Source organism: Abramis brama (genome assembly GCF_963993115.1).
Source record: "Abramis brama genome assembly, chromosome: 19".
In the NCBI taxonomy this organism is placed as follows: Eukaryota; Metazoa; Chordata; class Actinopteri; order Cypriniformes; family Leuciscidae; genus Abramis; species Abramis brama.
The window spans coordinates 19,492,060-19,564,148 of NC_139981.1; the positions used below are offsets into that span (position 1 = coordinate 19,492,060).

A 72,089-nucleotide genomic window follows, 5' to 3' on the forward strand; every position below is an offset into this window, starting at 1 on the left:
GCGGCATTGCGGGCCAGACACTTCCTGAAATGTGCTACACCACCCATAAAGTGCCAGCGCTGAGAGAAAGAGTGCAAAACCGAATTGGATTTGGTCTAAAAACAGCCTCGCTTGAAACCACAACTCTACACCTCTCATCGGAGGAGGGCGAATAACATGAGAAGAAGGTTGGCCAGCTGCACTGTGGGAATTCTTAAAGCCAGATAGTGGTTATGCATCATTGCAAAATTTTGGGCCTGAGCTTTTTATTGTTTTTTTTTGTTGTTGTTGTTTTTTCTCTGCAATCATAGAATTACTTTTGGCTTTTTAGCTTAAAAAAAAAAAAAAAAAAAATATATATATTTAATTCTGTAATTTATTTATATATATATATGTGTATATATATATGTGTATATATGTGTGTATATATATATGTATATGTATATATATATATGTATATGTATATATATATATGTATATATATATATGTATGTATATATGTATGTATGTATATATGTATGTATATATGTATGTATGTATATATGTATGTATATATGTATGTATATATGTATGTATATATGTATGTATATATGTATGTATATATGTATGTATATATGTATGTATATATGTATGTATATATGTATGTATATATGTATGTATGTATATATGTATGTATATATGTATGTATATATGTATGTATGTATATATGTATGTATGTATGTATGTATATACTGTATATATATATGTATATATATATATGTATGTATATATATATATATATATATATGTATATATATATGTATGTATATATATATGTATATATGTATATGTATATATGTATATGTATATATGTATATATATATGTATATATGTGTGTGTGTGTGTGTGTGTGTGTATATATGTATAATGACTCGTGCACAAATCAGACATTTTTTATTTGGAGTAGAAAACTCCAGATATGATAAAACATTATCATTTTATTTATGCAACTTCATCAATTATTCATGGCTCTGTGTATGCTGGGAAGATATTATTGTAATGTTGAATAGATTGTAATGGATTTTATACTGTAGAATACAATACTTTTATTTATTTTTTTACTTTTTTTTTTTTTTTTTACTTTATGACCTTTAGGAAACTTTAGGACTTATTGCAAATATATCAATTGCAAATAATTGTAAATATGAACATAACAGAGCTTTAATTTGTACATATAATATAATGTAGCAGTTTTGTAGATTAATGTATTTCATGTATTTACTGTAGTGCGTTTCCAATTTTAGGCCTGCATTTTTTTAAATGTTTATTCAGTATTAACATGGTCAATGTACAATGTACTTTCTTTAGAGAAATAAAGATACAATCATTTGTCATTTCTCAGAATATTGTTACATGGATTCAGCTTCAGTCAAACTACAAAAATAATTCCAAATCAAGAGGGACACGGTGTAAATAAGGCCTGAATTTTAAGCATTTAGTTTTTCTTTGCAATTGTAAAATGATCTAACCATCACTGTTTGGGACTAAAGACCAATACACTGCAGTAATGACTGGTGCATTATCTTGTCTTTGGTTATTAAGTGTTTAAAATTATGCCTATTATTTGTAAGCTTTGTATTAAGGAGATGGCTATATTGAAACTATAATATTGACGGCATCCAGTAGTAAACACCTTCCGTGAATGCAGAAGTCTGTCACTGTCCACAGCTGTCTGTAAGTCAGAAGCACAGTGGAGCTGTAAATGGAAATGGTGTAAGTTCTCAGAGGACATGTGGATTGTGTGTGAGAGATAGAGTTGGTATGGGGCAGGCTCTGCCACCGCTCTAACACAGGCCTGATGTTTTAAAATAAAGCAGGCTGTTTGCTTTGATGTCGAGGGGCCTCTGAAGCAGACGGTCTGATTCAATAAAGATCACTGCTGCTTACCCAGCTCCATGCTGTAAGCTTAGCCTTCACTCTGAAGTGCTTTTCTGAAGGTGAGATGGGAGAAGACCAGGAGAATTCACTTGATACTAACAGCAGACGTTCTTGATCTGCATCCTGCTGATCTCGTCTTGTGGAGCTCAGGACGCGGTTGTGCTCAATGTCACCTGCTATGTGGGCTGCTGTCATGAAGTTTAACATGTTAGGGCTGTTATGTACAATCATTTGACTCACTGCGAACATGCATCAACATTCAACAACACCTGCTAGGCACCAAATGCAGTGAGGTGGTAGTGACACATTCTGCATCATTTCCAAGTGTGTTTATGAATTTAGTTTCATTATATCCATATGATTTCCAACATGATTCCAACAATATATTTAAAAATATTACTGTATATATATATTACACATATATATAACACTACTACGGTAACACTTTACAATAAGGTTTATTAGTTAACTACCTTAGTTAACATGAACTTATAATGAACAATACTTCTACAGCATTAATTAATCTTAGTTAATATTCATTTCAACATCTATCAATCTCATTATCAAAATCAAAGGTTGTATTTGTTAACATTAGCTACGTGAACTAACATGAACAAACAATGAACAGCTGTATTTTTATTAACTAACATTAACAAAGTATTTATTAAAAACTAAATAAATACTCTTTGTTAGTTCATGTTAGTTAATACATTCATTGTTAACTAATGAACCTTATTGTAAAGTGTTACCCAAAATTACTGTTTTTACTGTATTTTTGATCAAATAAAAGCAGCCGTAGCATAAGAGACTTCTTTCAAAAACATGAAATCTTATCGACCCCAACCTATTGAGCGGTGTTTTTAAAAAATATATATTGCATTTTTATTTGTTTGATGTAAAAAAAAAAAGAAGTAACATTTCATGAAAAAATATAAATGTTTCTAGCAAATATAAAAATGTCTTGCTTATATAAATTGGCCAAGGAAAATCTTGAGTCCTGTTCATAGAAACTCATATAGACAGTTACAAGTTACAAGAAACCATTTTAATTAAAGCAAAGTATCTACTTGTTTGGTATTATGTCACTGCAGAGGTCAAATGTTGGCCTGGGATTGGTCTAGCAAAAAACAAACTGAAAGGATGCTCTGAGGTTTCAGCGTTGGCCCGAAGAATGCAGCCTTCTATTCATGTGATTGCATGATCATAGTCAGAGAAATTACTGAGGAATTCGAGAATATGAGCAAGCTTGCAAAAAAGACTTTGAGCCCCTTTTAAAGGGGGAAGAGTATTTTGCATCAGACATCAAAAGCGGAGCTTAGGCCTGTTTCAGGATGGAGCTAATAGGAGTCTTGTGGAATGGCTTAAAGTGTTTAATACCCGAGGACGGATCTCATTTGACTGTAACAGAAGTTGGAAGACCCTTCGACCTCAGCAGTTCCTATATGGAATCATCTCCTGCAAATTTAACACATTGAGAGGCATTTGGTGGTGCTGATGTTTAATGTGACATGGCCTATTTATTTAGGACTCAAAATGTATCCATACATCTATATGCACAAACCCCTACCATTGACACATAACTATGACTCAATAAATACTTTGCAAGGATTATGCAGGTTTTTGACAAAAGGAAAAGTGATGCAACAGGACATAATATAGGAATTCTGTTCATCCAACTAGACAAATTATGCTTGTTTACACAGAAACCTGAATATTGTATCCGATATCCTTGAATCTGTCCAAGAATCCTGAGGAGAGGCTTTCCAACTGCATGTAGGGCATAAAATAAGCATGCAAAACCGATCATTGGTGGGGTGATTCCTGATATGACTTCCCTTTAGTTGTTCCCTTTTACTCCTAATAAAAATTCAGACAGAATGGCAAATATGTTGAGAAACCCCAAGTAATATAGATAAACAATCTGGAGAGAACCATGATGAGTTACTTGGTATTATTCTTCCCACGAAAACACTATGAAAAGAGGTTCTGAGGGCAAACATATAAAGATCTTCTGTGCTTGTTGTAGACGGTGCTGTCTGTTTCTCATAGCAAGTCCTGTTCAAACACACAACACGAGTTCTGCTTCTGTTTTAGAAGGAGCATAGCAGCTTCTCGGCTCAAAACTCCCTGGCCTCCTCAAACTGTTTGTAGTAGTCCTCATCCTGGGGGTTCTCTGCACATTTCTGTCCGTTATTTGGAGGACGAGCCTGGTTATAGCGGCTCCAGTCGCCCTTGCAGATGATCCATGGTAGGATGTCCACTTTGTAATGCAGGTCAGCGGAGAACTCCGTGCTGATGAGGTTGGGCGTACCTGCCCCTTTGCCCCGGGTGATGAGCTTCATGCTGTCGTCGTAGCAGCAGTGTTGGGCCGCCAGCGTGGTGGATTCCAGCGTGAGCATGGAGCGGATGCAATAGCGAGCAGTGGGTTTGTAGATCTCCAGCTTCTCCTTCGGGCCGCTGGCGTCCTTCCAGCGGAAGTTGCGCCTCGTTGCGGCATCGTGGACGTCTGCGGTGCTGTAGGCCACTTCAGTTGGGTAAAAGCAGGGGCAGCTGGGAAGGTCGTTGGCCACTTTGCTCATGTATTTCTTGAGGAACTCGCTCTTGCAGTTCATCCAACGCTCGCAACTGTCTGTATCTGAGGGCCAACATCACAATCAGGATCACACAGTTAAAGTAATGTTTAAATGGGTGACTAACACTTTTCATATATCTAATATCTACTATTGATGGCTAAGAATGATGGATGCATCCTTCGAAGGCCGCATTCGAAGGCCAATTGCATCACAGCGGCACGATAAAGGCTGTCCCAATTCGAAGGCTCTTTCAAATGTGGCCTCGAAATGTGGCCTTCGTTTCCCGGGCAATGAAGGACAAAACAGATGGATCTTTCGCAGCCTACCCTACCCCAGAATTCATTGCGTGCCGGTGACGCCAGGATTTTTTTGAGAGAAATTGCTGGATTACACTTTAAAATGTAAGTATTGGGTTTCAACAGCTGCCCTGTATAGTTTTGATTAACTAAAAAGACAAAAATTCATAAGACTGGTCCGATTCATGAATCAATCAATCTTAAGAGTTGGTTATTTTTAGTGAATCAAAACCATTGTGTGCAACTATTAATATTATGAACTACTATGAACAAATCACAGTAGTTGCACTGTATAGTTTTGATTAACGAAAAAAAAAAAGAACAAACTCATAAGACTAATTCTTTCAGGAATCAGAAGTCATGCTGTGGATTCAGTAGTGGTGATGTTGTGTGTAAGCAACATTTACTAATTCAAGAAATATTATTTCTAGTCTAACTGTAGGGTTTCCTATGGAATCTTGTTTCCGCCACAGAATAAAGAATAACAATTGTTTATATCTCGCAATTCTGACTTTATTTTAATAATTCAGAATTGCGTGATATAAAGTGCCAATTGTGTGTGTTATAAGTCAGAATTGTGAGATAAAAAATTGCAATTGTGAGAAATAAACTTGCAATTCAGATTTTTTTTTTCTCAGAATTGCGAGTTTAATTGCTTTATAACACGTAATTGCGAGTTTACATCTCACAATTCTGACTTTATAACATGCAATTGCAACTTTATATCATACAATTCTGAAAAAGTCGCAACTATCTTTTAAAATGTTTTATTCTGTGGCGGAAACAAGCTTCCACATTTTCCTACATTTAGGACAGTAAGCTAGTAGGTTTAAATGATGTATAAATGCCATATCTCTGTTTGAATAAAAAGTAAAAGTAAAAAAAAGGGTAAATTATAGAGCTAGGAGCTTGTTTTTCTCACTTGGGGTATTGGTTTTAATTAGTGATCGGTTACCCAGGTGATGTTAAATTACAAAATAACTCACCAACTCCGAAGAGCTCTGTTGCATTAAACTCTTCAGTGCCAGCAAGCAGACTGACTTCTGTCGCTGCTGTCTTGAAAGCATCTTCAATCCCTGTACATAAGAAAGTGCCATTAATGTTTAAGATTGTCCTTTGGCTGCATATGCCACTTTGTAATCTAGGTACAGGAGTTTTCTTGAATAAAGGATAATCCAAAGAAGGGCTGTCTTACCAGGGCAGCTGGGCATGTCACATGTCCTTGACTCTGTTGCTGTGCAGGCATAGCCACACGACCTGGTTCGCTTCTGGTTGCCATTTCCACAAGACACACTGCATGGTGACCAACCGCTCCAGTCACCTTCCCCATCTATGTAGTCTGTAATAGAGGCAAGAAAACAGTCAAATTTCACAAATTCACTGGCACTTGAGTGTTATGACATGACTTCAAGCACAGGTTGTGCTGTACTCCTGTCCCACTGAGTAGATCTGATTTAGACCTTATGTTTCAAATACCTGAGGCGCTTAAAGTCGGTCTGCTGGCCTATACCATTAGCATACCTCTCTAATTGGCTGATACACATGGGAGTGGGTGAATGAATGAGCCAAGTCTGCATACCTATGCCAACTTCCAACTCCTTTTAAAACAATGTACAAGAACTACTCTTAAATTCAGTGATGAGGGCCGACCAAAACAGTTACTGAAGTATCGAGGTGGAGTGTTTTTAATGTCTTTTTCTGACATTGCAATTTTATTGCCTTTAATACAGTTTTTATATCCTCACAATGGGCGTTTACAGTTCGTCTGTCAGACACTATGGCTATGTGCACACTGTCAGTACAAATCTGATTATTTGTGTATTTGTGGATCTAATGACTGTCCGTCCACATTGTGTATCACAACTGTTCATATCTGATGTGTGTGTCCAGTGGTGCTCTTTATTTTTCCGGAATATCTGCCTTGGGTTCTATGGCAATGACGTTGCGTTGGAAGTGATACGCCAAAAACAACAACTGCAACATGGAGGGGTTTGCAATTCAGATGTTCTCATTTTTACAACATTACAATGACTATGTAGCCAGACTACTACATCTTCCAAGGCAGTGACAGATACATAGGAGCCTGGTATGCGTAGCTTTATTCTGTGCTGTCGTCTCCGCCGGTATCAAAACATGTGTCCGTTACATTGTCATTTTCTGCTTGTCCGGCACTTTGCAACAACACAACCCAATCTGATCTCACACCAATTCGTATGTATTTTACGATGTGGCTAATTCGTACAAATTCGTCCGATTTTTGCTAAATCGTACATATTTTACGAGTTGCCCAATTCTTATGAATTCGTACAAATGACCTACCCCTGACCCCGTCCCTAAACCTACCCCTCACTGGGGTTAAGACAAATCATACGAATTTGTACGAATTAGCCACCTCGTACTCACTCGTACGAATTCGTACAAATTGCTTGTGAGACAGCGTTGCACAACCTGGTTTCTGCAGCGACTTTCAGCATGTTTCCTATAACAATGTCTGAAGTTTACGTTTTACGTGGCGTGAGAAAGTCACATAAACCACGCGAAATCCGATCAAAGCAGTCAGGCTGAAACAGATTTCCAGAAATGCGATTTAAATAGGATTTCAAACTACATATGAATGTAGCTCAAAACGGATTTGCAAAAAGCACATTTCATGCAATTTTTTTGACGTTCACACTTGCTAAATCTGATCGGATTTCAATTGAATATGCACAAACTCAGATTTGGACTGACAGTCTGAATGTAGCCTTAACGTATGCCAAAAGGAGGCCAAAACAAAGTTGGAATTTTAATAATAATCTATTTATGTTTAAGTTTATTATTATTAGAGTTTGTAAAGAAATTAATTTGTAGCCACAATTTATGTAAAGCTATTTTAGAGCATAAACATGGATCATTATTTAATTAATAATAATAATAATAATAATAATAATAATAATAACAATAGTAATAATAATGTTAGCTTTGTATAGAAATGCGCTGTATTTATATGCAAACCATTTAATAATGATCAAAGTTTATACTCTAAACTAAAAGAAAAACAGCCAAGCCAAGGGTGGCTCCTTTGAAAAAGCTAAATTATAAGAACGTTTTGATTTGTTTAACATTTTTTTTGGTCATTACATAATTCTAACTTTTCTGGTAGTGTGTATATATACAGTCACACACACATGCACAAACCAACCAAGCAACCACAATCTATATCCACTCCCCCTGATGAGAGAAAAACAAAGAGCTTTGGTCTTAAAAAGACAACATTACTCTCAGCGCCGTCAAACCGCATGGTCACAGTTGATTGCGGGCCAACTCACAGGCAACAACATGTCTGAAACCCACATGAGCCACAGTTCCCTACACACACCGCTAATGGAAACGAATAAGCCAATCAACAGTAGTTATGGCAAACCCTCAGGAATGAGTCACGGCCTCAACGGGCCATGTGTGTCATGAGGAAAATTTATATGGAGAATTTTTTGCTTCAGATTGATATTACCCTAACCCATTGATCTGTGGTGACAGGGTAAGAATGAATTTGACAGGAAGTGCAGTCTCTGACAGTAACACACATTCACTCATTTAGCTCCACTTTACCAAAAAATAAGACAGAAAGAGAGCTATTGGACTGGAGGAACAGATGCTCTGGATTCTCTTTCCTCCTTTGATGTTCAGGAGTGTGTTCTGTCACAGAGACAGACTGTTGCAGGAATCCGTCTGTCACAGGAAGCAATCTACAATCACAAACTCCATAAGAAGTGCTGTCCTTGTTATAGTGACAGCGTAAATCATCTGACGTGCAAATTACAGATTCCATCACCTCACGGCAGAGCCATATTTAAGCTTTGCAGAGCCTTTCATTAAGACAATAACTCATAACACTCGCCTGTAACGTACCGTATTCTGTCTGTGTTCTGCTTCCCGTGCCGGCAGACCCTCTTCGCTCCCAGTCTCCCAGCGGTTTGAGGAAGTTGCTGTCCTCCGTGTTACTCTCGTAATCCTGTTCACCGGGACCTTTTGGGGTGGAAGCTGAGGACGTGGAAGATGAACGCTGCCACCAGTTCCTCCAGTTAGGAGCCACCCAGCCAGGCTTGTTTTCTTTGCGTATTCCCTTCTCTGGCTCAGAACCTTCCAGGCTGTCCACCACTTCTATGGTAACCTAAAAAGATTTTTTTTAAATATTGTCATATCAAAGTACTATGGTAGTACCATCTGATACCATCATAACTCCAACAGTTTCCTTTTGTAAGAAACATTTCAAAACAGTACTTTCATGCTGTGCTGTAAAACTAAATCAAACACTGCAGTCTGTATCGGTCCCTTTTATTGTGAATCTAATGTTTACTTGCACATGTTGAGAATAATCATACAGATCAAGGGTGTTTGTTGTAGGGAGAGAGGTTTTGTGGAACATCAAACAGTGAGGGGTGGTGTGATGTTGTGGAGGTCCAGATGGACGTTGACTTAGGTCATGGTCATGCTCCATGACTCGCTCTGAGAGGCTGCCATTCTGCCACCCCCCATCCCCCCCACCCCCCCATCCCAGCCAAACACCCCACAAGTAACACATGTGCCTCCCAGATTGGGGCAGGGGGTGGGCGTCCCCTCTCTAGCCTCTATTTCTCTCGCTCTCTCCACCTAAACATCAAGTTCAAAGGGCCTCTCAGCCTCCTTAAGACCATGAAAGCCAGATGATGCTTTGGATCAAAGATACCCATGCCCACACACCCCCCTTGAGACTCTCTCTCACACACACACACACACACACACACACACACACATTCACTGCCATCTTAAGACATCGATACACTTTATCCTTTCTGCCATTCTTGGTCAAGACTCACATGTTTTTCCTTCTGATGTGGATCAAGACCATGATGGATTAGTTGGCGGCTGGTGCTGTGCAGGTGTATGTGGTTACTGAGAATCGGCTAGGTGAATGTTAGAGGTTGTGTGTTTGTGTGTGTGTGTGTGTGTGTGTGTGTGTGTGTGTGAGAGAGAGAAAGGGGGGGAGGGGGGGGGGGGGACCAAAAGGCTCTATTTTTGAAAAGAAGTGCTGATGTGCATCAGGGCTTTCTGCCACTTTCCCTTTGCCAAGATTTCACTTTATGTGCTTGGTCAGCCATGTCTCCTTTAAAAGTCTTTGTGTTTGTGCACAGCAAAAACAACAACATTGTATTAATCATTATTTTGTCTAATACAAATAAACTTGCTTAAAATGTTGCATTTATTTGAGATGCAAAAATGTGTAAAATAAGAGAATATATCTTATTTTCTTAATTTGTATTTAAGTCATTAATATCACTAATGTGTCATTGCAACATTGCAAGCGATTTGGTAAATCTAAGGAAAACGCATTGAATTTCAGCATCTTCCTACCTGTATGTTGGGGTTCTGCCCATTTATATCAGCTTTGGAAAGATCAGGAAAGTTCTGCAGGTCCAGCAGAAAAGCTCCTGGGCCATCTCTCTGCAGGCTGCCCCCTGTCCCATGACTCTGAGCCCAAGGCTGAGACGCTGGAATATGAGCCACTCGGGACTGTCTGTCACCCGGCCCCTTCTGAACGGAGGAGCTGCTATCTGCATTGACATTATTCTGCATGAAACGATAAGAGAAACATTGAAATATGTGATGAGTAGTTCTCAATTAATTTTTTCTTCAGGACCCACATTTGATCATTTTCACCTCCCTTTTAAAAGTGAATAGGTCTATTTATTTTATCATGCTAACTATATAAGGTTAGTTGCATTTTATTGTTTGCATTTAGCATAGTTTTTCCTGCTGTCCACTATCAGAACAAACCTGTGGCTGTGACCCAATGTTTTATTACCCACCAGTTGGCCCACAGACACTCAAAGACTTGAATGGTTTTGCAAAAAGACAAATGTTAAAGGAAGCCATTCAGAGTGAATCATCCCTCTGTAAATAATTCTTGACTCTTTGTTGTCACACATTCAAAAATTCATCTCAATTATCTGCTTGTTTTCGCCCTGACCTCGGGAGACGTTCTACAATTGACGTTAGACGCAGCGTAGAAGTATATTTACATTGTCTAACTTCCCAACAAGGAAAAAAAGCAGCGTCCTGGTATAAATACAGATGAGAGTGGTTAAAAGTGCTCAACATCATTAGATTCATTATTCCATTATTCACTGGTTAAAATGGCAGAGGTCAATTCACGTCTCAATCAGAGGTCACCGTCAGCAGGAGTGCACAGTGGCAACCCAATCTCATGGGAAAACATAACTATTTACGAAGTGCCGATTATGATGTGAATGGTACCAAAATTAAAAAAATAAAATAAGTAAGCATGATGGTCCTACCCTAAACCCACGACTAAACATAACCACCACTGGGCCATAAGCAGATCATACAAATTAGCCACCAATTCGCCAAAACTTAAAATAGTTACAAATTGCCACGAGACTGTGATGACAGAGGTTGATAAATGGAATAGTGTTCCCTAGCTAGTTCAAGCTGGTCGTCTTTGGTCATTCGCTGCTCTAGATGTTTGGTAAGATCGACTATCAGCTGGTTTTTGACCTGGTCAACCTGGTTAGTGCTGGTAGACCACCTTGGACTCACAAACCAGCTACAATGGTTTCTCCATCATGGTTTGTTCATCGAATCTGTTCAGCAGAAAGTTAATAAACTGGCACATTGAGGACTTTATGCCAGAAATGATCAGAAATACCTGAAATGTGCGATTGCAACCTAGACGTCTTTTAACACCCTTTTAGCCAGCCATATGTTCACGAAAGAGACCTTGAAGACTGAGATCAAGGGAAACAATACTGGTTTCATCCAGCTCAGCCCAGCACTGTTTGTTTACACTGACGGAGATTAGAGACATTGACTGCTCCATTCACTCAATCTCACCTCAAATGGCCTAATTACCCACAGGTGCTACATTGCTCCTTATCACCCCATAATATAAACACACACACACTAGAGACTTTCTGTGAATCCTATGAGAGTACTATAACAATAGCCCATCACATAAAGCAACAGGAGGGACAGTTCACAAAAAGCATCATAAAAAAGATTAGCCTACTGAACATAATTGGGAGGAGAGAAATTAGAATCTGATCACTTAAAGGGACTGGAAAAACAATCTATTATTTATATCATTATTTGCTGTCTTTAATGCTGTTCCCAGTATTATTGTGGTGGTTGTTTTTCTTTCTTTCTGTGGAACACACAAACACAAAAATAATATATAGTTTGGGGTCGGAAAGATTTTTTAATGATAAGTTTTATCAAATACATGCAACCTTGGTGAGTTTAGAAAAGCTATATTTTAAAATGTAATTTATTCCTGTGATGGCAAAGCTGAATTTTCAGCATCATTACTCCTGTCTTCAGTGTCACATGATCCTTCAAAATGCATTCTAATATTTGGATTTGCTGCTCAAGAAACATTTCTTAGTATTATTATTAGTGTTGAAAACAGTTGTGCTGCTTAATATTTTTGTGAAACCCCTGATACATTTTTCAGGATTCAAGAACATACGTTATTTGTTAAACGTCTTTACTGTCACTTTTAACCATTTGAATGTGTCCTTGCTGAATAAAAGTATTAATAAAAAAATAAAAAATAGTATGGATTCATACTGACCCCAAACTTTTAAACGTATGTGGAGATTCTTAAAAAAATCTGTTTTGTTTTCCTTAAAAATAACAGCGTACATGTATGAATGTCAGAATCTTATTTTTTCTGTTATTTTTTCTTTAAAATAGGCAGCAGTATTGTAGTAAGCACAGATAGATAAAATTGACCTAATAACTGCTGTTATGTTTCAGCCATCTGCCATCTGTTTTTATGAAATGTAAAAAAGATATTCTTTAGTCATTTTTAAGGAGTTGGAAACGTCAAAGGCGGATGGCCTGGCTCCTGTCTTTCCTTGGATCAAGAGAGGGTTTCTGGCTACAGTCCTGCACTGTTCTACTCTTGAGCAGCTGAAATAGATATAGAACGAAGCCCATTGCAAAACTGTTGTGCTGGCTGACAGAAAAAAATATGCTTTTCCCTGTCAAAGAGGGTTGTAATTGTTTTCCCGTAAGACTGCCAAGGCATGTGTTCGCTGTCACATACACACAGAGGGGGCAATTACTCCACAATTGGACAGCTATAAGTAGCTTGTAATCATGCATACTGAGCTAGACAATAAGATCAAAGGGCACCATCAATCTTTTGTCTCTTTCTCTCCTCCCTCTCTTTCACTCAAGCCATTTTGTTTGACTGCCTAAGTGCAGAGAGCAGTGTAGTGTAGAATGCATTTCGCTTCAGGTAAAAGGGGAAAAAAGTCCAACCGTTTTGGGGAAGCTACTCTGAAACAGTTGTTTTCCAAGCTACTTTAAATAATCAAGTGCCACCCTTTTGAAAAAGTAGTTAGCTATACTACAGACTACTAACACTTCAATAATGATAATCAGCCAACAGCTTTTCCAAACTGGTTTGTTTAACTGGCCCACTCAAATGAACTGATTCATTGAAATGAGTTGAATTTCCCAAAACAACATTGGTATACGAGTGCTAAATAATGAACAATATGCGGCGTCTAATAGCATGGTGCTAATGAGGACAAAGTCAGCATTACTGATGTAATATCAACATGTTTTGGCAGAAAAATTGACTATTTAAGAGACTCCAATACAAAATCCTAGAAAATCCTGGATATACTAGAAGATTACTTGAAATGTTTTAATGCTTTAATAACTGAGGCCTTAAATATTGTGAAAAACTGTAACCGTGACATAACACAGTTCCTACAAAGACATTACACACCATTCTCAAACAGTATGGGCCTCTGACTATGAAAACAGACACAAGGGTGACATACAGACGCCCCCATTACATTTCCGACTACTTCCACCTCCCGCTTCCTCTTCATTCCCTTTGCTTAAGGAGCATGACACCATTTCAATTGGGAACCTCTCAGGGGGTCTTCCCAGGAGACTGGACAGGAAATGAAGGCTAAACACAAAGTGCAAAAGGCTTTCAATGCGACACCTATATGAAGTAGAAAAATATTTGCTTTTCTGACTTCATGAGGAAAATGCACTACATCTTGAAGTCTGGACAATTACGTAACCAAATATTCAAGTTTGGCAGGGACCAGAATGTAAAATCTTAAGGATTGTGCATTTTAAAACCTGCAATGACTGATGAATATTAGGAACACTAATTGGGACATGTTTCCCTCATTAGCAATACACTACAAAAATCAGATCCTTGATATATATATTTTTTTTATAAATTTGTGTGGTTAGCAAAGATATTAAGAATTATTTTCATATTTTCGACAGTAATTGGTCTTGTGGCACTTGCAGTTTTTTTGTACTTGCTTGAGCATAAACAAGTGATAAACAATGGAAATAAGGCAAATATATTTATATTTAAGATACATTCTTTAAAAAAACAAATATTTACACAATTTCACTTAACAAAGAATTTAACTTGATTTAAGTTTACATATGGGTCACTCTTGGTCTTACTGGATCTCACTGAATCGTGAGAAATATTAGGTATTAATATATTAATTTTAAAGTGTATATAGTTTTATAACTGGGACAGTATTATATTTATTCATTTAATTAATTTCTGGTAATTATGTTCATTATCAAATTCTTACATTTCTGACTATAACATTGTGAATCCTATAGATTAAATCATAAAGGAATTATAAATAATTGATGCTGTCCTCTCAGGCTATGGCCACTAGAATGTTTACAAATTAGCAAGTGTTGGTGTTTCTCATACTGTATCTGTTCATTTGAGATCAGAAGCTGCCATTAAAGCGTTTTTGTCATCACCAAACTCTACTGCCTCCATCCCTCACTGCTGCCCCCAACCCTCTTCAAACCTGGTTAAGTTTGACACATTCTATGTACATTCCAGGCATATTTCCAACAGCCATGTATGTCATAAACGTGTTCCGAGAAAAGCGAGTTCTGTCCCAAGACTCTCCGCACAAAACCACAGACTTGACCTCCAGGGCTAAACTGTAAAGACTCACCCGGGATTCATTCACTTCCTTTAGCCACTGACTGAACAGACTGTTGAAATACAAACTTTTAGCTTTCAGCTTCTGTTTCATCATTTAACTGTTCACCTGAATCACGCTGCTGCCGTTCCTCTACAAGAGAGCCACCATAGTGGATAAACACACATTCATCATGGTGTTATGCCAACGTTTGCAGGCTGACAAAGGCATCTTGGTGTCATGCTAAAAATACATCAAAAAGCTAGCCGCAGGGTTTTTAATGCACCCAACAAAGCCCCGTTGATCTCAAACCCTTCTTGACCCCAGGGTCTGGTCTCTGGGAGCGCTGCACTTGCTCCGTAAACAGATGGCAGAACACTTTTAGCTGAAATCTGCACAGACTCATTAAAGCCAGGTTTAATCTCAGCTAACAGCACTGAAGGACAGTCTAAACTGAGAATGTTTTCCATAGCCCTGAAAGTCACCCTGCTCTCTTTCTCCCCGTGCACCAGTGTGTTGAATATATTTGGCTTTCCTGGTCTGATTGTACTATACTTTTTTTTAATCTTGGCAAATGCACAGTTTGAAGCAAGAACATATTAACAGGATGCTTGGGTGACAGTGATGGACCAGTGGTGATAAATGATAGCCAGCAGCTTGTTAACTGGAGGGAAAGAGACCATCTCTGACACTGGCTGCATCCCAGCTCAGTTTGAATATGCTATGTGAAAGCTGCCTGAAAATATACAAAATAATGCATGAATCTGTGCAACATCACAAATAATAATGTTAAGGTTGAAGTTTGTGTATATATATTCTATTCATATCTATCTATCTATCTATCTATCTATCTATCTATCTATCTATCTATCTATCTATCTACACTATCTATCTATCTATCTTTTCACTGATGTATTTTATTTTTATGCATTATGACTTTAATTAAATGAATTGAAAATAATAATGAAAAATAAAACCAAATAAATGAGCAAAAATAAATTATGAATGATAAAAAAATTAAAAAAATAATTGATTTTGATTTTAGAGTGAAATGTGACCTGGGCATGTCACGCGTTACACAATTAGAATAAACTAACCTGCGCCACCCGCGCGTCCTGCTCCGAGCTCGCAGTGTCATTCCCGTGCTGCAGCGGGCTGCTCCGCAACACTGTGATGTGTAACGTCAGAAGAAGGAGTCCCAACAGCAACAGCAGCTCCGCCGCCAGCCGCACCATCCTTTTCACTCGAGCGCTCTTAAGACCCTGCCCTGCCACCGCTGCCGGGCTTCCGCTGCCGCCTCCTGCCGCTGCAGACACTCCGAGCTCCGGATCCGCCGCGGACGAGGAGCCGCCACACCACTGCGGAGCCACCTCGGGGTCCAGAGCAGCAATACTCACGGGAAAAAGAGGAACCAGCTAGAAATGATCCCAACCACTCCACGTTTGAAAAACTGATCAGATCAATGAGTGATCTATAGTTCCTCGCCTTATTGTTATAATCCTGATGTCCAAAAAGAACGTGAATTACTTTTAAGAAACAGAGAAGTAAGCCCCACAAACTCCAAAGCTGTGTACCATTCCATTGAGGTATTTACTCTTCTTTTAACATTAGTATTAAATGCAAAAGGAAAATTGTATATGTGGAGAGAAGACGTTTTACTTCTTCATTGAGGAAAAACTGGAGTTTTACTTGTGCGCAGGTAAATCAGGTAGCATTGGCACAAGAACAAGTCTGAGACCCTGCAGCATTCTTATCTTTGAAAATATTAATAATAAAACATAGAAAAAAGTCTCCAATCAACAAACAAATGTATCAAATTTAAATTCGCGTGGTCTGCCCTTCACGTCTAATATAAAACTTGTGGTTTGGGTACATTGTTGCGCTCCGGTGCGTTGCGCAACGTGCTGTCATCCTCTCCAAACGCCAGTGTCCTCAGAGATGAAGTGCAGTTCACTATAAGCCCATCTTCAGTGTGATCAAGATCCAAAGTTCCTCCTCTGACTAACTCATCTGAGCTGTGTCCTCCGGAGGGTGTATGAGCCGCTCTTGCGCAAGAGTATCCACACACACCTTCTGCGTAAAAGCGCGCTGTCAAATAACACACGACACCACAGCTCAAGAGTAGTGTGTGTGTGTGTGTGTGTTCCCTTCTGTCGTTTCGAGTCTTTAGTCCAACACAAACACAGTCAGACTCGTGCCCACGAAGCCTTTGGTGTTTTTATATCCCCTCTTCTTTTGGTTTGCTGTCACCTCCCCTCCCCACCGAATTAACCCTTCATGTCCCATCACACCAGTGCACTCATCAGCAGAACACTTACAAAATGCCTTTATCTGTCCTGTGTTGATCTGTTGTGAATACAGTGGTAATGGAAAAATAGATCGATTTGAAATATTTACAGTAGAATGTTTAAGATTCTGTAACATGTATAGCTTATTACATAGCAGTAGAACTACAAAGACTAAAAAACTTATATATAACATGATCAATTCTTTGTTTTTTGCTCAGAGACCATATCTATTTTTTTTTTTTTTGTGAAACCATATCATATATGAAAAAAGTCTGTATCTTCTTTGAAAATGGTGATCAGAGCTATTGACCTTGTCTTGATTAAATACTACAAAAATGTCTTAATTTTGACAATCTATTTAACTGATAAGTTTTATATTTAAATAAATACAAAAATGGAAACTATATACAAAGTTAAATTAGGATTTTTTTGTGAATAAATAGTTTGAGACAATTTTGAGCACGCTATTTCAAATCAAAATCAATAAAAACTTCTAGACTAATCAAGACTCAAGTCTTACTTCAGAGTGATTGATTTAATTTAAAACACTAATTAAAAGTGATTAATGGGTTGTAGTTTGTAAAATCCTATAGACCTTTCCTTTGTTTGAGTGATTATAGAGCTAATGATCTTATCATAGATTCTAAGCTGAGAGGTGATGTAACAATATGAGGGTCTCTTTCCCTCCTCCAAATTTCACACTTTCAGGAATGTGAGGACGAGGTGTGCCATGATTTGCATTTGTTTGTTCTTCATGGGTCGTCTGAGAGCACACATCAAAAAGTGCGACAAATGCTTTAGCTCTTGTCCAGAACTTGTGTATTGGTCTGGTTGGTTCAAAGGGGTTCACGGCATTAGGTTTTCAGTTGAACAGTTGAAAGATGTTTGTTTGGACTGTCTACCTTCTGATTAAGCATAGAACTCTGCATGGTATGCAGAGCTAAACAATTATTTTATACTTCACATCTCAGTAACATTTCAAAATGACCCGATTTAATTTGTCTAGAACACATATGCTCTCATTTAGAAAGGACTAAGAGGAATCTACAGTCATGGACACACTGGTGGTGCTCAGAATACCTTTGCAGTTTCAAAGGGCCGATGAGCCAGCTTGCGGGGCCCCTTTGCTGATGGTCAATGCTTAGACAGATGTTTTCTTGGAGCAGCACATTGCTGTGTTGGTAGCAAAAGAGATGGAAGGAGACTTGACATCTGTTCTCCAGACCGGCTAGACCCTCTGACACTCAGGGTGGGGGTAAACTGATGGAGAGAGGCCCGTCCTGTTGCGTGTGCATGTGTATTTGTGCTCTTCTGTTGAAATGTGTGTCCATCCTTGATTTTCCTATAAACAACAAGGAATTTTTCCAGTGTTGGAGTGTTACAATTCCCTAATGTCAGGAATCAAAGATTAAGTAATTAATCTGGGTTTACGTACCTCGCAGAAGTGATAGTCGTCCTTTGCAAGGTTCAAACTTTTCAGTTGCTGGCCTGATCTTTTACAACTACACCACAATACCTCAAAGACAATGCTAAAGCCTGGATGCTGTAATTCTCAACAAGGATTTCTTCACAAGTGACAAAAATGTTTTGGAGATATCAGATATATTTCAGAATATATTCTTCTTTTAGGCTAATCTAGTCATGGCTTTTGTACCTGTCAGACTGGTTAGATGTGTAGCTAATATGAATTGATTTTCATCTCTGAATGTGTTAAAAACACAAAACTTGAAAAATGGAACAATGATTACATCTCAGTATACCTCTGATAGATTTGCATCATCTAATGTAATTAAAATGTGAAAAAAATATTGTTCATTTCAATTGTTGCAATTTAGATTATGGTTATAACCATAAGATATATATATATATTAAAGCCAATAAATAATGGATTATTTCCTTCCGCTGAGACACTTCAGATTCGCACTGTTCGCCATCAGGGCCGGCCCTGACCAATTTGCTGCCCTAGGCAAGATTTTACCTGGTGCCCCATGCATCACAACCCATTTCACCCCGTCATTGTGTTCATGATTATTTAGCCTATAATATATATATATATATATATATATATATATATATATATATATATATATATATATATATACACACACACACACACACATTACAGCCTAAACACAAATACCAAGAGCATTACATCTAGCATTCAAGTCAAGTCCCCATTATCTTTTATAGCACATTTTACAATACAGATTTAATGTGAACTTTGCTATTTTTAATAAACCTGTAAATAAATATCATTACTAATTTTGGCAAATAAATTTAAAAAATGCCATATACAGTACAGGCCAAAAGTTTGGAAACATTACTATTTTTAATGTTTTTGAAAGAAGATTCTTCTGCTCATCAAGCCTGCATTTATTTGATCAAAAATACAGAAAAAAATAATATTGTGATATATTATTACAATTTAAAGTAATTGGTTTTCAGTTTATTATACTTTAAATTATCATTTATTTCTGTGATGCAAAGCTGAATTTTCAGGATCATTACTCCAGTCTATCACATGATCCTTTAGAAATCATATGATGATTCATTATCAAAGTTGGAAACAGCTCTGCTGCTTAATATTTTTCCATAACCTGTGATACTTTTTTAGGATACTTTGATGAATAAAAAGTAAAAAAAAATAATACAAAAATTAAAATATAAATCTTTTGTAACAACAATATACACTACTGGTCAGTAATTTGGGGTCAGTATTTTCTTTCTTTTTTTTTTAAATAAATCAATACTTTTATTCAGCAAGGATGTGTTAAATTGATAAAAAGTGATCGTAAAGAAGATTTATATAATTAGAAAATATATATATATATATATTTTTGAATAAATGCAGTTCTTTTTAACCTTTTATTCATCAAATATATTAGGCAGCAGAACTGTTTCCAACACTCATAATAAATCAGAATATTAGAATGATTTCTTAAGGATCATGTGATAGACTGGATGTCACATGTGACACTGAAGACTGGAGTAGGCTAATGATGCTGAAAATTCAGCTTTGCATCACAGAACTAAATGATAATTAATAAATTGAAAACCAATTATTGTAATAATATATCACAATATTATTATTTTTCTGTATTTTTGATCAAATAAATGCAGGCTTGATGAGCAGAAGAAACTTCTTTCAAAAACATTAAAAATAGTAATGTTTCCAAACTTTTGGCCTGTACTGTATTCCCTCCAAAACTGCACAACTGTAGAGTAAAACATTAATAAAAAAAAGTGATAATAAAAAAATGCGTCTTAAAACTGACATGATTGTTACAAAATCACACTATGTTTCTGACGCACTTCAAGCACTCGCTGGGCGGGGGTCGGGGGAAGATTGATGAGCCAGACTTTTTTTGCTTTATTTGGTAGTATTTCGAATTAATGTTTTTTTAAATAGTATTATAAAAATAAAAAATGTAAAAAAAAAATTCACTCGTTCACTCATTCTGGCGCCCCTGTGGATGAGTGGCGCCCCTAGCATTTGCCTATTCCGCCTATGCCGCGGGCCGGCCCTGTTCGCCATGATGGTTTTGAATTGTTTGAAATATGATTGAAAAAAAAAAGGAAAATAGAAGTGCAGCATATGCAGCACAAGCCTGTCATTTAAGCTGCATAAAATTATAATTAGAACATTCTAATTGTGTGCTTGGGACATGGCTTTTAATGATGAGACTTTTGTTTTTATAATCAGGCTCTCAAAAATTATATAAAAATTTGGATTTGGATTTATCTGCCAATATATCGGTTATCAGCTTTCACATATAAAGAATTATCGGTATCAGCCAAAATGTTCATATCGGTGCATCCCTAGTTTCTATACATATGAAAGACAAAGAGAAAAAAAACAGGGTGTCTAAGTCTAACACCCTTATAAAAGGTAAAAAATAAAGGCTCTAAAAATCAATTCCACAGGGCTAAAATTGTCCCTTAATAAAAATTAAGTCCCTTAATTTCTGACGGATAGAGGAGCTCTTCCACTATGAACATGTCTTAGACATCACTTATAGTAGGACAACCTTGTTATATAAATGTTGTTTTCCATCTATTTGTTATTGTTTTCCAGTGCAACTACAATTGCGTCTCTGAAACAGAACAAAAACATGCATTGTCCGACGCGTCTAGTGCCTGAGATCCCACAAATTTCTCACCTCAGCCTTGAGAAATCTTCATCACTATGGTGTTGGTATTCTTGAAATAACAAACATTGTTTCAAACATGAGTAAAACAAGTGCAGACTAGACCTCATCTGTCTGCAGCATTTACTATCTGTCTTGATTCCTCCCAGCATTAATCAAGCGGTTACCCCACACCTGCGGAATGTGTATCTCTGTACTAATTGCTAGTTTTAGGTGAATATTGGCCTGTGTGCAACATAGTTGGCATGTTGAGCTCCAGCATTCAGACAGTGCTTTTGGGTCTCTTTCAAATGTAACAATTACGTTTAGTCTCATCCAAAGCAAAGAGTTTGGTAAAACATGTGCAGACACTTCTTTTTGTTAGTTTTGCAGCTAATGAGTCAAAGAGGTAATTACTATATGCTTTGGTGTTTACTGTGGTAAATACAGTTTCTATAGAGACGTTCTGAGCCCGATTCCTCACTGATTCTGGTTCTTTAATGGTTCACATTTGACAAAGAATAGTTGGAACAGCATAACATAAAATAACAGTAAACTATGTTTAGAATTGACTCAAAAGAGTAATTAGTTTGGGAATCGGTCGGACTACATTGGATGCGATATATGATACTGATTCACAAAAAATATGTTAATTCGAGAATCAAGAGTACACTGGTTACACTGTAGGTTTATTATTCATTTCAAGAGTCATTACCTCAGGAATCAGCCTACACTTCTTGCACTGCATCCGGGTGCGGTGTTTATTAAAAAGTGGAAGCATTTCTGAATTAGAACTGTTTCTGTGGCTCTCAATCCTAGTTATGATCAAACTAAATGTTTCAATGTGAGCGAAAAAAATCTAAAATGATCCTGCAAATGAACACAAGTCCTGCATCTGAAGTATACAAACAAATGACATGGAATTCTTTCCAACTTTCCAAGCAAAAAATTTGATTTACAAGTACAATCAGTCCATAAATGTTTCTTTTTATTATCATTTTATAATCAGAAGTAGTTTTGTGCACATAACAAATAAATGCCTAACAGTTTAAATTAGAAGGACCTACAATATGCAATGCATGAATGTTAAATGACTGTGAATGAGCTGCACTGGGTCTACAACGCCCAGCCTTGTTCAATCTCTTTCAATCAATGTACTTGTGGATCACACAAACACACAATCCAGCACAGAATGAAGGTCTTTCATCAGTCCATCTTAGCAGCAGGATAAAAAAATGGGGCCACTTCAAGGGGTTTCTTATCCGCAGCTAGAGTTTTGATGTAGGTCAGTGTTAAGGGAGTTAATTGTTTGATATATTTAGAGCAGCTTTTGATATATGTTCTATAAACACAGCCGTCGCGACCCCTCCCTTTTCCCCACAATCCCCTGAGAAAAAAAAAATCACTTAAACTTCACAAAACTGTGAAACAGCAGTTAAAAAACAATTAAATATCATTTTACAATATATACACATACAAGTCCATGCCTCACAGGAGGACGAATTTTAAAAGCTATTACAAACACTGCACAATTTTTTTGGGGGAAAAGAATTTTTTTCTTTTACACTGAGGTAACCTTGGTGGCAACACACTCACAGTGATGAGTGTGAATGATCAGCTGTCCAGCTCAAAGTCTGTTTCACCGTCCAGCTCTGGCCGATGAGAAAGTCTATGACGAGAGAACTTCACCCTGATGTAGTCTCCAAGTTCGTCAAGGTTCTGGAGAACCTGGGAAGAGATAAGGCTATTCAGTCAGGCTATGTGAGATATTTTGACATTGCTATTTTCAAGTTTCTTGTTGGGAACATGCCCAAAAATAATTATTTAGTTTCTGTGGCACTTTCAGGTGGCGTGTTTGAGGCATTAAAGGTGCTTTGAATTGTAAAAAGGCAATATAAAATCAAAACATATTTGTTTGAAATGGAATTAAACATTTGCTAAGCAATTTAGGACTCTATTTAGATCTGTGAAACCAGGCCTTAGTGTTGTATTTTTCAGTTATTTAAACAAAAGTGTACACAACTTTAATATCATCCAAAATTCATAACATGACAATAATTAACTGTTAAAATTCACACAGAATTTGTATAACTTATCTATCCTTATATAGAGATGTTTGAAATACACTAAATGTTTTTTAAATGAATGCTTTTTTGATTCGTCTTGTCTGAACACCTGTTTTCATTTCACTTGTCTTGTGTAACACCTAACACTGTAAAGTAAGTCTAAGTGTCAGTAAGAAAAAAAATAAGAAAAAAAAAATCAATAAAGAATACCAAATTAGAGAGAGATAAGTCTGTGAGATGTTGGGTGGTGTAGTTTATTACCTTGTCAAGCATTTCTTTGGTATGGGCGGCAGACACACAGAAGCGAGCTCTGGCTTCTGTAATGGGTGTAGCCGGGAAGCCTACAACTACAACACCAATCTTCCTCTTCAACATGGCCCGTGAGAACGCCCTGAGAGCAGACGATGAACAACATTTTGGCTTGTCACTATGGGTTTTAAATTAACTTTACACACTCACACAGTCTAATGTTCTAAAACAGCTTGCATCTTCAACTTTAGTTTAGTACGATATAATGTCACGATTAATGGTATTGAAGGTTTTCACACTAACCCTGAAAGCAGTAGATGCATTTCTATTGCTTGTTTCTTCAAAACCTTTTTACACACTCAAGTTTCCAAAAGTTGTCAATGCTCTTAGTATGACAATCTGCATTACAAACTAAGGTCGTGATTAGATATCACATGGTCATGGACAAGTTATTGCCTGTTTTTTTAGCACATCTAAAACTCAAAGTAGAAACATTATGCAGAGTAAAGCTGTCGAGATTTCCATTCAGAGTTTGCACTGTCTGCTACCTTTCCTCACCCTTTGAGTGAAGGGAAATCCATTGTAAACCGCACAGCTGGAATGTCATTTGCATTAGCCAAGAGGGAGAAAAAGAAATGGATTGACAAGGAGAGAAAGGCAAAGGGAAAGGTATAATGGAGGAGGAAAAGATTGAGAGCGAGAGGAGGAGAAAAGGCCTCCACTTTGTCAGCAGAGACGACAGCATCGAGAGAACAGAGCGGCGACGGAGAGTGAATGCTGGATTTAAAAGGCCTCACAGCTGCCGTGGTCTTTGTTGGTGTGCCAGGAAGCTGTTATCTTTGGAGGAGTCTGAAACGCCTGTGCGGTGATGAGCCTCTTGCATGTCATGTTTTCTTTCTGCCTCTCTTGTTTTTTTTTCCTCACCACTGATTCATGGATCAACTAGACCATCCAAGATGGCTATGATCCAACGTCTTCTTGAAAAGACCACATCGCCTTCTTTGGAATGACCAGTGAAGATGACTGCAGCTTTTGTTGGGGTGTCCTCAAGCAGTCAGTACATTTTCCACATGGCATTCAAAGCTATCACCATTGTAACCCATGTAAGCCTTGCATTGTTGTTTTATTGGCAGCCCGAAATGTGGGCAGGTTCACAAGTTCAAAGGAGGATTACTGTAGTGTCCAGACAGTGGAAACTGTTCTTAAATCACAAAGGAGATGCACAGACGCGAAAAAAGCTCACAAAGAAACGTAATGTTTTGCTTCTCGCTGGCCCGGCGATCTAAGCTGAGAGTTCTCAAATGGACTAAATCAGGTTTGTGTAAATGCGAGTCTGGTGGTGCTGTTGTGTAAACTGACGCTCTTTTATACATGTTGTGTGAATTTAACTCTGCTAGAATCTGTAACCCAAATGGGTTGCTGGCTTGGGGAGCTGCTTACCCAACTTTCCCAGGTAGATAGAGGAGGAGCGGTACCACTGGAGAGTCCTGGTTGCCGTAAACGATGAAGCCCATATCCTTCAGCCGAGATCTGAGGTAGCGCGTGTTCTCAGCCAGCTGCCGAACTCTTCGCTGGCCTGCGGGGGAGATACAGACAGAGCCGTCATCGAGGAGAATTTGTTAGCTTTCATTGGAAAAGGAGAGACATAAATGGGAGTCTACAATAAAGTAAAGGTCATGATTTACAACAGAGCAACTGTAGGTCAAAATGAAAAGTGCAAATAATCTCAAAGTGCAAATAATCTCAATTCTCCACTGGGACTGTATTTCGAATTGATTGCACTCCGGATGAGAGGGATGGAGGCTATGAAAGTATCGGTTACAGTAGATGTCCTATAATTATTTATAGACAGATTACTAATATTTTTGTACTAGTAAAAAAAAAAAAAGGTAACACTTTACAATAAGGTTTCATTAGTTAACATGAACCAAGGATGAACAATACAACATTTATTAATCTTATTTCATGTTAATGTTTTAATGTTTACTAATATATTATTAAAATCAAAAGTTGTATTTGTTAACATTAGCTAATGCACTGTGAACTAACATGAACAAACAATGAACGACTGTTCTTTTTTTATCAAGTAACATTAACAAAGATTAATAAACACTGTAATAAATACAGTGAGGAAAATAAGTATTTGAACACCCTGCTATTTTGCAAGTTCTCCCACTTGGAAATCATGGAGGGGTCTGAAATTGTCATCGTAGGTGCATGTCCACTGTGAGAGACATAATCTAAAAAAATAAAAAATAGAAATCACAATATATGATTTTTTAACTATTTATTTTTATGATACAGCTGCAAATAAGTATTTGAACACCTGTCTATCAGCTAGAATTCTGACCCTCAAAGACCTGTTAGTCTGCCTTTAAAATGTCCACCTCCACTCCATTTATTATCCTAAATTAGATGCACCTGTTTGAGGTCGTTAGCTGCATAAAGACACCTGTCCACCCCATACAATCAGTAAGAATCCAACTACTAACATGGCCAAGACCAAAGAGCTGTCCAAAGACACTAGAGACAAAATTGTACACCTCCACAAGGCTGGAAAGGGCTACGGGGAAATTGCCAAACAGCTTGGTGAAAAAAGGTCCACTGTTGGAGCAATCATTAGAAAATGGAAGAAGCTAAACATGACTGTCAATCTCCCTCGGACTGGGGCTCCATGCAAGATCTCACCTCGTGGGGTCTCAATGATCCTAAGAAAGGTGAGAAATCAGCCCAGAACTACACGGGAGGAGCTGGTCAATGACCTGAAAAGAGCTGGGACCACCGTTTCCAAGGTTACTGTTGGTAATACACTAAGACGTCATGGTTTGAAATCATGCATGGCACGGAAGGTTCCCCTGCTTAAACCAGCACATGTCAAGGCCCATCTTAAGTTTGCCAATGACCATTTGGATGATCCAGAGGAGTCATGGGAGAAAGTCATGTGGTCAGATGAGACCAAAATAGAACTTTTTGGTCATAATTCCACTAAACGTGTTTGGAGGAAGAAGAATGATGAGTACCATCCCAAGAACACCATCCCTACTGTGAAGCATGGGGGTGGTAGCATCATGCTTTGGGGGTGTTTTTCTGCACATGGGACAGGGCGACTGCACTGTATTAAGGAGAGGATGACCGGGGCCATGTATTGCGAGATTTTGGGGAACAACCTCCTTCCCTCAGTTAGAGCATTGAAGATGGGTCGAGGTTGGGTCTTCCAACATGACAATGACCCGAAGCACACAGCCAGGATAACCAAGGAGTGGCTCTGTAAGAAGCATATCAAGGTTCTGGCGTGGCCTAGCCAGTCTCCAGACCTAAACCCAATAGAGAATCTTTGGAGGGAGCTCAAACTCAGCCCAGAAACCTGACTGATCTAGAGAAGATCTGTGTGGAGGAGTGGGCCAAAATCCCTCCTGCAGTGTGTGCAAACCTGGTGAAAAACTACAGGAAACGTTTGACCTCTGTAATTGCAAACAAAGGCTACTGTACCAAATATTAACATTGATTTTCTCAGGTGTTCAAATACTTATTTGCAGCTGTATCATACAAATAAATAGTTAAAAAATCATATATTGTGATTTCTGGATTTTTTTTTTTAGATTATGTCTCTCACAGTGGACATGCACCTACGATGACAATTTCAGACCCCTCCATGATTTCTAAGTGGGAGAACTTGCAACATAGCAGGGTGTTCAAATACTTATTTTCCTCACTGTATATTGCTAATTGTTAGTTCAGGTTAGTTAATAATGTTAACTAATGTTAATGAATGAGACATTATTGTAAAGTGTTACATAAAAAAAAAATTGCAGCGGTCAAATAAGAAATACTATGAAACCAACAAAGGACTATGAACTTCAATAAAACTTCTTTTTTTTAACTATAATGGAGTGGCTGAGCAACATCATATACTGCCATAATAAATAATTGTAATGTACAATGGTAAATGATTTTTAGACATTTCTAACCAATGTTTACATTTCCATTTTGACTTTGAAAATACAAAATCTCTACTAAAGCCCGCCACACACTACAAGATATTTGGGGCGATTTTGGACCAATTTCTCCCCTTCCGACAATCCTAGGTAAAGTTGCGCCGAACCATTCTCATTCCTTAACCGTTCCATTCTGTGCCAATCCAGCCCAGCTGGTACGGATATAGCTTCATTTTCTTACGTTTACGTTATGGAGGATGATCAGATATTTATTTTAATTTTATTATTAACGTGTTTACTTCGCTCAAATAGAGCGCTTGGCCAACTACAGAGAAACTGGTAGCCAGGCAACAGACAAGAAACCAATCCTGAGTGGCGACGTCACCAGCACAGTTCATAGTCGTACCATGCCGAACCAAGCTCAAATGGAAATATAACTGGAACCGTTACATATCATTCTAAGAACCATTCGGCCTGACGGTGTAAAAGCATCAAAAACTAGTCTGAGCAACTAGCAGATTTCAGACTCAAATTACTCTTCAGATTCAAATTAGACTTGTCTACAGTTTTATGTCAGTGAGAAAAAAAATAGACAGCTAACCTGTAAGACTAATCTAAGCAGTTTATGCAACTGGCCACTGATCTCCATATAAATACAACATATAGACTACTAGCAAAACACTCAAATATCATGTTTAATTATCTGTGCATAACCTAAGAAATATTCATAAAGCTTCACCATTTCAATACATTACAAGTAGTTTGTCTGTGTGCCCGCCTCCCAACTGTCTACCCAATGCCGTGACTATGATTTGATCATATTTATGATATTTTGTATAACTGAGAACTGTTTGAATCTGATGGTAATATGAAAATACATTGAATTGTTGTTACGGCAATTCTACAGTAATATGTAGCACTCAGAGAGTCTGCGCCCACTCTGCGGTAGCACGAACTCCAAACAGACCATGTCAGGCAGAGTCTGCAAACCATAGAACAAATATGTCTACAAACTAGTCCTAAAACAGCTGGCACAAAGATTAGCCAACTTCTTTTCCAGTTTTTTTTTTTTTTTACTTCACTGTTTGCTTGAAAGTTTCATAGTTTTCTACTTAAATATAGTTGAAAACACTGGGAAAATGGCCAAGGAATTGCAACATAATGTAGTGGCATAAAGCCATACCACCAGCAGTTATGGCTCTACAAAACAGTCTTAGCAATACCTTAACTTTCCTTTTCCTAGGCTACTGGAACATATATATATATTTCACCCTTATTTCTGCAGGTATAATCAAAAAGAGTTTACAAACAACTATTAGTTCCCTTTAGGATATAGACTGATTGTATGTAAAAGACTAGGGAAGGGGCCCAAAGGAGGAGACAGGAAATGACATAATCTGCTCTGCCGTTCAAATCCCAGGATCGCTCTTTTAATAGCCCCTCATTAAGACCATTAAGTAGTTAGGTGAGACAGAGCAGACCCATTCATAAAATTATCCAAAAACATAGTAACAAACAAAAACAGGAAGAAAACAGTGAAACTGTCTTACGGACTTTATACGTTTTCATTACATTTTGAGGCTCATTTCTGTACTCTCTTGAAAACGCCTCTTAATGTGTGTATGCATGTGTGGACTGTGGAGTGAGTCTATGTGAAAAACAGTACCAGCTGTTTTTGTTTTGTCAGGCTGAATGGTAGACAAATTTCATTATTTGCCAAGACACTCTTGGCTTGTACATAGGATACAATGGATTTGGCACACAATTGGAGACTTGGGGTAAACTGAGAAGCATAGACTCAGATGCGCACGGTACCATGTGGTTGCCAGTAGATTAGCGGTTACCGCTCCGGACTAGTAATCCGAACTTTGGTGGTTCGAACCACAAAGATATAATTCTAACAACTTAATGCAAATCAATAGCTCAATGAACATCAATACTTTTCACTCTCTGTCTTGTTCAGTTTATGTCTACCACTCTTTCTCTCCTCCATCTTTAATGAAGTGAATCATGCAGTTCTGAGGGCTGGCCAGGTCCGCCTCCAGCTCTCTTTGGCACCATGGCCTGAGCTTTTGGAAAACAACAGCATGTTTGCATATAATTACCTGTGAACCGATTGGCAAGTATTTCAAAAGGAGGTGTGCTGTAAAGCCAAGCTCAAAAGACCGCATGTCAGTGGAACGAATACAACCGCTGTTAACATTCATTACATTAGAAACTCTTCAACTGAAACACTGAGTACTGGCAGACGCTAGAAAGAGCAGGTGAAGCTCAAACCAATTACTTAGTCATGGACATGGTACATGTTCAGGTCTTCTGCAGTCTATTGTGTTGTAAATTCAGAGCGATATGGAGCATTCTAAAGCGAACTCTCAGAACAGTGTGACTCACCCTCCACAGAATTGCATATCATGCCAGTTATGACACCCATGGGCGGCTTGTCCAAGTCTGATATAGACATCACAGAGTTCAACAATTCAAAACAGCCTAGAAAGATTCTCTTTGGACAAGTTTGGACTAGAACCACTTGGCCAATTGAAGCAGAGGAGTTTTATTTAAAATAGTCATCTGAATTAAAAGGTGCTCTATTTAAAAAGAAAGTCTCTGATTTAGTAGTGCCATTTTTATAAATAGCTGCGTTTACATGGACACTTATAATCGGATTGACGGCTCAATCGGACTAAAAAACCTTCATGTAAACACCTTAATCGATCCGATTGAGCTCGATCCGAATGAAATTTCGATCCGATTGAAAGGGGTGGTTTATCCCTTTTGTAATCCGATCGAGAGAACATGTAAACACTTGATCGGATTGAAAACCGAAACTGAAAGGACTGCGCATGTGCAATGACGTTAACTAGCGTAATGACGTATGGCGCGCGGAACGAGCTGTTCTTCCTGTTGAATAAAGTGTCATATTAATAAGTTTCCCGTCATTCTAAAATTCTCATTTCACTCGCGCGTCTGTGAAGTGAAGCAGGACAACGTCCCACCAGTCCTTGTTTTAGATTCTCATCCACAGACGTCTGGTTTTGGCCGCGGGGAGGGGCATTTTTACTGCGTGATCAATAAGCAGCACGGCAAAACGGTTAATATGCTCTAAATTATGACCAGAGACGAATTAATATTACGTCTGCTTTTTAAAACAAATAAAGAACCAATAGAGGAGAATATTTATGCGCGAACAGCGGGAAACTCTGTATATTCGTGCTGTGTGCGCATGTCAAAACATCAGATCCGATTTGAAACTTGTGACATATAAACGCGCACATCAACCCGATTACTTTATTTATCATTCATGTAAACACCCTGTTCGGATTCATCAATCGGATTGATTTCATTCCGATTATTAGGGGTGGGAATTGGCAAAAATGTGACGATTCGATAGTATTGCGATATTTGGGCCACGATTCAATATTATTGCGATTCTTAACATATTGCGATACAGCAAGTATTGCGATTCGATTCTGCGATATATTGCGATTCATGCCCCCCATATTATTCAAAGGCATTACAAAAATTAGGAAAATAAGCCTGCTCAACTCACTTCAAATGTCACATTTAATTCTGTGAACATTATCTTCTACACATTAACTGAAGTGTTTTTATATATCTAAATGGGCACTCTTAAAATCAGTAAATCAAGCATTATATTATGATAATCAAGCATTAGCCTATTTAATGATATAACTTCAGTAATTAGAACTAAAACTTGATAATCATGCATGAATGCATATTTGTCATTTTAACTGAACTTGCTTAAGATATTGTTGGTCATTCAGTGTTTCTGTAAAACAATAAAAATAATAGTAATTATTATTAAAAGATAATCCTATTACTAATTCTACTACTAATAATGACAATATACAACCATAGTCTATAAAAAAAAAAATATAGTATAGGCCTACAACACATGAGCTGCTGGGTTCATGAATGTTAATCACCTTGACAGCGTTCGTTCGCTCTGATTTGCTGAAATTGAAAACAGGGATGGATGAGTGCCATCCAGTAAGATTGCCGTTTGCGCATTAGTTCGCCCACTACCGGAGAAACCGGCATCTCTTCTGCTTGTTCTTAAAAGCTGAATAATCCCAGATGAACTCAGTTATTTTGACAGGAAAATACAAACAAGAATATCATTTACATGTAGCACGTCAATTTTGCGTGGTATAATGTAAGACTCTTTCTCGCTCTCTTTGCGTGCGTGAGAGAAACGCGACAGCGAGCGCGCGCCTTCACACTAGAGTTTACGGTACGTCACACACAGGTACGCTGAGCTGAATGATCGCTTGACAGAGAGCGAAACTCTCAAGCGCTCAGTCAGTGTTCAGCAAGTGGAAATATATCTATGCTAAACTTATACTTGGCATCTACATTTTCATTTGAATTTCCTGTTGAATGCACGACAACAAAGCACCGCAACAAGCGCTTCATTGTGGATGTAATACGCAAATGCAAATTATCAGAGTAAACTCCCAGAAAACCAATGGAGAAAACCCGAAAGTAAAACAGATAATTTTATAATTAAATATTGCGATACTTTGCGCTACTGTATCGATATAATTGCGTGCGCAAAATATCGCGATACTGAACAGAATCGATTTTTTCCCCCACCACTACCGATTATGTCCATGTAAACGTAGCTAATGTTGTCGGATCCAAATATGGTCATTTCCTTTTTTATCAGCAACCAATCGTGAAAGTACAATGGAGCATTTAACTCTAAAAGCGAAATCTCAATGTCAATCTCAAACTGGCTGATGTCAATTTTAAAGGCCATTTCCTCAAAATGGGTTTTTCTCATTCTCTGAGCCAGAAATCTCCACTTCAGCAGCACTTACATACACCAGACTTTCCAGTTGTATTCCTATCTATATTCTTAAGGTTTTTACCGAGGGGTTTTTTTCTTATATTATTCAGATTCTGATTTATACAACATTTTATACCTAAAAACGGGGCGGGCGAAAATGTATTTTTTATGGCTGTTGACAGTTTTTTCTGATTAATGAGAATCAGAGTGATATAGAGTGATAAAAAGAGATATCCAAAATCCCCTCTGTAAAAACCTTGAAAATGAAACAAGAATTTTGAATCTGGCTTTATCCAATGTTCAGACTTCTCTTCTGGAAATATATGCAAATGAGTGCATATTTAATGAGATACTACCTAATTTGCATATTTAAACATAAATATTCAAAAAACTTGTAATACAAAAGATATTTGTCTTAATGTCAGTAATCAACTGGGGAAGTTTCATGCTAATATCTAATTAGTTTTAGTTTTTTTTATTCACCTGGGGGTGTCTCCCCTTAAATAATTTACATTTTAAAATAGAAAATAGGGAAACACTTTATTTTAAGGTGACATACTTACTCATTACTACATGTACTTACTATAGTAATAACTGTAAAGTATGCATAATTACAAGCTACTAACCATAAACCAAACCGTAACCCTAATCGTAACTAGTAAGTACATGTAGTTAATTAATATTACTCAGTACTTATTTGAGTAAGTACAATGTAACTACGTCACCTTAAAATAAAGTGTAACCGAAAATAGTTATTTTAATTTATAATAATATTTCACAATATTGCTTTTTTGTAGTTGTATTTGAACTATAGTGTACTGTACTTCATTGTGGTTTGAGTGTTTTCTATCATGGTGTGAACTACAGCGAAACTAAAATGAAACACAATATCTTCTCTAAAAACATAAATATATGGATTAACGCATATCAAAAACAGAAGGCAGCTTGGGAAAAGCCTTATAACATCTGGTGCCATTCTGCGGATGCTTAATACCTGGAAATATGTGACCTTTCCTTGACTAAAGGTCTGCAGGACTCTTTAAGCTGGTCCCATCGCTTTATTGAAATCTGTTTTACATGAGTTATATGCTGTGGTGAAATAAAATTTATTTGGTTATTAAATCCATGTGAATCTCTTTCCCATTGGATTCCCCATGTTTAAGGAGAATGTTGGGTATGTTCGGTAGAGGATTTCAGTGTCTTCTGATATTACAATGACTGACTGGTTTGAATTGTGGGTCTCAATGACCTCTGACACATCAAGTGTAAAGTAGTGCATCTGTTGACTTCAGTCATGTTAAAAAAAAAAAAAAAAAAAAAAAAAAAAACCTGGACAGACCCTTTCATGATTTAATGTCTCAGTATTGTTTCAGTGTCTTTGCAAGGCTTTGTTACTAACCTTCTGTTGTGCCATCGACTCCCATGATGCATTTAATTGCCCTGATGATCTGCTCCACGACAGGTGGGGACATGGCTGTAGCGTACACTGCACTGTGCGAGTGAGCCCGCAAATAATCCACCAACTCCTGCAGAAAAACACAACACATCCATTATTAAAGGAATACTTCAGCCCAAAATAAACATCTTCCTCATTTACTCACATTTATGTCAGACATTTTGCCTAAAATCTTCTTTTGTGGTTCACAGAAGAATGCATTTAATACTGAGCTAAAAAATTCATTAAAAAATGAAATGTATCAAACTGAATAAGGAAATTTCATACTGACATAAGGGAAATCATTTATGATGAAAATATTAGCTATTAACTTCCATTTTAACTACTTTATGGTCAACTCTCAGTGTCAATGTTTCACAAGTTGCAGTATGGTTAAAGACAGGTTTGTAAGTTCAAACTCTTGAACACTAAGCAGATCATCCATGAGAAATGTATTGCGCGCTTGTGCAAGAAAATGAAATTTGCTTTGAATTTACTCACCCTCAGGTCATCCAAGATGTAGGTGTCTTTTTTTCTTCAGTAGAACAAATATTTTTAGCTGAAACCGTGGTCCTCGTTGATTCATATAATGCAAGTCAATGGCTACCATCACTTTGAGAGTAAAAAAAAAAAAAAAACACATACAGGCAAAACAAAATTAAAACCAGTGGCTCCTGATGATTCATTGAGGTCTTATGCAGCGAAACGATCGGTATGTGCAAAAACTGAACATTATTTACAACATTATTACCTGTAATCCACAGCTTCATAAGACCTCAATGTATCGTCAGGAGCAGGTATTATTTTTTGCCTGTATATTGTTTTTTGACTCTCAAAGTGACGGAAGCCATTGACTTGCATTATATGAGTCACCAAGGTGACAAAGCTAAAAATCTTCTTTACATTTCTACTAAAGAAAAAAAGACATCTACATCTTGGATGGCCTGAGGGTGAGTAAATTAACAGTGGATTTTCATTTTTGGGTGAACTGTCCCTTTAAAAAGACCTGAAACACTGTGCTGTCCGAACTACACCACTAGAGGGAGATGAAAGCACACACCTAGGCTAAGACACAGATCATGCAGTGATAATGACAGCTTCTCAAAATTCTCAAATTTGTCTGTTTGTGACTAATACAGCATGTTTGTTTTGCAAACTGCTTGAGGCAAACAAACACGTTTATAGCTGTCATTGAATGATTTTTTTCACCAACAATCAGTTTTGGAGATTGTGCCCCGTCTGTCCTGCATCCAACAAAAAAAAATGCTTCTGAGCAGAAGCCGGGGCCAGTATCCAGCTCTTAATCTCTGTCCTCAGACATCTGTATCCACTGTGGAGGAGTGAGGGGAGGGGGACGCACCTCGCAGTGCACACGGGTCTCTGCATCCAGATGTGTCCTCTACTTTGAGGACGTGGGCGAAGGGGTTTTTAGGGGGAATATCTACGAAGCAAACATCTGCTTCCACTTAGAGTGCAAAATTTGCAGTGCTTTAGGTCCTGGGAGCTTTGCGGTAACAGCATAAGATAAGTCAGTTAAGAGAACGTGTCCGAAATCCACCCACATCTGTGGAGCGAGGGACTGGCTGGAGCCGTTTGGCAGCTCTCTTTGTGTACCTCCCTCTGTGCTTGTGTACAGTGTCCTTAGTACTGCTGAGAGCAGATTTTACTCTACTGCTGTACCTTTATTAAAGAAAACAGTAAACCTATGTGAAGGGAACAGACGTTTTCTTTGACAAGTTGACAGGTATGACTAAAAAGGTCTGTCAACCAGCAACACAACATTTCAACGGAGACAAATCATAGAAAAATTGTAAAGATTTTTTAATGATTTTATATTTTATATAGTCCAAGGTAATATTAATCAAATTTGTATTTACTTTTTTAAAATAAACAAATTTAGTCAGTGCTGGACCGCCACATCCGAAAAAACTACTTCTTTATACACTAACGTTCAAAAGTTTGATTGATACCGTTCAAAAATTGTTTTCTTTTAAAAGAAATCAATATTTCTATTCTGCAAGGATGCATTCAATTAATCAAAAGTAACAGTAAATACATGTATAATGTTACAGAAAATTGCGCTTCAAAGATATGTGCAAAAAGTGTTAATCAAAATGAATTTTTCCACATTTCAGTTTCCACGAAAATATTAAGCAGCACAACTGTTTTCAAAACTGATGGTCATAAGAAATGTTTCTTGAGCACCAAATCAGAATGATTTCTGAAAGTTCATGTGACAATGAAGTCTGGAGTAATGGCTGCTAAAAAAGCAGCTAAATAATAATGCTTTAAAATATAAACACTTTCAAATAGAACAGTTTGATTTTAAATGGTAATACTTTCAGGATGTTTAAGTTTTAACTATTTTTGATCCAATAAATATAGCCTTGGTGAGCATAAGTGACTTCTTACCAACCCCAAACTTTTGAACGGTAGTATACATTATAGACAGGTAACATGTTAGGAAGCATTCCGTGAAAACCTGCGATTTTGATTTGACCCATAAAACAGAGCTGTCCGACAGTCTCACCTTATTAACAGCACACTTAATATTACGCAACACACATGTGGGGTCTCTCTCTCTTTCCCCCTCACTCTGTTCTCCAAAGTATGTGTAATGTAAAAAACCTGCAGTCTTTTTCGTTTTCAGTCTTTTATAATCAACTGCCATGTCCGTGATGTGGTTATGAAGTGAAGTGGTCTTTTTTAATGGAGTAATGAGATGAGAGAGGTTGTATTGTGGCAGGAGCGTCAGTGACATTTGGGTAACATATGTAGTTTCACATCATGAAATGAGACCATGTGTATGTGCTTGAAAAAGACAGGAAGGGAGGATGGTGTGTGCATGCTGGTGCATTGTGCATTTCTGCACCACGAGCGTCACCAAACGACAAACAGTAGCTCAACGGGCTGAATTTCTGTAAAACATTGGGCTGATTTCGTGCCTCAGGAAATGCCTTGTTAAAAGGCCCTTGATAGTAAAGTATTACATGATGCCTACCTTTTTGCCAGCTATGTATCCGCCAGCAGCCCCGAAGCTCTTAGTGAAGGTTCCCATCAGAACGTCCACTTCATTGGGATCCACTCCAAAATGTTCTGTAACTCCCCGACCTGTGGGGCCCACGGCCCCGATGCTATGGGCCTCATCGAGGTACAGATAAGCCTTGTACTTCTTCTTTAGTGCTAAGATCTCTGGCAGCCTGACAAGAGAGCCTTCCATACTGAAAGAAACAGACAAAAAGATTTCAGTTAAAATGTGTGCAAGAAGTCAGATCACTGACATAGGCAAATATATATAAATAATTTTAATTATTAAAATATTTAAACTGTATTATTATTGTGTATATATAATATTAAATATTATAATAAAAAACTGATAAATAGATACACACACAAAATACATATACTTTTTAATTTAGTTTTCATAATCCATCAACTTGAATATTTTACATTTAAAATACCTACCATCAAAACTACTATACAGTAAAACGTCTCTACTACTTGGCAGATATTACTGAAATAGGTGTCCTGAAAAATCACACCTGTCTCAGATACGGCACTAGGCACTGTAAATGTTTTGATCTGGTTGCAAGTTTGTGACTCGTTTAAAATCTTCTATAATCGTGTGTGAATTTCATATAAAGTTTATGAACCTTCAGTGTTCACGTCACAGCCCATTGAGCACAGATTTATGCAATAAATGACCTTACAACAAGGGTTATCAATGCTCACGAGGCTGGAAAGGGTCACTCAACCATGACTGAAGACTTTGACCTCAATAAACCAACAATCAGACAGGCAGTGTCCAAATGGGTGACATTACACATCAGAAAAAAAATCAAAGAAACAACAGTGATAAAGAGGCATAGACAATTTCATTATCTCCACTGCAGCCAAAGTAGATGCCACTGGTTATTAAATCCAAAACGTTGTAGCTGTTCTCCAACAATGATAGTAAATGGCAGATTTTTGTTTTAATTTACTTTCTGCTACTTTGTAAAGCAATTTGAGCAATACTTTCGTAGGAAAGGTATTTTATTCATTTGCAGTTACATCCTCTTTCATTTGATGTAGCTGCTTACATTAAGGCTGGAGTGAATATGATTGTAAACATTCACCTGTAGATACCCTCCACCATGATGAGAATCTTCTTCCAAGAGCGATGGGAACGAGGTTGCCCTGAGCAAATCGCTTCCTTCAGCAGCTTTTCTAGACTCTGCATGTCTGCAACCAAACACAAAACCGGCACGTTATGACACAATAAGGTATTAACAGCAATACACACTGTTTGATGGTATTTGACCTAAACCAAACAAAAAAACAACAACTTATTTTTAGCTCTTCCCAAACCAAAATAAGAAGGATACGCTCATAAATGCCAAGTGGTTGGATACAAGACATTTTTATGTGGCAGTCATAAGCAGAGGAAATTTAGTTCTATGAAATCACCTTTAGAAATATATATGGCTGTAATATTACATCACTAAGCTCTATTCCAAATGACAAACAACTGAACATGCTTGTTCTAGATCAGGGGTGGGCAAACTTTTTGGCTCAAGGGCCACACTGGGTTTTAAAATTTGACAGAGGGCCGGCCCAGTAGCAGATTATGAAACACGATCTCATGAAAGTGCGCATCTATACCACAAATTTTATTTCTCGTGCCATTTATACGCCAAAAATGTTTTTTGCGTGCATATGCTACGCACTGTAAACCCCTTGGTTAGGATTAGGGGTGCGGAGTGCGTGCCTATTACACGCCATAAAGTGCGTATCATATGCACGCGAAAACTGCGTATCATAAGCACTACAAATACAATTCGTGGTATTCGCACTTTCATGAGATCGGGCTGAGCAAACACATTTACATTGTGGCAACGTCTGCGCGAAATTAAACAACTGAGAGACGACATTCTGACAATACATTTTTTATTTTTATGCTAGATATCCCCCATTTAGCATGTTATGTTTTGAGGTTAATTTTGAATTAGTCAGATGTTAGATAATTATAGCCTATACTTTTTAAATATTATTTATCCTTATTATTATTTAATGGGCCTAACAGTAAATTAGAAACAAAACACCTGCAAGTGTACACTTAGAAGAGTAAAAATGACAGAAGGTTACGTTAATTCAACTTTATTAAAACTGCATATGGCAATCAATTTGCACTTCCAAAAGTCATACATTTGTGGAAAAAAACGAAATAAACGAATATATAAATTTATTTTAAGAATAATAAAATAAAACAAAAAGCAAAGGCAGATCATAACATTTAATGAACAAAACCGGGTTCTCTACATGGCAGACAGGGGAGCGTAGTTGAAAGCCGGGCGATAAAGGTCGGTAAACGGAATCAGTCAGGATACATCCACAAATCCAGAGAAGCAAAGAAACTAAATAGTAGACAAATCAAAGGAAAAACTAAACAGGTGTGCAAGCGGTTACCAAAAATGTTTTTCTCTGTGAGTTTCCAAAAAAGGAAAAAAACATTAACGTGCAACAAGTCTATGCGCTTAAGTAGCTGTCTGTTTGGTTTCCATGGTGACGCGTCATTGCTTGTTACGTGACACACCGCAGCCACAACAGCGCTGAATGAATGATGATATGCTTTTATGTCATTTTTCCTTTTTTACATTTGTTAGCTATGGCATGAAATATCTGATATTCCGATTGTCAAATATATGCAACGCAATATATATATATAATATAACGCAAAGTATTGCAAGAAAAAGGCTAAATGAATGCGCTCTTAAGACATTTTTTTTAAATACTCAACGGGCCGGATTAAACAGCCTAACGGGCCGTAGTTTGCCCACCCCTGTTCTAGATGCTTCTAACTGTATGTGGCCAACAAGTTTTGTTGTTATATATATATATATATATATATATATATATATATATATAGAACAGTGTTTCTCAATCCTCTTTCTGGAGAGACCTTATTTAAAGTCCCTGTGGTGAAAAATCAAGCTTTAAATGTTGTTTATATGTCTATGTGGTGTTTTTAATATGCTTTAAGACAAACAATGTGCAAATTCATAAGTCAACACCATTACAGAGCATTTTCTCCTTAAAACTACAGTGAACCAAACGTTTCTGACGTCACAAACTGCCTTGTAACCAATCACGTCAACGTGTGATCGTCAACAAGTGGATCTCTGAGCTAGTGTGAGTGAGTGGAGGCGGGGCTAATTTTAATATTCATAGAACAGCGTTTACTTAAATGAGGTAAGGGTGTAGTTACGTTCAAGCTATTTTAAGGCATAAAGAAAGGAAAGGAAATGTTTTTTTTAAATGTCATTTTGATGATCAAAGATGAGTTTTAATAGCCTGGATACCAGCCGAACTTAGCCCCGCCCACAAATTTTTTAGGTCGGGAAGTTCGGTCTGGACTCGATCCGTTGAGGAGCTATTATGCCCGAACAAAAATTGTTCGGACCAATCAAATTGTCAGGGCGGGCTTTATACGATGATGGACAGATGAGCAACGTAATCATCTACGTCAGCAACGTGCTTGGGTTGAATTCATTATGACTGCCGCTGGAGAACTGAGATTTCACGAGTTCACACTTACAAATAAGTCAGATAGAATAAATGCATATTTGGCGTGCTGTCCGAGGAGAGGCTCCGGGCTCGGTATTCGGCCCGAACCCAAAGTTCTCCCCCCCATTCCAGGCTGTGGAAGAACAAGCCGAGAGTGAGTGGAGGGATGCTGAAAACTGTCAAGGAATGTTAGGTGAGTTGACAGAGTGAATATGTTTGCTCTCGTGCTGATAGGGTAGACATGGTGTTTGATGACAAGTTGATTGGATTGATTAGCCTATGTGAACGTGCTCCTGCCGAACTTTTTTATGAAACGTGTAGATTCCGCCATCGTGTCTGTTGTAGAAGATATCGACAGCAAATTAATTTTAAAAGAGGAACAGAGAACCGCGATCAAGGCATTTGTAGATCGGAAACATGAATGAAAACTTACTCCGTTGCTCTGATTGGTTGTAGGTCTATCCAATTGAGTGCAGAGGCATTTTCCTTCCTGATTCGGTTGAAACACACCCCATAATCAAAGCTCAATGGAGCAGTATAAGACTCATATTCTGACTAGAATCTGAGTATGACGACGTCAGGCTAGAGTTTTAAGGGATCAAATTATGGACTTTAAATGTGTCCGATTACTGAGACACAATCTGGCAGTGTTGCCAGACCTTGCTAGAAAAATAAGCAAAATAAAATAAAATAAAAAAATAAAATGGGCAAAATAAACCCAAAAATAAGTGACCTACCTCACCAAAATAAGCCTAATTTTCTTTTGGGAGTGTGAGGGTGTTTATGGATCAGGGAGAATTGCTTGAGTTCAATGATCTGATTTATTTTGGCTGTTTTGAGTCACACATTTGACTGTGTGACTGTTGTTCAAATGTGTGAACCCCCCATCCCCCCCATCCCATATCTTAATCTCAAGTCACTTAAGATAACCAGACATGGCAACACTACAAACTAGCCAACAGATGGCAGAGTTGAACTGCAAAATCAAAGAAAATTTATAAGATGCAGGTTTGATTCTGGCCTGTGTCTCAACCTGATCTCATTCATCTTCTCTCTTACTCTAAAAACTTCCTGCCTTCTCTACTGTCTCTATGAATAAAAAGTGACGCAAAGCCCAAAGAAAAGAATGTCTCTTATCAAAGTGGCCTCATTTCAAACAGGTGAACTTATTTAGGCCAGTGAAGGCCAATGTGGACGCGGCCTGCTTTCACTATCCATGCAGTCCTGAAATACTACACTCACCTAAACAGATCTTGCAAAGGTTTCAGGTTAAGAACAATTATAAGAAGAAGAATTGACAAGTGAAATGTAGTACTAGATGAAACAAGGCGTGGGGGGATAAATGTCAAACTATGTTTGGCTAAATCTTTGTTTACTTGTGTGTTAAGTAATCACTAGTTTATTCAATACGACAATGACAGTATTTGCAGCTTGGTTATGAAGGTTTTGAGCCAGAATAATTTGTGCTTATAATACAAAAAACATAATCGGTGTGCAGTGGAAACCTACCCACTCACTACCCACAGTCACTTTGACATGTACAAAACGGCAAAAATCATTATTCAAAACTGTGTGCAGCTTTCAAATGAAACTACAAAAAAACATTTTTACAGCGGCAGCGGAAGTGTTCAAGCAAATGCTTATGTAATTGATAAACTAACCAGAAGCCAAAACACAGGCCTAAATATTCCCAATGTCAGCAGCACATTCAGAGTATTTTAACAAATTGAGTCTGTTTGCATTCAAATGTGCAAATGAGCATAAGCTGACATCAACCAGAGAAACAGAGATAAATAATATCTACCTTCCTGCAGAATTTATGCCGTTTTTCATATCAAGTTGGATGTGGAATTTTTCAACTTCTGACCATTGTGCAATCCTCAGAAGATGACGGATAAAGAATCAAAATGGCAATGCTAGCGTTGGTGTGGTAGATATTTGTCAACACACATGTCCTAACAATCAAAATGTGCGTGATACATTCATTGTTATGCAATGACAACATTTATTCTGCAGTAAATACCATATTTTACGCCCCGTCTCTGCAAATGCTTGCTAAACAGGTTTCAATTATCAAATAATTATGAACGTTGACTAATTGATGCATTTCATTTGCTTCGAAGTAAACGTTTATCATTAACTCATCACATCCGCCCATGTTACATCATACACTCAATGAAATCAGATCTGAGATTCCAAGTTGACTTCAAGTGACCTTCTATAGTTCTGACCCTAATCAAATACACCTGAACCAGCTTATCAAGTGCGATGCAGTCGGGTCTCCCCTGTCACTTTTAAATAAAGACCATTTTCAGGTCAGACAGTGGCATGTAGAGTCTCCAAGCTTTGCCTTAAGGACCTACAACCAAGTATTACACGGCACTGCGAGAGTACATTCAAGCTTTTGTTCTTCATGCATCATGTATTCCATCCTCTGGAGAAAGATGCACACCAGTAATCCACTAGCTACACAAGAATACCATTAACTACAATGGATTCCCTAAAGAACAGCCATTTTAAAACCCCAAATATGCCTCGCTGCAGGCTAATGCTTAAACTTATTCGGCTAACCATCACTAACTGTGAAGGTGATCACCTCAGAATGTTGAACCTTAAGCAACTTGTGTTGATAACTTAACACACCGTGACCTGGTATATTTAAATTTCATAATATTGTGAATATGTACTTACTGTTGTGTTTGAAAACTCGAATGGTTGCGCCTGACAACCTGGCTCCCAGGATAAGGGACGTGTGATTTAGCTCATCGCTCAGGATCAAACAGCCCTGGAAACAAGGCATTATGTTACTGCATGGCTCTGAACACATTACGAAGCAGGAATCTAAAGCAGGAATCCATCAATAACACGTTGTGTGAAATAATAATGTGAGGGTCATACAAAACATGATCACAAACAGTAATTTTTACAAACAGTAAATAACAGCGTTATTTATATAGCACATTTTAAAACACTGTTTACAGTGTTTTACAGAAAGTCATACTAAATACCATACTATAATAAAAAGAGTAAAAATAAAAGGGTTGCACTTTATTTTACAGTACGTGCACTTACAACGTACTTACCTAAGAAAGTACTGGTTCTACGTCAGAATGTCGGCTCATTACTGGCTAGTTCATATGTCAGCATCACATGCATGTGTCGTGGTGAGCAGCCAATGGTGAGCCTACATTCTGACGTAGAACCCGGAAGCGCTGCACTGTTTACACTACGTCAACAGCGTAGGAGAACGACGTGGAAGAGAAGAGATTTGCGCACAAAGGTATTCTCGTCGCTTCATAATATTAAGATTGAACCACTTTAGTCACATGGACTATTTTAACTATGAATTTACTACCTGTCTGGGCCTTGAAAGTTGCAATGACTTTGCTGCCTATGGGTGGTTCAGAATTTAACCTCTCAGATTTAATCAAAAAGATCTTAATTTGTGTTTCGAAGATGAACGAAGGTCTTACGGGTTTGGAACGACAGAGAGTGAGCAATTGATGACAGAATTTTAATTTTTGGGTGAACGAACCATTTAACATTATGTTTAGGGGTAGGTTCAGGGTGAGTACGTAGTTATTACCCAGTTATTTTAATAACTATATTACGTTTATAGTATGTACATAGGGAACAGGACTTTAAAATAAAGTGATACCAATCACTTTATTGATACCAATAAAATAATAAAATAGAACTTGAAAATAATAAAATGCAAAAAAAAAAAACACTCTCTTCATAGTATTCTTGCATGCTCGTATTATATAATACTTTTGATTTTTATTCTTATTTTATTAGTTAATTTATCTATTTTTATTATCTTCTCTCTCTCCTTTTCTGTCATTGAATCTTAATTGTTCACTCTTTTGAGCTCATTTAAATATAATCCTGCCCAGACAGGGAATGATCTGTCTGGACAGTGGTCACTGGTGAGGTGGTTCTTACACATATAATAGTAATAAAAACCTTTTAAGGAGAGAAGATAATTAAAAGTCCATTCTTATATTTTTTCAACAAAAAGACATGCAATGACATCTTGGAACACTACTGAATAATGACTTTAATCAGTTGAGTTACATTTATGCATTTGAAAGACACTTTTATCCAAAGCATCTAAGGACCATTCACACAGAACATGTTTTTCCAGTTACAAACGCGAGACGCAGATCAGTGGAAAGAGAAAAAGAAACGTCAGCTCTTGAGATGCGCTTTTCCCCCCAAAAGTTGAACTTCTTTTAACCTGAGACACGAGCACAATGGTTAAACACGTCTGTCTAGTAGTGCATGTTTACATAGAACAACAATGGAAAAGCAGAAAAGTGGAATGCAAACATGCATTCTGTGTGAATGGACCATTACAGGGCATTCTATCACTGAGCATTTTCGCTGGGAATCGAACCAATATGTTATGGGAAGCAGTTCATTGAAATGAACCTTCAGGAAAAAAAAGAAGGTTTTGTTCAAATGAATTGAACTTTTTAACATTAAGATCTTTTGTTGTGAACTGGATGACGAATTCTCAGTATCAGCAGAGCCTGGCCTGATTCAACAATGGTTGCTGTCATATCCTCTTCACCTTGAGAGGCCTTGAACTGACACCTCCTCCAGAAGGGACAAGTTGTTGGACTCACTGCTTAACCAATAACTCAAGGCTGCAACATACATCATGAGGACTTTCTTAAGGGAAGAACATCCCCTTCAGCACAATCCTTAAGAAAGTCCCCCAGCCCTCTGGATCACATCCAGATCCTGAGGTCCCCTCATCTGAGCTGGTTATGACGACCACATCATTGGCCCCAGTATAAACAATCCCTAATGAGACGCCCTAAACAAACACTGTCAGTTCTAACTGTGCTTGTTTATCTGATTGAGCATAATTTTTAACAAGGGTTTGTTTAGTGTGCTGGTTTATTGGGTTATTCTGTAGTGCGTGAAAAACTATTTATTGTGGCAATTAATAGCAGGCGCCCAGAGATAATGGATTAATATACAACACTTGTGAGCTCACTTCAGCAGATAAAATTGAGTGATTTAAGACAGATGTAAAAAATAAAGAGGCACCGTTGAGGATTAATTTTTAAACGCTGACCTTTCCGACTAGAGCTGGAATGTTCATGGAATTGGTAGCGAAACCCATTCCAAACGCCATGGCAGACTCCATACCCAAGAACTCAGCCACATGTCGTTCCAGTTTCTCATGGATGCTGAAGTTGCCTATAAAAAAAAAGATAATGAAAAGTATAAGCTAACACTTTTATGAAAATTAGTTTACAAAAGTCTCCTTGGTGACTTGTCTCTTTTCTTTGTACAATTAAAGAGGAACAGAAAATGTCACAGGCTAGAGCACCACAGTTCAACATGTCAGCAACACATGTGCTGACCACTTTCTTTAACCACAAGACCAGAGAAAGTGGAAGAAAAACTGAGAGACTGACTCGCTTACGATTATCAATAACTTGAGACTTCTGAACAAATAAAATCTAAGGCAATAACTCTCCATGTCCACTACAGAAGGTATTCAGGACCATGAACAACAGGAAATGTTAAAAGCTTTCTGACAGGACAAAAGAACAACAGTAGAAGTCTGCTCTCATCCATTTCATTCATACACTTTAAGAATTTATTAGACCAGTCTTTCCCGGTAAGATTAGGCATTCTACCGCTTTGGAGGAAAAAAGTTTAGAAATGTCAGCATGTCTTCTTCAGCTTTTCTAGTTTCGAGGCTCAGAGAGCGCCAGCATAGGGGAAACAAACATACTAAACAAATACTCAACAATATTACCATGATGTTAAGACAAAAACAATCAAAATACCTTATACTGTGAGATAAAAATGTGACCCATGCCTCATATGTAAAATATAGATAGATATATAGGCTATAGATGTGCCATAAATCTCTAAAGAGTTCTTTTTTATTGCTACAGCAGAATGATATTATTGTCTTTTGAAGTAATAAACAGGCCTTGATTAGTTAGACGTTTTTACACCAGTACTAGGAAAAACTCAGAATTTGACTCACTTTAAAGGAAGTGTTCACCCCAAAATTTAATTCTGTTATTATTAATCACTATCACTTTGTTCCAAACCTGTATGACTTTCTTTATTTTGCAGAACACATAAGAAGATATTTTGAAAAATGTTGGCAACCAAACAGTTTTGATGGCATTATTGACAAAAAACACAGACATTTCTCAAAATATCTTCTTTTATGTTCCACAGTCATACAGTTTTAGAAAAACATGAGGGTGAGTAAATGAATGGGGTAAATGAGGGTGAATTTAGATTTTTGGGTGAACTATCCCTTTAAACTCCAAACTATCCCTTTAAACTATCCCTTTAAATTCCAAAGTTGGAATTTGAATTGAATTGGCCACACCCTTCAGGTTGTCCAAATGGAATTTGAATGGGGATGACAGGAAGAGGAATTTACTGACTAATATATCAATACCATCTAATGTTTCTAGAAATTATTGACTAATTACTACACTTACAGCAATTTTTAAATTCGAATAACAGGTCTGCATCCTGTTTGCGGTCTTAATTAAAATTCTATTTAAGTTCTGGAATGTTATTAGAAAGTAAATTACATTATTAATTCAAATCTAAATGCACAACCATGCACACATACATACAATACAAAACAAATTAAATAATTTAAAAACACCACTATACTCATGTGGGCAATTGGAGTCTAGCTCCCATCATTTTCTGCTCCCATGGATCCCTCTCACACACCAAAGTGGCAAAAAGACCATAAAGGTCTGTTTAACAGCTTTAAAGCAAGAAATTCGGGCTAAAGATATTTCCTACCGAATAAGACAGCAGTCAAGAGTGAATGCACAACACACTTAGTGTTGGTCTGTGAATAAATGCCTCTTCTTTTACATGATTCCTCTGGAGAGCTTTGTACTCTAAAACACCATTGATTACATTGATTCATTCACCTGCTGGGAGTGTTCAAAAAAGCAGAAACTGCCCATAAAACAGCACGTTCTCAACCTTAACCTAATTTAATTTAAATGGATGGGAACATCTCTGAAAACAGTAATGAGTTATGTTCAGGGTTAAATACAAATGAAGCTCAATCAACATCATCTGTGGGCACAGACTACCACAGAAAATCATGTTTATGGTAATATCTACAAGTTTATGGGTAAAGGAACTGCACCAGAATAATACATACACGAAGAGTAAAGCATAACATTTTCCCCATTGCACTTTTAGCAGTTTGCAATGAACAAATCTAACAAAAGTAATTGAAATAGCTCAACACAGCAAATGTTTCAAATGGTTTTCCCAAATTCAACTGAAAATGCAACTTTTAATGACTTCTGCAGTCTCAAATTATTTAACCCCTTCATGGCATGCATCTTTAGCACTTAGTAGAACACCCTTTTGCTGATATTTGTCCTGTTGGAAGGTCCAATGACACCCGATGCAACTAATCAAGGGCTTCATTAGTTGCACCAGGTGTGCTTGAGACAACACCTGTTTTGCAGTTTTGTGCTGTTGCAAGGACTCTATTCAGGGGGTTGAATAATTGTGAGATTGCAGAACTCGCATTAAAAGTTGTATTTTCAGTTGAGTTTGTGGAAAAATTTGTTGTGTTAAGCTATTTTAATTACTTTTGTTTGATTTGTTCATTACAAACCGCTGAAAGTCTGTACATTTTGCTAATAAGCCTGATTTGCAATAGGGGTTGAATAATTTTCAGAGGGACAGAGGGAATTTTCAGAGTTAAAAACAGAGGGAGAGAAGAGAAGCCAAATTATTTTCTCTAGTAATCAAAAGCACACCTAAAGCTTAACTTGTTTAAAATTTGCAAAATTCCCTTAAACACTGGTGCTGTGAACTGTTCTGGGCTCAATTCATATTAACTGTTTTTCAAAAACAAAATATAAAATAGATTAATATTTTAAATAGCTCCAATAAGACAAAAAAGGAAAAATTCTGGTTTATGAGCCCCTTAAGTGCACTGGAGAAAGACAACTTTTGTCTCATAAGAAACTAGTGTAGCAAACAACATTTGCCACCCACTGGTTGTACAATGACTGCATCACCATGGTGAAACATTAAGCTCTCGTAACAATAAATGTGACACTTAAATAACCCATTATGTTGTCGACTCCTCCAAAAGTGCAACGTGCTTCAGTGATATTAGTGTTTGACAACTGTAAATTAATGTTAACTCTTTGTACATTTAAATAGTCCATGGTGACTGAACACGAACACACACACACACACACACACACACACACACACACACACATTCACAATTTCTGTAAATGAATGATGTAGAAGTCTTAAAACCTGTCAGCAAAAACAAACACAGGCTTTATTGATCCTGCAATTAGAACAAAAACATCCTGTCAACCGTGACCACGTTATAGTGAAACAAAACAAACATTACATAACATCACATAAATTGTGAGTAAAATAGTAATCAAATGTAACTTGGGAGATTCAATGCCACTTTCCAGTACAAATTTAAGGGTAGTAATTCTGTGATTTTGATTCCTGTTCCTAAATGCAAATCTTTCATTAGTCAAACCCTTTAAACACTTAGTAAAACAAGATTCATGAATATTTATACTTAATTTTCAAATATAAACTATTTTTATATACTTTAATATTTTACATATTTCATACATTTACTTTTAAATAATATATAATTTAATATTTATTTTATAATTATTTTGAAACACTGGTGATGTAATGTTTGTGAATAAAATAAAGAATTTTAAAATAATCAGTTAATAATTTTTTATGTTTAAGAACATTGACTGAAAAATTATTTAAAAATGGCCTTCCCTAATATATAATACATACACATGCGTCTAATTTAGAAATGCATCTTAATAGGGAGTCGTGGGATTAGATGTTATTGCTCATTTAACAGAGGGCCTGCAGAAATATATCCCAAAGCAACGACTCTGAGAGATGCAGAAAGAAAGAAATGAATCCCTCAAATGAATAATGAATGATACGAAAGGACTTTACACACAAATACTCCCATGACTCATGATCACATGTTCTTTTCGTGTCTGTTTCTGATATTTGGCTCAGATTCACCACAGTAGTACATTCACTGCATAGCACCGAAGATAAAACACCTCAGATTACCAACTTTAACCTACTTCTATGGATATGAATGATCTCTGATGAAAAAATTAAATTATTAAGAGGGATGTGCATTTATACTGTGTAAGAGTGTATGTAAGAAAAGAAAAACAGAAAAGCTGTGAAATAGAGAAAGTGAAATAAAACAGTGACAACAAATTCCAGCTTAACTGTAATGTGTACTTGACCCAACTGTGCTCATGTGAAGTTTTACAGCCTTGCTGATGTCAGAACAGGTAGTGAGTCTAGCGACAGTCATCAAGCAGCTAAGAAAAATGTCACATATGTAACAAACCAGAATAACCAGATGCTAGAACATCGGTTTAAATGAATTACTTAGAATTGTGCCACTGAACATGTCTAATCTCTAAACCACCATCAAGGGTTTCCACACCAAATTCATTTCCATGAAAGTTGTTTGTGATCACTCAATAGGCATTTTAAAAATAATTTTCCAACCAATTAAATAGAATTTAGCATAAAAAAAATAAAATAAAAAAAATCTATATTCACTACAGACTTTTTCAAGCCGGGAAATCATAATTTTAAATCATGCTTTTTAAATATTACCTTTCATGCAGTGTGTAATATAGCTATTTGTGAATGTAAAATGTCTGCAACGTTTTAAAGAAACTTGTTCATTACAAACACAAAGTTCTGTAATGAAACTCTAGATGGTGCAGGCTAACAGGTCCTCAACTCAAACTCAAACGCTTGTAATATAATTTTATATAAGGCACAGCTGATTGGTTCCTACCATATCAGTAGCCAATAAGCTCGCTGCTCAACCTTCAAATACTTGGTTAGCATTTGCCTTAGCAGTGCAGCGTACTTTCAGAAACCCTCCACCTTCCCTAACTCCACCTGTATAAATCTGCTATGGGTAATTCTTGTATGCTATATTGTACAGCAGCAGCTTGTCTTACTTGCTCACGCAGCGTGTCCTGTATGTAGCAAGTCCCGTACTTGCTCTGAAGCAGCAATAACCAACAGCAGCAGCAGCGTAGCAGATCTATTCCACCGAGACCAAATATATCAACATTGTCAAACCCATTACCATGCCAAACACTCAGTCATGACTGAAATAAAGTTATTGTCTCCTTAAAAAAAAAAAGAATCGATTCTGAACTGCTGAAATGAGTCGTCAGCAACTCCAGTCTTACTTCCTGTTACATACCTACGTAACAATGTAACAAATTTGCTTAATGCCTATAGTATTCATTGGCTGCCCACGAACAACGTCTACTTTGACCCACCCTCAAACACTGTTGTTGTAGCCGAGGCCTGGAAGAGTTTGGTTGGTGTTGTGACATGTCGAGAAGACGCTGTTTTCTGCGCTGCGAATCTGAATCTACTTTAATGTAGGAATGCGGATGAGGACTCACGCTGGAATTGATACAGAAAAACTACGCCATCGTTACTGTTTGCATCACTGTGTATCAAGTGCTGAGAAAGCTAAAATTCGAATATGCTAATGGACGTTTTGTTTTTGAAAAGAGCTGTAAGCGGTAGACCAATCACAACAGACTGGACCTATTGACCAATCAGAGCAGAGTAGGCTCTCGGAAAGGAGGGGTTTAGAGAGACTGAATCTTAAAACAAGCCTTTGAGAAATTAGGTAATGTATAATGTATATTATGAGAAAATGTAAGTGTTTTTTGAACTTGGATGCATGTAAACCTATAGTAGGAGCCCTCCAAAACAAAATGAGTAGCCTTTAAAATAGCATAATAAGGGCACTTCAAAATTCCCTGAGATTTCCTGGTTTTCCATCACTGTGAAAAACTACAGAAAACCTTTTCAACTATTAGCCTTAGTGCAAACAAGCCAGCTTTTAACCTACACAATTTACATGACATTTGTTAAAAAAATGTCAGCATGGGAATATGGGAAGATCATAAACCTGTAGAGAGAGAGATATGAAACAGGCAAGTCAATCATCAACTTACGTTGCAAATTCAAAAACAGGTTGGGCCATTAATAAATCTATTGGTGAAGGAGGAATTCTGTTAATGCTGCTCAAAGCAGGTCAGATCACAAATGGAAAAAATGGGAAAAATCAAGCCGATTGGATTTTCTGAGCAATATGATGTCATATTGCTCATGCTCCGCCCACGACCGCTGACGGACTGTCTCGTATTAACATATTTCCTCCCTCAGCCATTTGTATACTGTCTCTGCCAAGACAGGTTGCCAGGCAGCACTTTATGTGTCTTGTGTGACACACCCCATGGAAGAGAGGGGTGGGGTGAGCAGTTGCTCATTATCATTTAAAGAGACATGCACCGAAACGGGTCGGTGTGAACAGAGCTGTTTTTGAGGAGGTAAAAGGGTGTTGTTTTACACAACCATTGAGGAATTTTAACCAAAGAATGTTACAAACTTTACATAAAGACCGTAAAGAATCATACCAACTTATAGAAAATGGGCATCCGATGACCCCTTTAAAGGAGACATATCATGCTTTTAAATTGTTCCTTTTTACATATAAATCATACATTTGTAGTCTATATAAAGCGGAACTGCAATGCTTGGGTCTGAATTCCTCATTATTATAGCTCCACAGGCCCCTTTTCTACCCCTTTTCTGATGGTCTCTTTAAATACAATTGAGACACTTCATACCCCGCCCCCTCTCCATGTTGCAGCGGTTCAACTCGACCCCGTTCGGCCATTTTTGTAGTTTGATAGCAGAGATACGATTATCTAGCGGCACAGAAACTTTTTATTCACACGTTATTAACAAAATGTCAACAACGGAAGACTTGTCCAGCCAGCCTTACATGTTCGAGCCAGAGTCGGAGCCGGAGCGAGATGAAAATGAAGACAACGTCTTCATATGGATGTATTGCAATGGTGTGTACTGTATTTACACATGAAATTTTGGTCTTCCGACCTTTTACCACCGTGTCGATTTATTTTGATTAATATGTGCGAGGGAGAGAGAGCAAGACAGCGTCTAGTTTGGAGACGGTGATGTCTTGTTTACACTTTCGCCTGGCTCTGAAGAGAGAGAGTGAGCGCGCGCGCGACCGGGTCTCTCTCTCTCTGCTCGTTCTTTCAGTTAAACATGCGCCCTGTCACGCGCAGCAGTTCATCTACATTAGACGGTGTAATGAAGCGTGTGGGTTAGGGCTGGGGCGGTTACCGCATTACCGCAATACCGCGGTCACATGATGCCTACCGCGGGTCTGAGCTTGTCACCGTCATCACCGTAAAAAAAAAAAAAAAAAAAAACCATTGGCCTGCACATGTGTGCACGTTGTGTCTAATTACATTGATTCTAATGACATGGATTGTGTCTAATGACATTGTGTCTTACATAAGTTTTGTTTAGAAAACCTTGAATCCATCAAAAGATGGAGCACATCCGACCTTTCGCGAGTTGGGGAGCGCAATGTTCCATGACACAAAATAACATTCCATTCGTATTGACTATTAGGCCTATATGCGAGAGTACCTACAGACATCCCAAGTCTCCCAGAAGTTCCGGGAGTCTCCCGCATATTAATAGCGGCTCCATTCCATGATGCCCGCAAATTAGTTAAAATCTCCCGGAATCTAGAGCGAGCGAGCAAGAGTGCGCATGCGAGACAGAGACTGTGTTCCAAAGCGTGTAGCGCGCGCACGGCAGAGAGGGAGAGGGAGCGAGAGAGAGCATCCTGATTGGCCCGTTTCGGTAAGTCAACTAATCAGTTGTCAGTGTGGGTGGGCTTTTATCTCTTCTTCTCTGATTGCGCGCGCGCCTCCCCAAGTGGACGAGGCATTTTATGCTTGACGCGCTCGCCGTATACTATTCTTTGAAACGACAGCGGGCGACTCGTCCTCTAAACCATCAGGAATCAGCAGTGAGAAGAAGTAATAAGGTACACTCGTGAATGTTTATTTTAGAACAACACTTTAGTACGCCAAACTACAAAAGAATCGTGTAAGCAGTAAACCTTGAGATTATTAGGCTACCTGTGACATTAGAAACGTAACCTACAACTTAATTAACGTTATCTTACATACAACATTTTCATTTAGTTTTGTGAACATTTTTATAAAACATGGCTATTTATTTGTATTTAAAGGGCTTATGTCTACTATTGTAGGATTATTTTGTTTATTTAAACAACTAATTTAGACGCAAGAACTGGGTGCGGGTGCGGGGCGGGGGATTTAAAGCGGTTTACCGCTATACCGCGGGAATTTCTTGCTTTTCAACCGCGGTAAGAAAAAATCCATACCGTCCCAGCCCTAGTGTGGGTTACTACATCCAACAACCGAACATTTTAACTTACCCTCTCGTAACTTCTGCATCCTTTAGCTTGGACTACAAAATTGCAGCGAGAAATAAAAATGGCGGATTGCTCGAAGTGTTGGGCCGGAAGTCAATGTCCTTATTTGGCAGTTCCGCTGCAAATACTGTGACGTAATAGTTCAAAAAACATCATAGATAACAGAAAAATCGGAACAGGTTGAAAAATATGACCAAAACAGAATATAAAGATATCAACGAAGCACTTGAAGAGAATAATTTCATATTTTCTGTACTTCTAAACACTCCAAATATACAACAAAATGCATTTAAGGGCTAAAAAAGTGCATTTGGCATGATATGTCCCCTTTAAGAAAACAATGTTGGACGCTATAGGTGACCTGTTTCTGAGATACGTTTAGTTTGTGGTGTAACCACACAAATACCTAGTTCCTGTCTTGTGCTGCAGACGCCCACCCCATACTGTCTGGTCACCTCTGCTACGGTTTTCAGGAAGTCAACATTGTTTTCAGCGAAACCCAGATAGTTGTAGGAGCCCATGTTTATGACGTTCTCAATGGTTCTCCCTGTTAACCTGACAGAGAAGAAACACATCAACCAAACCGTTATTGATATTGATTTATCCTGACTAGCCTGTACATAGATCATTCTTGTTCTAGGGTAGAACTAAAATCAGTGGGTATAATATAAAATAACTTTGTGCAATACAAAGCAGCAGTTCATGTTAGGGCAGCCATTGAAAGAAACAATAAATAACATGAGCTGAAATTACAGAACAAAATGAGGAAAAAGGTCCAAAAAAATCATATAACTGTCACTTAATATTTTTCTCCTCTGATGAAATGTATTACAATGTTGATATAATGTTTTTAAAAGAAGTCTCTTATACTCATCAAGTCATTTATCTGATCCAAAATACAGTAAAAAAAAAAAAAAAGGAATAATATTTTGAAATATTATTACAATTTCAAATAAGTGTTTTCTATTTTAATATACATTAAAATTTAATTTATTCCTGTGATGTGAACGCTGAATTTTCACCAGCCATTACCATCTTCAGTGTCACATGATCCTTCACAAATTCTTCTAATATACTGATTTGCTGCTCAAAAGACATTTCTTAATATTATCACTGTTGAAAACAGATGGATTTTTTTCAGGATTCTTTGATGAACAGAAAGTTTAAAAAAACAGCATTTATTTTTTTCTAAAAAATAGAAATGCATTTATTTTTATAAAAACAACAGTTTTTTCTTTTAACAACTTAAAAGTTGTACTGTCCCTTTTTTTCAATTTAATGCATTCTTGCTGAATAAAAGCATGAATTTCTTTTTAAAGAATGCTGGTTAGTGCTGGTGCGGTCAAAAAAAATGCATGACGCATTAAATGCTTTCTGGTGAATTTGTTTTACCAGTTTTGCTGGTTAAGCTAGTTAGTAAGACTTGACAATCAACACCTTATACCAGGAACCATCACCTCTACATCATGCTCTTTTCAACAGTTATAACAGCGTGTTTTATGCAAAGCATAGATTTACCTAAAAGTCCAGTTGTAATCATCCGATACCCTTTCCATGAGATCAAAAACCGGACCGGGTAAACTGCATATGGGTCGGTTCCAGTTGTCTCTGACTCTCATGTACATGTTCCGGGTGTAGAAGTTTTCAAAATCTTGGTAAAGGGGAACAAAGTCCTGTAATACAAGAAATCAATTACAACATAACAACCAGGAGCACTTTTAACACAACCTAACATCAGTATTTCATGCTTCCCTTCCGCAATATGCTCTATTCATTAAAAAAGAAGAGGGACAGGTGACCCAAGATCAGCCATAAAAAGATACTGTTTACATGTGGGTAGTTACAACCGGGTGAATGTTTCAAAACCATCTGCTCTGTGAGTGTCAGAGTCCTGAGAGACTCACCCACATCTTGCCCTTAAGTAAACTCTGCCAAAGAACAAAGAAGAGGCTATGCAGACTCCTCATTGTGCTGCCTTTATTAAACCTACTTTGAAGTGTTAAGAATCCTATTTATGGAGATAGTTAAGACAGCAGAAAATAACAAAGCCGCAAAACAAACTGCAGTCTGACTTTTACAAGTTTTTTTGCATAAGCTTTTGACTGCCACTCAAGTTTTTCTGGTCACTGAGGAGGTGTCTGATCTTCGCCCAGCGTTTTAGATCACACATTCAAAGCATTCTCTTAAGACACCAAGAAAGCTCAAACAAAAACTGCTCTCTTATTGATTCTTATAGCCATTTTTTGTTCTCATTTAACACAAAGCACACAGTTCAAAGCTTTGCTGGTGTGTGACTCAAACGACAATGTAGAAACCTCTGTTGAACAGGAAAAGGGAGAATGGAAATGCTGTGAGATTATGTAAATTTTGCTCTTAAATGCTGATGGAGTGTATGGGCCTACATATCAAGCACACTCTGTGAAATGTGCAGAAACCTGTTCTTTCCGGTTCATATATTTATTTTCATTAGATATTAATGGCAAATGGTGGTGCTGCAGCATTCCTACACTGAAATGTCTGTTGCGCTCACTTCTTGACTGATTTGTATTTTTTACACTTTAAAGATTAAACTTAGACAGCTAGCTAGTGACAATTTGGTTGGAGTGATTAACGCTGATCATGGAAAACATGGCAAGCACAGAGCAAAATATTCCCAGTGTGTTCACTCATACCAATTTAACACTATTTTACAAAAGGTGTGACTCCCTCTGAAAGTTTATCATTTCATGATCTTGCCAACTAAATTTTAAAAAACTCAATTTATGCCTTTTAATAATCACATCTAATGTAATACTACAAGCTTTGAGTGAGAAATGTACACAAAAGAAGCATCTTTTCTCAACGGACAGACTGTGAGCAGAAATAATGAAGTCACTGTCCTCTGGGGTTTAACTGCGTCTTTAACCTCCCCAGCATGACCTCACACATATCATGGAGATTTTCCATAGTGAACAGTGTGTAAATCAAATGACACGAAAGAAAACACTTTGTGTTTGAGAATAATTTGTCTTGCCTATACTCATCTTTTTACAGTTACTTTTTAATGTTAAGTATGCAACTCTCAGAACATTTGCCTTTTAGACACGTTATGTTATGTAAATGTTAATCTAATCCTATAAATCCTACCAACTCAGTATAAGGTTCAGCCTATATGAGGTAATGCTAAATATAATATATAATAAAGATTTTCTTCCCTTTGTGTATGAAAACTACAGCAAGACAAACTAGAACAAACTCTACATGGTGGTTCCTGTGGAAAATGTATTAGATGGAGAGCAAACCTACCTTTTGTTGTTCTCTCTCCTGGGCCTGATGGCATTTCTCTAATCCAATAGCTCTTAGTAAGTCTCTGAAATAGCCAAAGAGGATGACAATTCCATAGCCCATGTATGTCAGGACAGCCACATACATGGGGGCCTCCTCGAATGAATCTTCACCCCTAACTCGAGGCTGATGAAAACCATTTCCCGTGCCATTTTTCTGCACCTACAATACCACAGGTTAACAAAACATTATAATATAGTTAATATTGTTTTAATGGCACTTTAATTTAGCAGACAAATGATATTCAAAGATATACTACAAGAACTAAACAGTCCAATTAACATAATTCAATGATAAATGTAAGTGTGCTTAAGCCATATCTTTCATAACCAATAGGAAACTTTTAATGACAAATACCATAGTTTGTTTTTAGAAACCATATATAGTTTAACTGTAAAAACTGTTAGTAACAACAGGCAAAACCATGGTGGCTTCTCTCTTAAAGGGATAGTTCACTCAAAAATGAAAATGCTGTCATCATTACTCACCCTAAAGTTCCAAACCTGTATGAGTTTCTCTCTTCCTCTGAACACAAAGGATGATATTTTGAAGAATGTCTGTTACCAAACAGTTGTTGGGCCCCATTGACTTCCATGGTTTTTTTTTTTCTCCATACCATGTCAGTCAGTGGCAGGGGCGTAATTTGTGGGGGGGTTGGGGGGGAGATAACCCCCCAATATTTAAATCTATGCATTACAACCCCCCCAATATTTATACCATGATCACATGAAAAATATGCAGACCCAAACTTCAACCCCCCCAATGTTCAAACTAGAGATGCACCGATTGATCGGCTGGTGACCGGAATTGGCCGATTTTCACGTGATCGGCCGTGACCGGCGACCGGCCGGTCAGTCTGACAAATGCCGATTTTATGCCGGTCAAATGCACTCGGGCGCCGCATGATTAACATCGCGCAACATCAGCATCACACGTGCACACAGAACACACATGTAGAAAACCTCGTGAATTACGTCCGTTCAGACCGCAAGCGCGTATTTTTTTTTCGGCGTGCATGTTAATCAATGAGTGCATTCACAACGGGAGCAGGAGCAGCGCGAGCAGTGAAGCGCGTGTTTCGGCGCCGAGTCCATTTGCTGCACTGCTCACGCTCAATTAAAGGGAAAGCACACTTTTGATGGACAAAATAGCCTAAATAGGGTTTCACCAAAAAAGTGCCCAAAATGCACAGACTTTGCGTGTTTTAACAAGAACTAGAGTAGGCTATGTCAGAAAAGAAAACGAAGACTAATATTTATAGAAAATGTACCCATTTAAACTTGTTTTATTATTCAGTTTGTACAAGTGATTGCAATAGGCCTGTGTGTGTGTGCTTTGAGAAATATCTTTATACTGCAAGGCTATATTATTTTATTTTTTATTTATATATTATTTTATTGCCATTCCCTGTTTTCATAGACGTTTAGTTTTTTAAATACATATATAAAAAAATATTGGATATTGAATGTGAAAAGGAAATGGTTCTTCCATAACACTGCACTTTAGATGTGTGTGAACTATGCAAATTGTAAAATGTTCTATTACAGAAAAGATATAAAATAAATATTTGTGTGTGCTGTAAAGTGGTTAGAAAAAATGAAATCGGAATCGGCTAAAATCGGTATCGGCAGGTCAAACTTAATGAAAAATCGGAAATCGTAATCGGCCCAGAAAATTGTAATCGGTGCATCTCTAGTTCAAACCAAATCTACGCCCTTGGTCAGTGGGGTCCCATCAAAGGTTTTGTTACCCATATTCTTCAAAATATCTACATTTGTGTTCAGCAGAAAAAAAGAAATGCATATAGGTGTGGAACAACTTGAGGGTGAGTAGCCTAAAATTTATGATGACATAATTTCCATTTTTTTTTATGGTGGACTATCCCTTTAAGAGAGAAGCCGCCATGTTTTTACCTGTGGTTAGGTTACACAATTTTAACAGTTAAACTATACGGTTACTATTCTAATATTTACATAGGAGTAAACATTTATTTCATTATCAGAAGCGCCCATGAACTTTAAGCATATTTTAGTGATGACTCAAACGAATTGGTGCATCGTTCTTCTGAAACGATTCATTAAACGAAACACCTGAACGAACCGATTCGGTGAAATGAATCGGACCTCCTAATTCAAATTCTATGCTAAATCAAGCCCTTGAACATGTTGTAGAAAAGTAACAGCGTTGTCTGTTAAAATCAACATTTTTAAACATTATCCCTTGTACCCATGTAACTAAACTTTAACTAAAAGAACATGTTTAACTTGACGTATTTTGCGATGAATTGAGTGATGCAATTTGACATACCTTTTCATTGTTGTGATATCCATTCTTCAAACTGTTGTTTTCCTGTTGTTTCTGGTCACAATGAGACTTCAGGGTTCCGTTGCGTGGATAATGTTCATCTGTTCGCATCATGTTTGCTAAGCGTCAATGCTGAATAATGAATTAGGCTATACTATTGAACTTCTCTGTTCCTCAGTTTAGAGAAGTGTGTGTGTGTCCGTTGAAGTGTAATTCCCTGCTGTGAGTTCACCAGCCGACTTCATGCTCAAATGACTTTGATTTGAGTACACACAACTTTGGACCAGGAAGTATTCACGCACACCAGAGGAAGGACGCGACGCACCGGGCGCTCCCTTTGACAGTTTAGATATGACAGAGCTCCAGCTTGTACAGTGAAGACACGATGGTATTCAAACTTGACAGTTATGAATCTGCGCCTGGATGTGTTTTACAGTAAAGTAAAAGTAAAACTGCTGCAGCCACTAAAACCAAGTTGTCAGTGGTAAAAGAAACACGTACTACAAAGTGAAACATGTTGTGCAATACGCAAATGATGTCTATTATCTAACAGCTTGAAACGAGTTTACTTAGTTTAAATAGTTTTTTCACTAACCATAATTTAACTACTAAGACCAAGTAACCAAAGATGGAGGACGGGCCTCTGCCAGGGTCCTCGATCTGAAAAGCCCATCAAAAACGAAGCACTATGTTATGAATGTTATTGTCATTGTTTCAATGCATTCAAATTGTGGTGTTTTATTATTACAACCATCCATCTATCCTTAATAGGCTACTGACCACATGTAAAGCCATGGACGGCTCCTCGTTAGTTACATCAATGTGACTGTATTACAGTGTTTAAAAACTGGAGCAAACATTTGTCTACATTATTGTAACTATAAGATATGCATTATAGATGGAGTGCAAACCTACCTTTTGCTCTTCTCTCTCCTGGGCCTGATGGCACTTCTCTAAATCAACAGCTCGCAAGATGTCTTTGAAATGGGTTAGATCAACTGATATAAAACACTATTATGAAAAAAAAAAAAAAAAACCTTCATTTTCCATCACCTTCATATATTTAGTATAGTACAACTGTTTTGTTCAGATACAATGGTTAGTGTTATTAAAACGTATGGTACATTTTTATAAGGCGCACCAGTGTTATTTTAGTATTATTTATATAAGCTAGGCTACTATTATGGTATTTATCAAAATGTTCACTTTTATTTTTATATTTTCGTTTTGATCATTTTTTATGTGGTCATTTGTATTAGTTGTTTATAATTTGATGACACTTTAATTCATATTTATTTCAGTTTGAGTTTTAATAATTAAATGTACCATTTCAGTTAGTTGCAACATTTCATCATTTAAGTTGTTTATTATTATATTTAGTTTATTTATATTAAATAAGCAAAAATGATTCTTACTAGTTTTAGTTAACAATAACAACACTGAGATGGTCTGCATGTGGTTTCATTTTTATCAATAAGGTATATTAAGCACAAAGTATTTTTTATGTTCCATTACATTCTTATATATGATTCTTACATTGCATTTTAGTCCTTAAAACAGAAGTCTAACACTTTTCTTCCCAGTCTCCAAGATAAGCTATCTTTGAATATTTTTGCTGCCTTCTGCATATTTACCACTCCAACTACATTCAGCAGAATGTGGGAAGTCTTCCAAAGAACAAGAAGTCATTGTGATTACACAAATGAAGAAGAATTCTGAAGCCATACTTTCCTTCCCTTGCTTTTTCAACGGGGTTGTGTTGTTGCATAGGGGAGAAGAGAAACAAACACCTGATTGAGTGAATGGGGGAAACATTTCTATCTAGATGGAAATGAAGAGAATGAGAGTGGCAACGTGTGGCACTGGTAACTGGCACTGGCAGCAGCCTGCAGCTGTCTGAACTAATGCTGGACTAACCATGGATCTGTCACTGCTAATTAACCACAGATTCCCTCTGTCTTGCGCTCTCCCTCTCAATAAACCCTGAACTGCCCCCTCTGTCCACCTCTATCCCTCATTTCACCACATCCACTGAGGTCTGGTACATCCCAATCCTCTGCCTGTGACTTGCTAAGGGAGCTGTGCTAGCCTAGATCTGCCAAGCATCATTAGCTTTATTAATGTTAGCACTCATTATTTATCTCATATTTGCATGGCAGGTACTCTCCCTTTAGACCTCTAATGACTTATCAGTTAAGGCATTGTTGTTTTATCACGTTTGTTATTGCCTCATTTGGTATTTAACATCTTATTAAAGGTGATATTTTTTATTTTAAAATACTGCTAGCGTTAGGTGAACGCCGGGTTTATCAAGCTAATTTCAATATCAAACAGCTGTTCCTCGCGTCCAGTGAAATGTTACTAATAAATCAGTTTTTGACTAGAGAAAATACTGACCTGAGAAATGGTTTCCCTGACGATATTTCATCAATTAAGTCATGTGTTTCTGTCATGTGCTTTTTTACAAACAGAAATCACGATGCCCGATTCGCGAATGAATCACTCTTTGAGTTGATTCTTTTTTTTTTAGCAATCGCGCGCGTCTGTCGCTGAATTCGGAATCGCATACTGGTATACTACTCTACCTTTATCATATCTTTTTGTGGCAGAAATAGAAACAGTAGTATGCAGTTCCAAAGCCTACTAATGACTGATTCGTGAATTAATCTTTTTTTAGTGTATTCGTCCATTGTGGTTGTCAAAACTGTCGGAATCGTTCCGCGATTCAGTAAGCGTGTGAGTTTAAATTGTCCTCGGTGCTCACTCTGTAAAACTTTACATGTTAAAACATGCTTTACGGCACAGTAAGCAAAAATAACCGAGTAATTGCAATTTAATTGAACAAAATGAAGCATCTGAAACCAAATCTTCAAATATATCGTTTGTCAGCGATGAAGAAGATCCTGCACGTGCAACGTGATGGTAACAAGTAGCCCTAACACATTCAAACTAGTAGCCTATTAAAACACTGACAGCACTTGTTTTATTTATTTTTTACTAGTACTTTGGAGTAGCTACCATGTAAATACCACGATAAATATGCAGAGTAATCATGCAATACATGTTATATTTCAAAGTATTTCAGTCTGAAACCATCACAGATCACACGTAGGCCTACTAGGCTACTACCCACACTAGGCTACTGTCCTTTTTTTTTACTGAAGTTATTTAATAAGTCAACTTATGCACCCTGTACAGTAAGTCTTTCAGAGATGCTAATGCACTAAAGAAAATGTATGAACTGTTTAGGGGAAAATATAACTATAGGCTTCATTTTATATTTTTAATTACAACTAATTAGACTAAAAATTTGAGCCATACATTGAATTGCAAAATCTATTTATTTGAACTTTTTTTTTCTTTTTTCTTTTTTCTTTTTTTGGTATGTCCCCTTTTGCTTTAATAACAGCTGAGCTACATGAACTCCTCAGGTTAATGTAATTTAGCCTGATGATAATGTTATCCAGCTTAATTGGAAACCGATCCAATAAGCGTATCCAATATGAACACTTACATTATGTACATAAAAGTTAAAATGGACAGTCACAAATTTGCTTATTATGAGTAGTGACCTTGAAATAATCCATAATCTTAAATATTTCTTCATTTTTTGTTATAGTTTTTCTTTTTTTTTTCATAATCCTAAAACTTGCTGCTTATATCCACGTGTGGAATAACAAATTTAAGAATCTATTTCAAATATGCTTCCGTACATAACATCACGGTAAATAATATTGTATTTAGCTTTTAAGGTTAAGATGATGATATCACACGAATGATTCGGCTCAGCAAAGTTGCAAAACTCTTAATGGCTCTGGGAGCTTGTGTTTTAGTCCTGCCAGTCCTGTACTCGAGTCTCAGCATTTGAATAGATATGCTGAGTGGATTAGGATTGGCAACACTCTCAGTCTAGAACAGGTTCCTAAACCTGTCTCATCACAAAGTTTTGGTTCCTGCCCCTAAATGTATATAAACTGTAAGAGAATGTTCCCTTAGTTAGACTTTGGTGACTGCAGCTACCGACAGCTCGTGTTCTCAATAAAGAATCCTGCTGAAGAAAGAACCAAGTCTCCTGGTCTTCGATTCTGAGTTTCCAACACACGTCTACATTTGATTATAAAGCGAAGAATACAAAAGATCTATATCTCAGATGCATTTTTGATAGAATCTTTTTGATAGTTTTACAAGAATACCCGCTGAGCCACAAGTCTGCCCGCTAACCAAACCGTTCCTGGCAGTAAAGATAAAAAATCTTAAAAAGATAAAAAAAGCACATTTATGCTTGAGGAAACCTTGCCTTGAACTCTCCTGACCTCATTTAACATGACTACATGTCTTGGTGTGTTTGTGGTAGACACTTATTTTGCTAATGACTATACAAATAAAGTTCAGAAGGCAGTATACATCTGTACCTAGAATCTGTTCTTTATGGAAAACAGTGGGAGAGTTACTCCTGCAGTGCTTTATTTGGATGTGTACAAAGCCTCTTGAAAAGGTTGAAATGAAAGAATGGCTTTCACATTCCTTTTGATCTTGAATGAAAATATTTTTTATTTCGAGCAATTTGATTGTGAGTCATGTTGTGTTTCCTTCAAGATTTTGTTGTGCATTCTTTGCATTTCTTTGTGGTGATGGTGGAATGAGATTAATTCACCGGAAAGGAAAGGTAAGCGCACCTGCTCCAAAGAGTTTCTCCTCCACCTAGTGGTCAAATCAAAGAGGTAAGTCTGACCTTTTAACTAGCATGTTCAAGAGGAAAAAAATAAAAGTAGTCATGGAAATTAAAGTGCGCTCTTTAATTAAAAGAGGTTTTTATACAGAATAATTTGAGAGCTGCACTTAATCAAACATTTGTGATAGTACGCATAAAGAAATTGAATATGTGGACTGAAATGAATGGCATAATGTAATTTTATTCGTTATCATTTCACTATCCGCTTGGTCTGTGTCATGTCTCGCTCTTGATGTTTATGGGTGATGTCCTTGCTGCTCTGTCCTAGGAGGGGCCATGAGTTAATGCAGTTCTATATTTGTGTTGACCCTCAGGGGCCATTAAATCACATAATTTCTTCATCAGCTGGATCTGACCTGATTTTCTAGACGGCCTCCTCAAGCAATGCGGGGGGGAAATTAAATGGTACGGAAATGCAGATACATTTGTGTAATATTGCATTTCATTTTTCTTTTTGCCCTGCAGGGAAAAACAAATAGCTTTAAATCTTTACTTTTACTAGTAATTTGGCTGATCATGGATATCTTGCATAGTATTTTGAGTTGCACAGGATAGTTTAATTTGCACAAATGTATTTTAGTGTAGATCTTTCATCAAACACATTAGACTTAAGCAATATGGCAAGATTTCTACCTTAAAATCTCTTACAACCATGTGGTTTATTTAGAAAATTACATGGTTTTTTTTTGTGATTGAAAGACCTCATTTGACTGAAACTAGCAACATTTGTGATAGTTTTATTGGTGGCGTGTCACAATCATGACATTTATTTATCATCATCATTAACTAATTAATTCTGTTTTATGTCAAATTAATATGTTTGTTTTTTTTTTACTTGAAATCGAATATAATATAATAATAAATATTATAATAAAATAGGCCCATATGATTTACTTTAATGCTGTGAATATAATATAATATAATATAATATAATATAATATAATATAATATAATTAATATAATTTAATGCAGTTTGATAATACACAGAAACCTTAATTTCATATGAAGGAAGACCTTTGACTATCTTTGTGTTTTTTATACTCTTTGACAAAATGTGGTTGAAATTTATACTGCACAAAAATGATTGCGGTTATCTCAAATAATTGCGAATGACCACGATTATCAATAATCAATAATCGCGACAGGCCTAGACACCATGGTACAGTTCTAAATAAACAGGCCTTCACAATAGATAATTAAAATACAGTGATATTTATGTCGCAGGTAAATGCATGTGTAGTATATGGAACCATCCCTGAGGAGTTGTGATATGTGTGGTAAGGTCATGACTGTTTATCTAACCTTGAATTGGACAGGTGAGCTCCAGGGGGTGGCAGCAGCCACGTAACATTCCTCAGAGCTGTCAGTGGCGGTGAGGGAGGGGTGGGAAAGAAAGCACCCTCTGTCTGTCAGAGAGGGAAAAACAGATGGTGAGAAAGAGAGAGGTGCTGTAAGCCACTAGTGGGTCACGACCCAAATTGAGTCACAGGTCTGTTTTGATTGCAGGAACAAAACAATGGTAAATGCAAACAATAACATTCAACTAATTAAATCAGGCATAGTTAGGATTGCAAATTAAATAGGCTTGTCAACTTTTAAAGGGTTAGTTCACCCAAAAATGAAATTTCTGTCTTTAATTCTCACTCTTTCCAAATCCGTAGGACCTTCGTTCATCTTCGGGACACAAATTAAGATATTTTTTGATGAAATCCGAGAGCTTTCTGCGAACGACTTTTTCCAACAATTTCTTCGTCTTTGACGCTGTTGACGTAGGCATTCTGTCCTTTTAAGGTTCACGTTTTGACATCACATCCTGGTCCGTGTTGAGTTGCATTCATATTTCATATTTCTGCACCAGAGTTTGTTTGGAGTTGGGCCGATACCCCCTGAAATGGTGGGCCGAGACCCCCTGAAATGGTGGGCCTCGGTCCGCTTGTTTGGTGCACACCATGGTTCGGATGGCAGCATTTACCTTTATCCAAATGAACCGCACTAACAGAGCAACTGAGTTCATTGTAATCAAACCAAACCTGCCAAGCGAGAACACAATTTAAAAGGGATTTGAAAACACTTCCTGTATGTATTGTTCTTCACATCAAAGGCTGAATGTTGGTATGTTTGGCACAAAGTCATCTGTTCCTTGGTAGAAGCTGTATTGAAGCTTGTATTGGCCAATAGTGGATATTGCTTGCTAATTTCCCACTATTGTTCCTTGAAGTTATCTTTGCTGTAATACCATGCTCATTAAAGTTAATATTTAAAACACTAATATTATATAAAAATGTTAAATGTCTTTTTTTTTTTTTTTTTTGCCAATCTTACTTATCATACTGTACATTATAATGTTATGATGCCTAAATCACTTGTGAATTTAAAATTATTGATTTTAGTTTTTTTTATGTAGACAAAATAGTATAGAATTTAGGATAACCAAGGCTAAACATATTTGTTCTGATCTCAGTGAATTATTAGCAGCCAGGAGCTTGAAACTATTGAAATTCAACCACAATACCACATTAACCAATAAAGACAAACTGTTCAAAAGTGTTTCCTGGTAATTGTATAAAATTACTAGGTAAATATATTAATACATTTCAGGTTTTAATTTAAAGGATTTTTTTTTTTTTTTTTTTGGTACAGCGTTGAATCGCCTTGATGTTCACCATATAATCTAGGTCCTGAAGCAAAAACAGCTGAGAATTGCGAAAGAAAGATGGAGAAGGAAGAATTGTGACACGTTAAGCAGAATGAGATATAAAATGTGGAACAAATGAAATAAACGAGAGTGGAAGTGAATAGAGGGCTTATCGTCTCACAGCTCTTGGTCAGAGGGTCAGAAAAGTCTCTCAGCTGCTGTTTCCTTCCCAGCAGCTCTAATTAAGATCTCCAAAGCACATGACTCAATTATGATGAAGCAGGCGTTTATTATGGGGGAAAAAACCTGCCTTGACTAATGAAAGTTTCAGGCAATATCCTGAGGCGCTTCCTCTCACTGTTTCTCTCGCTGCCTCGTTGTTTTCTCTCTCTCTCTCTCTTATATCTTTTTCTTCACTTGCTGTCAGTCAGTCAGCATCTTCTCCATCCCTCTCTTCCTTTGCATTGCTGTTTTATCTCCTCCAACCTGCTTCTGCAGCAAGTCAGTCTCAGTTTGGTTAAACGTAGCAACGTCTATGTTAAGGCATGCCAGCCATGCTTTGATGCCTGTGTCTGTTACTGTATAGATAAAAATAGTTAGAAGTTTTCAGTCCCTACCCCAGATTATGGAAGCCAGTGCAGTGCAGCTAAACATCACAGAATAGTTAAGGTTTGCTTCTGTCTGTTGTCTCAATGTGATTTCATTAGTATTCGCAGGGTTTAAGTAGAGTGTATATCTAGAAGACTCTATGGAAGCTTGTTTCCGCCCACCTAATAAAACATCTTAAAAGATAATTGCGACTTTTTATCTTACAATTACGAGTTTACATCTCCCAATTCTGACTTTTTTTTAGATATAAACTCAAAATTGTGAGTTATAAAGTCCAATTCTGAGGAAAAAAAGACTCTTTTTTTTCTCAGAATTACGAGTTTATATCTCACAGTTCAGACTTTATAACTCGCAAAAAACGTATTATGCATGTACAATTTTTAGATGTACAAAACATTTATCAAACATCTCTTTAGGTTTATGGGATTCATAGATTTATAAGAAATTAGATTTTTAATGTTAGCTACAGCATGTCATAAAAAAAAAACTCACTGAGTTTAAGCGGCAAAATATGCACGGGCACAGCGAGGATCAGCTTCAGAAACGCATGTCAAACCAAAATTATTTTTCAAAGCCCTCATCTCTATCGAGCAACAATGGAGACGTGTCAATGAATGAACATGCAAGTAGCCTACTGTAAAAGTGCAGGAAGGAAGGCAGCATCTATTTCGTGTAAACAGCGTGGATAAACTACAACAGATAAACTTCAGCTGTGTGGACGCGAAGTCGCGAACTAATCGTTAACAATTCTCGTTTTTAATTGATGCTGGATTATTTTTCTCAAAATATCTTTTAATCTTTGCTGTTTTCTGATACTGCCTGAACTTCACTGTAGCAAATTAGCTCTAAAGAAATATAATCAATCAATAATCAATAATCAATCATAACTTGTTCTTATGATTATGAATATTTGGATCAGTTGATAGAATTAACTTAATGTAGTAAAATTAATATTACAATCAATCCACCTGTTTGTCCCGTAAACACTCAGTGTTAATTGTTTATTAATTAAGAAATGTTCATTTCTGGGGGAGGGAAATGTCTTTCTTACTGTACAGTACTAATCATCAATCAAGTATATTTGTATAGCGCTTTTCACAATACAGATTGTATCAAAGCAGCTTCACAGTATTAAATTAAAATAAAATAATACAACAAGGTTTGTTTCTAGTGGAATTTATTGATTGATAGAATAAAATTAAATATCCCCAAAATATCCCCAACTGAGCAAGCCAAAGGCAACAGTGGCAAGGAACCGAAAAAACTCCATCAAGTGACCTAATGGTGTCCTAAAACTCCATCAGGTGACCTAATGGAGAAAAAAAAAAAAAAAAACCTTGGGAGAACCCAGGCTCAGTCGGGGGCCAGTTCTCCTCTGGCATTTATGAACTAGAGGCCGGATTGTAGTTTGAACTGTAAGATTAACAATATTATATGAATGCCTGGCCGAAAAGATGCGTCTTTAATCTAGTTTTAAACTGGGAGAGCGAGTCCGAGCAACGAACAGTATCAGGAAGACTATTCCAGAGTTTCGGAGCCAAATGTGAAAATGCTCTCCCTCCTTTGGTTGATCTGGATATCCTAGGTATGACCAAAAGCCTCGAATTTATTGATCTTACAGAGCGCGATGGATTATAGGGCGATAGAAGATCCGTTAAATAGACTGGAGCTAAGCCGTTTAGGGCTTTATAAGTCAGTAGCAATACCTTATAATTAATACGGAACTTTATAGGTAGCCAATGTAGTGATGATAAAATCGGTGTTATATGATCATATTTTCTTGAAAATACTCTAGCGGCTGCATTTTGGACTAACTGTAGCTTGTTTATTGAGGATGCAGGACAACCAGCTACTAAAGCATTACAGTAATCTAGTCTCGAGGTCATGAATGCAAGAACTAACTTTTCTGCATCAGAAACTGATAGCATATTATGTAGCTTAGCAATGTTTCTAAGGTGGAAAAAGGCTGTTTTTGTAACATATGAAATATGATTTTCAAAAGACAGGTTACAATCGAGTATAACACCCAGGTCTTTTACTGTAGAGGATAAAGTAACAGGACATCCTACGATGTCAAAGTTGTATTGTGAGAGGTTCTGTGGGCGGTTTTTTGAACCGATAAGTATTACCTCTGTCTTGTCTGGATTTAATAAAAGAAAATTACGTGTCATCCAATCTTTTATATCTTTAACACACTCTGTCAATTTTGATAATTTAGCGTTTTCATCCGGCCGTGATGAAATATATATTTGAGTGTCATCAGCATAACAATGGAAACTAATTCCATGTTTCCTTAATATTTCCAAGTGGCATCATATATATTGAGAATAATAGAGGGCCCAACACAGATCCCTGCGGCACTCCATAGTTTACTGGAGTTTTTTTTACTTAAATAGACAAAATGGTAGCGGTCAGATAAGTATGATCTAAACCAGCTTAATGCTTGTCCTTGAACACCAGTATAATTTTGTAGTCGATCTAAGAGTATTGTGTGATCTATAGTATCGAACGCAGCACTTAGATCAAGTAAAACTAGTATTGAGATACAGCCTTGGTCAGAAGCTAAAAGTAAATCATTTGTGATTTTAACGAGCGCAGTTTCAGTGCTATGATGCGGCCTGAATCCTGACTGAAACTTTTCATAGATATCATTTTCTTGCAAGAAAGAGCCCAGTTGAGTGGACTTAGTACTACTAAGAGCCTGTAGTCAAAATCGTAAAATAAACTTTGTTGCAAGCAGAGAATCAGAACTAAATACGCATTGAGCACAAGTTTTATTAACTAAATCACAAACATAACTAAACTAAACACACATACATGCATGCATAGGTAAAAGGGTGAGTGACAGAATGAAACCAGAAGCAGGAAATAGAACTATGGAAAAGATCCATTTAAGTATAAAAGAACCATCAGCTTATCATTTTTAGAGCACCTCATTAAATGTATACTTGCATGGCCTTTGCAGTGAAACATTTCGTGAAGTTCCTGAAGAAGGATTTTGATGGTCCCGTGAGTCTCAATCGATTTCCATGTTAAAGAATGATGAACTCAAATGGTTTGTTTGACTGAAGGGAGGAACCCGGAAGAGCTGTTGGTTGGAGTTGCGATGGACTTCTTCTGCATTGAATGAAGACATTGTGCCACACTCCTGATGTTGTCCATTGATTCTGTTCTGGTTGAGAGAGTCCTCTCTCTCCTGAATGAGCACATTGCTGGTTGTTGGCCAAGGCCTGCTGACCTGGGGCCTAGTGTGGCCACGCAGGACAGCTATGCGAACGTACCGAGAAGGCCAAGAGAGGGAAGAGCTTGTGTAGGGGCCATTTATAGTCTGAGAAAGGTCCCACCTCTCAGGGTTGGCTCGACCTATAAGAAAGGGGGAATTTCAAAGCGGGAAATTCCTCTGTTGGGAGGATTTATGGCTCTGCCTCAAGTGTGGTTAGACATAGGCCTTGCTGTTTGTGTTAATTTATACTCAGATAGATATAACAAACACACACTGCATTCTATGAGAAGGTGATGTACACTAAAGTGTGAGTCATTAAATGAGGATTAATTAGAAAGGAGACACGATACAGGTGGGGTTACATTGACCGTTGGTTGTTCTATCATAAAATACATACACTGTAAAAAAAATCTGTAGAAATTACAGTATTACTGGCAGCTGCTTGCCAGTAACTTACTGTAGATTTAAATTGATGTTATTTACTGGCAACAGTTTGCTCAAAGTTAAATTAACATTAAACATTAACAAGTCTTTATCTTTACAGAATAAAACTAAAATAACAGCCTCGTGCAAAGCATTCTGGGAACCAAAATCTGAAGGAAAAAAAAAACAGAAAAAGGTTGAAGATTTCTGGTTCCCAGAATGCTTTGCATTAGATTGTTATTTGTGTGGCCTGACAGATGCTCAATCAGCATTTCGACCTTGGAAAGAGCTTGTATTAAACCGTTTGAGAACAATCGCCAAGTTTACCTCAGAAAAGTCATTCATTGCTTATAAACTCGTTAGTCAGCTAGAAAAATAACTATAGAAAGGGGCATTTTGCTAAATATATGCATTACATCACATAATCCTTATATTTTTACTTAACCTGTTTTCTACATGAGACAGAATTGAAGGAGCTAAAAATGAAATTCAACACTGCCCGTATAATTGCAAATGAAGAGCTGCCTTTCTCCAAATTTACCTTTTAGATGTTATGAAGAAAAGTAGATTGGGCCTGTGCAAGACATATGACAACGTTTATAGGATGCATTTGCTGACATTATTATGGTCTGTAACACTGGCACAGATTGTGTGTAAAGAACAATTCTTTATGACTGTTTGTAGTTGGAAAAGCAATTCAGTTCCTACTTTAAGTGAATTTTAGTTCCCACAGTGTAACTGGAGGGGCTACACCAGCACATCCACAAGATGGATGAAAATGCTGATGCTGTAAAAGGAAGGCAGACATGACAACACATGACAAAATGAAAACACTTTTATTATTTTGTGCCACTTAAACAATTATTCGCTGCCTATTTTTTTTCCCCCTTACAGGAGGCAATGTTTTTTTTTTTTTTTTTTTTTCTGGAGGCCTGATGCATACACAAATGTATTTGTAGACAGAAAGTTCATATGCCTTTTTTTTTTTTTTTTTTGAGGGGAAACCATTCGCAGTACTGTCTCAGTTTGGTGGCTTAGGCTAGATAATACATGACCATGAAAAAAACAAAAAAAACAAAACATGAAACCATGAAAAAACCACAACAACTTTATAAGTGTAAGATTGGATAATCTAGTGGAACAGCTTTAGTTTAGTGTGAACGGAGTTTAAATCTCAACATACAGTAGCATGTAGTTAAAAATAAACTACTTGAACTTTACTTTAGGCTAATTTCTATCTAT

At 37.3% G+C, this 72,089-nt stretch overlaps 2 protein-coding genes across 2 annotated transcripts; both read right to left on the bottom strand.

The window, feature by feature from the left end:
• Window positions 1-2,758: 2,758 nt before the first annotated feature.
• On the bottom strand, window positions 2,759-16,979 carry ism1 (isthmin 1). Its single transcript, XM_084093706.1, has 6 exons — window positions 15,840-16,979; window positions 10,136-10,351; window positions 8,654-8,915; window positions 5,961-6,104; window positions 5,752-5,841; window positions 2,759-4,531 (listed from the first exon to the last, which is right to left on the bottom strand). Exons 1-6 carry the CDS (start codon window positions 15,975-15,977, stop codon window positions 4,014-4,016), a joined length of 1,368 nt encoding a protein of 455 aa, XP_083949832.1. The 5' UTR covers window positions 15,978-16,979; the 3' UTR covers window positions 2,759-4,013.
• A 5,144-nt stretch (window positions 16,980-22,123) lies between these two features.
• Window positions 22,124-59,523, bottom strand: sptlc3 (serine palmitoyltransferase, long chain base subunit 3). Its single transcript, XM_084092902.1, has 12 exons — window positions 59,229-59,523; window positions 56,883-57,083; window positions 55,116-55,270; window positions 54,004-54,152; window positions 45,288-45,412; window positions 42,890-42,983; window positions 37,771-37,876; window positions 36,654-36,873; window positions 33,617-33,743; window positions 24,913-25,048; window positions 23,485-23,614; window positions 22,124-22,885 (listed from the first exon to the last, which is right to left on the bottom strand). Exons 1-12 carry the CDS (start codon window positions 59,337-59,339, stop codon window positions 22,772-22,774), a joined length of 1,668 nt encoding a protein of 555 aa, XP_083949028.1. The 5' UTR covers window positions 59,340-59,523; the 3' UTR covers window positions 22,124-22,771.
• Window positions 59,524-72,089: the final 12,566 nt, after the last annotated feature.

What these genes read in the sequence shown, in the direction of transcription:
- sptlc3 (XM_084092902.1), bottom strand. Translation starts at nt 59,339, where the DNA reads ATGATGCGAACAGATGAACATTATCCACGCAACGGAACCCTGAAGTCT. An exon ending in AGTCGATGGCACAACAGAAG is followed by an intron (nt 25,049 to 33,616) that starts GTTAGTAACAAA and finishes TCTCCCCCGCAG; the next exon opens with GCCAGCGAAGAGTTCGGCAG. An exon ending in CCAAAGAAATGCTTGACAAG is followed by an intron (nt 22,886 to 23,484) that starts GTAATAAACTAC and finishes ATCTCTTCCCAG; the next exon opens with GTTCTCCAGAACCTTGACGA.
- ism1 (XM_084093706.1), bottom strand. Translation starts at nt 15,977, where the DNA reads ATGGTGCGGCTGGCGGCGGAGCTGCTGTTGCTGTTGGGACTCCTTCTT. An exon ending in CAGAACACAGACAGAATACG is followed by an intron (nt 6,105 to 8,653) that starts GTACGTTACAGG and finishes CCTCTATTACAG; the next exon opens with ACTACATAGATGGGGAAGGT. An exon ending in AACAGAGCTCTTCGGAGTTG is followed by an intron (nt 4,532 to 5,751) that starts GTGAGTTATTTT and finishes GTTGGCCCTCAG; the next exon opens with ATACAGACAGTTGCGAGCGT.